The following is a 70,982-nucleotide window of genomic DNA, read 5'->3' on the forward strand; positions in this document are numbered from 1 at the left end:
TGGACTGGATGAAAATACGAGAGTCTGTCCTTGTTGGCGCGAGTCCTCCCCAGACAGAATGTGAATCAAATCAAGACACACAAAAAGCTCACAGAATAATAATAATATTACTCTTACGAGACGTGCAAAAGCACGCAGACGGGTTCGGTCCTGAAAGCATCTTTCACTAGCGGTCCTGGTGGTCCTGGTCTGCTGCCGTCATCGAGCAGCATCAGTGAAAGCTGTGACATTGAGGAGTCTGGAAGGGTCCCATCAAATGAGAAGACAAAACGGTTTAGGGTTTCATGTGGAAGATTAAAAAAAAAAGAAAAGGTAACTTAAGATTCAAATGTGAAGCACATTTGGAAATATTTGGTCATTGAAAGACATCTCAATCGTCCACTTGAAAACGAATAAAATAGATAATTAATATAATTTATTTTGGTTTCTCCTCTTAGTATTTCTTTAGACCTGGTCTCACGTCTGGATCTGGATTTAACCTGAACTTGACTCGAAATGGTCTTGAAAATGACCTGATTTGGATTGGAGTCGTGTGAACGGCAGGCAAGGAGCAATTTATTAGTCAATATTTCAAGGGCCACCGAATCCGGCTCTGCTTTGCCAAACAGGCACGAATGTGATTAAAAAAAATAAGAAAAGCAAGGGGGGTGCTTTCATATGACACAATGAACAATAAGCTGCACAGATTTATAGAGCAATCATCACAGTACGAAACTCTCTACAGAGGGATATTGTGTAACTGTGACCACCAGGAAAGACTGGAAACAAAACATGCACACAAGGAGCAGGGCACATCAAACATCCCGTGATGCGAAAAGCAAAGTGCGTAAGCGGATCGACGCAGCAAAGACACACGGAAATTTTGTGTTTTTTAAAATGCATAATTAATTAAGCATAATTAGCATAATTAAAACATGCATGGATACACAAGCACAATGCAGTGCATGCAACAACAACAAAAATGTTTCACAAAATCTCCAACACTCTGTTCACTTCACTTTGATAATTGTTTTACTATCTGCCTCAAAGGTCGTTAAAGTCCACCCTTAACGGGCATAATTAGAGTCCTCCTCCTCCTCCTCCTCCTCCTCTTCCACAAAACAAAAAGTTCCTCCTCTAACAGTCAGAAGTCCTATTAGCACTCATGTTAATTTTGTAAATATAGCATCCAAACAGTTTCGGTAAAATCGTCCCATGTGTGCGCAATAAAGGTCGCACACAACAAAAGGAGTCAAGCGTGAACAAAGGCGGCCATTGTTGGGGCGAAACTGTGAGACAGGTCGAAGTTAAAGCTCCCACACTGCACCAGAAGGCAGCGGTGATGGCGCTCAGGCCCCCCACATCAACAACGGGGTGTTTCCTTTTGTCTCCTGGACCGCTTTCACTTCCTGTCCTGTACAGGAAATGGACCAGCAGTCTGCGTGCTAGATGTCAGGAGCCTCTCCTCGACGCTTAGAGACTGTTTGCAAGTGTGTGTGTGTGTCTGTGCACTTGTGTGTCTAAATTTAATCTGTCAAAGACCTTGAAGGCATTTCAGGGTTTCTGTGACCTCATACTCACCGTTCTTCTCAATGTCGAAGCCGTTTCCTATAAACGTCCCCTCAGACTACGTCTGGATGTCCGTTCCTTTGCTCTCACGCTCCTCTTCCCCTTCAGCCCCCTCGTAAAAGTTTTGGCAGGTTGTGTGAACTCCCCGCGAAGGTTAAGACGTCTTTGATGCAGGACAGAGTATTGTACAAAAGGTGTCTCGAGACCGCTTTGAGTTCTTATAAGGAAAGTTTGAGAAAAGTTAAAATGCCAATTGGATGATTTCAAGAAGTTCTGGCGCATTTGACCCACTCAGCTTCATTATTTGATCATCAACGAGCCGTTTCGTGCTTCAATGTTTGTCGTGTCACATGTTGGTTTGATTTCAGCAGGATCATGAAAACAAATGCAGGAATGGATTTCCTGATTTTGTTTCTTTACTTTGTGAGAATGTCTTTTTTGAGCATTTTGGCTAAAACTTCTAAGACAATTAGTTCAAAACAAGACGTGTGTGAATGGAAGGGAAAAGATAATTGACGTGCTTTCAGTTTGCCGAGTGATATTTTATATTAGGCTTTCAAATTAAAGAACTGCTTCATCTTCTTCTGTTTGGCGCCAAAAGCAAATAACCTGCAGTAAATTCAATATATGCAAATATATGTAAACTCATCTCAGTATTAAGATAAATGCATTTAATGCACGGCATGTTTGCAGTGGGCCCCTGATTATTAGTCGTGGAACTGAAGCAGAGCAACTTCCTGGTTTGAAGGGACTTGAGCTAAAAAAAATTACCACAATTCAGCCAACGAGTGGATTGCTCTAAAAGATTATCCGGTGATAATGAGTCACTGAAAAAGGAAAGAAAACAAAGAAACTTTATGCAGGACAAGGTCAAATAGAATCTAAGCTGACTGAAAGTCCAGTTCCATCCAAAAGGTGAACAAGTGATCCTTTTAAGACGGCGCTTTTGGATCATGAACCTTGCAGATGCTGCCATCGCCTCTTCCAGCATCCATGTTGGCCTCCAGCCAGTAAACTGAAGGACAGCTTGGAGGTGTCAATACTCGTTGGAGTCATGCATGCGCTGGAGTCAAACTGTCCTCTCTTAGATTGTTAGCTTGCTGGATGCCGCCCCCGCCTGCCTGCAAGGAGATCATTCACAAGTCACTGCTGTAGTTTTGTGAAGCATTTCTTCGTTTCCAGGCTTCACGGACTGAAAACCGTTGTAGGGAATTCCCGTATTAGATGGGATTCCACGACGTGATTCCACGCCGACATCACAACAGTATTATTATCACTGATAACACTTGAACGTCTCATTGGTGACGACACATAATGACGCTGAATAACAGGGGGTAAGATTGGCTGGGGCGGGCCCCGCCCGCTCAGGGGATGGGCCCATGGATATGTACACACGGAAACAGAGGGCGGCCCTTTGTTCGGACTTGAGACGCACACAAGGAACATGATCGAACCTCAGCGCTGATAATCTAAACCAATTTGTACTGATCTGTTTGTTATATAAATATTTTAATCTTTACCCACGTCCTCCTCATTTACTACGCGCCCACGAAGGAGAACAAAGAACCGGAAGAGGGTTTGGTAAAACCCTACACCGTCCTTTGGGATTATGAGAGGCCAGTTGGAGGGAATGCAACACCTGATGAGTCAAACATCAGATGGCGCAGCTCCTGTCCGGCCAGCCATGATCGCTGGGTTAGTGCTGGCGATGCACATGCTTTACATGCAAATGGGGGATTTTATTTTAATTAATGTCTGCGTCGGTGCAACATTTATCAATCTTTTTATTTTTTTTAAAGATGGCGTAGATGCAGCTGCATAGGCGTGGTCCCAATGCGCCCGACCACGTACGGACCGGAACGAACTATCGTCTGTGGCGGGATTCCTCGGGTCGGACGTTTTACTAAAATCACGACATCGGTCCGGAAACCACAACGTCATCCCGCCGGCGCCGCTCAACTCCGAAGAGTTCACGCTGAAAGCGAGGGACGGGCAGGAGCAAGAGCGGCTGTGGAAGACGTCACAACGCAGGCACACGGTGACCACACACCTCAACCATTTACTGATTATTAGCATCTCGTTAAATTATATTGCTTTTTCCACTGGCCGCATTCCTCGCTGCTAGTTAACACGAGCACTAATGAGAGGAGCATGGCCTGCAAAACGAGTCTCTGCGTGTTTGTGCGCAAACAAACGGCAAAGGCGCAGCAGATGTATCATAACGCTGACAAATGTGCACGTGACAAATGTGCACGTGACAAACGTGCATGTGATCGGCTTGTCTTCATCGCGCTTTCCCAAATGGGTGGGCGGGCTTCTACTGAACAGAGCCGAGGTGCAGAAGTCAATCGCCGGTCACTTAAGAGTCCAGGCACATTAGAACGCCCGTTGTCAGTGCTGCCAGAGCCCCCCCCCCCCCTGCTAAATACCGTGAGGGAGCTGGTTTGACTCGGACGAATGTTTCAGCCGCACCGATGCACAGGAGAGAGCTTGAAGAAGTGTTCTCACTCAGCACGTCGGACATTTTATTTGGCGAACCATTGGCCACCGGGATTGGTACCATTAAAACACACTTAAGTGCCGGATGGAAGGTTGTGTTATTGTACTCATCTGTCTTCAGGTGAACTCAGCACTTCCTCGTCGAGCCCCAACGACACCAAAGCAGGCGACTGATCGGTGTTTAAACACCTGAGGAGGCGGAACTGGAGACGGAAGCGGTGTCCAAAGTGTGACCTTTTTGAAAATGCTGCCTATAAACAGGCAAAACACGACTCACTGGAAAATGACGGCAGCACAATCCATTATTTTTCTTTTTATTTCGGCTCGTCCCGTGAGGCGTCGCCTCAGCAAAGCAACCTTCTCCACTTTTCAACAACACCAACACCAGCCGCTCTCGGGTCCTCCCTTCACTACGTCCATGCATCTTCTCCAAGGTCGACCTCTAGCCGTTCAGAATGATGTCAGGAAAAACATTAAACATTAAATCCCCCCCATTTGTGAGGGTTGCTATGGCGACTTTGGTTGCAGGTTGGTTTCTGCCCCTGAACAGCTGCGGAGGCGTCGTTGAGCTGAACGAGACGCACCAGCTACACATCTCACCTGATCAGCTCCTGCCTCTCTGAACCTGAGTTCTCTTCCAGAATATCCTCTCTATATCTGTTCTATGTCTTGTCCCGTATTCCCCGGTTCTATCTTTAATACCTGAAACCGATCCAGTTAAAATCGGGATAAATTTGAACGACAAATCAATTTTGATTTTGGATACTTTCTCTGTTTTTTGCTGGCCTTCACCAAGACACTGTGGAATTAGAAGTGAACAAATGGATTTGTTGTATTTTCAAAAGCTTTGGATCTAAGATCCAGAAGAATCCGGCATTACTGAAAGTTGTGCTTTTGTGAGAATAACCTCTAAACTAATAATGATATTAATGTGAATCCAAATGCTAAAGGTTTGTTTTCATGGTAAATGGATCAAAAAAAATGTAGATAAAATAAATTCAGTGCCATTATTTTTGCTGTAAATCACAATATAGTGATGCACCTTTCCTATTTACAACTATTGTCATGTAAACATTGTCTAAACTTCTGTGTGTCCTCCTTTTAATATCGTACACAAATCACATGTTTTAACTGGAACTGATTTTAAGTAACTTCCCCCCCCCCGAAAAAATGAAAAGAGTATAAACTCTATTTAATAGCCGAACACTGAGGATCAACACTGACATGTCGGCTTCGACAAAATCTCAGGCGTCGGTTCAACCTGTTAAACCGTCCACATGTGCGTATTTGTGTGCGGCGAGTGCTTGCAGGCTGATACTTTGTGTTTCCATGTGCAACTTTGTCGATCTGACTGGTATAAACTTGGCAGTGTGAGGGGCTCGGCTCATTCTACTGTGATTTTACTGCAGGTGTTTGATGTCTTCGGCTCTCTTGCCAACGCTAGTTAACGTATGCTCGAGGTGATAATGAAACAACTACGAGCCTGTCCTCAAGTCATTTTCCATCACATCTGGTGCACTTTGACCCCTTCATCAAAGACCCCCCGCCCCTAAGGAGACACAGTTTGCAGAATGCACATTCGTACACTGGCGGGCGAACATTTTATATTGAGTCTGATTAACATAGCAGAGAGATGAGGCAAGAGGATGAGGAGAGAGATAGTTAGGAGAAGGAGGGATGGGGTGTGGAGAGGTGAGTGAGTTTACAGTACAGATGGATCTGGTGAATGAAGGGAAGGGACAATAAAGTGATGCAATGCTAAATGCTTGCTTGATTCTAATTGGTCTGCAGGCGTGGCAATGACAGCGTGAGCACAATTAATATACAAAAGAAGGGAAAACAGTAAATGCATTAAAACACAAATTAAGACACATTTGATTACATTCTGAATAATAGTTTGCTAATTATGTCTTTAGAATCATAAGTTTGTTTTTTCACTGATCAGACAATGTTTGAAGGAAAAATTCGACCACCCGATTTTTAACTTGTTTATTCCATCACATAAATGAAAAATTCAAGATCCTAAAAATGATCTTTGCGGCACACCGCATCTAATTCTCGTGGTTAGGGAACCTGCAGAGAGGAGCCTTGCTGGAAAAACAGAAGCTGAAATATGAGGTCAAGAAGCAACTTTACTCTTTGAGAATCACACAGACAATATATTTCTATGCATAAGATTGTGCCACTAGAAAATATTGTTTTGCTTTAATGAAGTTTCATTTTGCTAATCTAGCAGCCTATAGCAGATATTCAGATTATAAACCGTCAAGGTCAGAGAGTAAACAGAAAATAGATGTGGGACGCTGTCAGCTGCAGCATGAGAACCGCAAAAGAATCCACAAAATGTGCAGAAGGAATTTCAGGAAGGGGTGTAAATTGTGGAGGAGAGGAAGACAGCGAAGGTCAAAGAAAATGAGAGGGAGTCAGAGGAGCGAGGACAGACCACCGCCACGGCCCACCCACACGCTCACTGTGGTCAGAGGTTCACCCGCAGTTCACGTTGACCATTGCAACGGCAGTCTGAAGGAGAGGTGAAAACACGAGACATGCAAGCGAAGAAAAAATAGAGCCTACAGGATGGGAGGAGCGGAAGGAGGAATAAAGGGAGTCGACAGTGGACTCAGACAAAGTAATCACTTAGAGCTTTAAGATCACAGAGCAGGAATTGCTCAATCTTCTGCAGGAAGCTCAGTGAACTAAGCACACATGCAGTCACTATATCTACACACATAGTCTCTCTCTCAAAGAGGCGGAGTCTGAGCACAGCTGGGGTTAGCATCCATCTGTAGCGATCTGATCACACCTGGCGTTCACTATCGCATCGCCACATTTGTCTCAAAAGTGATCAGATCTTATGTTCGACGCAAAAATTCACTGCATTCTCATGCAGGTGACGAGAATGCCCAAAATTAAGCATTTGTCACAAACAAATTTTTTTTACAAATTTGAAAATGTTGCGAATCTGCAGGCAAGATTAATTATTTAAGCGGTTCCAGGAACAACCCGCCCAATCCATCATGGTGATCCAGATGCTGCCAGCTGAAGGAGCTCATCAGGGAGGCGGTGGGGGGGGGGGGGGGGGGGGGAGGTGCAGCTTAATTAAGTGCTCCTATCAGGGCCCCTGTGGAGCATCATTTATTCAACATAGCCAGCACAATCTCAGCTGTCTGCAAAACAAGACTCAAAAATTCATGTTTGAGAAACGCAAATAGATAATTTGACCCAAAGCCTTCCAAGTTGGAATCAGATGTTTATCCCGAACACACACCTCTACTGTACACTCGTGGACAAATACGCTGACTGAAATGTGCCGTTTCACAGACGGCGTTTAATTGAAGAGAGAAAATGCAAATCAGAAATGCTGTTTTATTGATTATTATACTGGCATTTAATGCAGTGCACAAAGTATTGCTCTCGTGAGGATACATTCAGTCCCGTGCCTCCCGGAAAAAAAATTATTATCACTCATTACGGTCTGTTCATACGGAACACTGTGTTTAAAACCATACGATGGGACAGAACAGCAGGAATACTTTCGTGAAAACCGTATCTATAGCGATGCAGCGCTTGATGAATAGGCAGGCGCGTTAATAAAAGGCACGAATGGAGAAAGCCCTCACACATCTCTGAGGCGTTTGTGGACGTCAAGAAAGTTTGCTCATCACTTTTCTATTTGTACAACAACAAAAAGAAAGTCAACCTCTCTGAACAAACGGAAGTCCATCGGTGCAGCTTTCACTCGGTCACACGAGAATTCAAACGTGAGCTTGGCTCTTTCTTTTTTTTATTTCCCGCATCCCTCCATCACTCTGCTGCCTTGGAAGGTCCAAAAGGTCCCACCATCTTCATGGCAGCGTAGTTCTGTTGGATGAAGAGGAGTTTATTTCTCAATAAAGAGAATCAACTTTGGATTTTTCAACCAACATGCTCTATATTTCTGTGTCGGTTTCCTGTTCTTGAACATTCAGTTTCATTATAGGACACAAACACAATCAAACGTTACCGGAAAGGAGTAGAGGAAGACGCCGAGGAAGAGGATGATGAAGAAGAGGAGGATGAAGATGACGATGACCCACTTGAAGCGCCGCCACAGGATGAACTTCAGCGTCTTGTAGGGGGAGGAGAACCACAGGAAGGAAGTCTCTGGACGCCTTGGGGGGGGGGGGGGCAGAAGAGGTTGATGAACCACGATTGCGTGTTTGAGGGTGTGAAGGTGTGTGTTTGACACTCACTGAGGCTCCTCCAGGTGGGGGTTCATGTTGGGTTCATCTCTGCCGGGGCCAGCCGGTCTCTCGTACTGCTCCTGCTCCGTCACGATCTCCAGAGACATCTCCACCTTCCCCTGACACGGAGACAACTGTCTAATGTCTCTTTTGTTTGGGCTCGTCTCATTTCATTACAACGATGGCAAAAAAAACGTTTTTTTCAATGTGTTCTAACGATCAACTCCGAAAACCCTATGGACGCCTTGATGATGTCATGATGGGCAGCTTAGGGTCATCTTTGTTTTGCTCACAGCGATGATCTTCTCTCCATCCTGGTCGCCGGTGCAGGGCCACCAGCCTCTGACGGTCTTCTGCTCGAACAGAGACACCAGCTTGTCGGACGGCTGGTCCAGAAGCTGCAGGCTGCATTTCTCTGGAGACTTCGCCGGACGCAGCATGCGGTTCAGGTCCATCACAAGGTGACCTAAAGGAAGCATGTAAGGTTGCATTCGTGAGGATAATAAGAGGGGGGGGGAACGCCTGAGTTTATAAAGATGTTCAACCAAATTAATTTCAGGGCCAGTGATTTGTGTTCACGCAAAAGTTTTGTGCAGAAAATGTTACCGATTTATGGCAAAAAAAAATGTAAATCTTTGGACTCAGACTTGAGTTAAAATGTCAAAATATATATGAATTTATTAAAAAAAAAACTAAGTTCTAATAGAATGAAGCTATAAAAAGAGTTGTTATCGCTAAATTGATTGTCTGCTTCTAAGAGTTGCATCCCGTTAGGCTGATTGATACGTTACAGTTCCTATAAGAATTCCATGGCTGGAATGACGGGTCATCGGTGACGTGGAAATTCCTGAAACTGGTGCTGTGCGACCAGAGAAAAATCCCAGAATGCTTTGCATCACACCGGAACAATAACACTCTTTTTTTTTAACCCTTTATGCTCTTTGTGTTGGCCCGAGATGACCAAACGATGCAGTAGTTGAAACAGTCCTGGAGACTAGAAGTGTGATGGAAGTGTTTTTCCAGAGCTTCAGTCTGACAGTGTAATGGGGGGGGGGGGGGGGGGGCTTTACGCTGACCCTCACACCACACCAGAAGATTAACAGTCAGCGGTCCAGACTGACGAGCTGCGGACATGCAGGAATGGAGAAAATGCTTTGAGGTAGCCACACACCCTTTGATTGTATGAGATCCCCCCCCCCCCCAAAAAAAAAAAAAACGGAGGAAGAAAATGCTGCAGCGGAGACAGATGGCGAGGGATGGGAACACGGAGAAATACTTTTTCCTTTCAGACCGTCATCCCTCCTTTCCTTGGTTCACGGGACGGGGCAGCATCAGGGGGTGGAGCAGAGGCCGGGGTTTGACCGACGATAGAAATAAAGCCAGCCGAGCCCCTCCCTCCCTCTGAAACGTGCCAACAGGGTGGAAATGGACGAGCGCTAATTCTAAAGATAAATGTTATCGCAGTAGTTTGTCTGTGCGCACATGCGGCTCCCCGGATGGAATTACCACCCAAATGCTGGAAATAAAAACTGTCTGAATGTCATTCCCAAAATGAATGAACTGAATTTCTACAACCGCAACGCTTTGATAGGTACTAATCTGGGAAATAAGGATCCATTTACAGGAACTATTTAGAGTGGTTTGATACAACTTTTATTTGAAGAAAGTCCCCCCAAAAATGTTGATAGTTTATTAGTTATTAGGGGAAAACAATTTCACGCAGGGTAAAGAAATAGAACCTTCCAGATTAAAAGTCATGTTGTTGTTGTTTTTTTTGTACTTTGGAACAAACTGTAAACATTAAGAGGTAAATTAATGTAAGAAAACAAAAACGCGAGGCGGCCTTGTGTTTTACCAAGGTAGTCGTCAAAGGAGAACTTGTCATTGTCCCAAATCTGGATGGTGAGCCGTGGAGCCAGCTTCGTCTCAGCTTTATCCAAACTCCAGAAATGCTCCTGCAAGCACAAACAAAAAGGTTCCGTCTTTTTCTACAATTGCTGCGCACCTCACGGAAAGCTCTAGAATAGGATACAAGAAAAAAAAAAAAGATGTCTTCCATTTCATTAAGTCTATATGAAAACACAGACTTAAAGACACAGTTTGAGTCTGAAGTCAGAAACGTTGATCAGCGCTTTGCGACTTTCTGGCTCCAGCTCTGTTTTCAGTTCTCCACCCCCCGAAGAGCTTTTATTCCTCCTCAGCCGCGCTCTGATTGAGGATGCTGCTCGGAGGAGGCGAGCGCCGCCGTAAAGCACGTCGGCTGCAGACTGCTAAAGAGGCTCGTTCTCGCCGCCAAGAGAAGCAAATGACAGGCGGGCAGTTACTCACGTTTTCACGCAGATGTTATTTTAGCTCTTCACTAGATGTTCCCGTTGAGCCTGAGATTCGACATCTCATTTCGCTTTTATTCATCGTGTAGGCCGTCGGGACATTTTTCTTTTTTTTTTTTTTGGACACCTTCGGCTAATTTTTAAGCAGCTTCGATATAAGCAAACGATGGCAGAATAAAACGGCAGAAATAAGACGTAATCTCCCGGGAGACTTTATAACTTGTTGTCTAATTTTATAAATCGGTTTTAAAGTTGGAAGTTAGTGCCTAAGGGTCTGAATTCAACTTCCCTTGCATGCAAAAATAAGATCATCCGACTTTAGATTCACATGAAATCAAATAATTTTGGTTTCCAAGCTTAATATTTTCTTCCTCTTGTCGTGTTGCTGCCATTTTTTTTTTTTACCTTTCTGTCGACCACACATTGCTGCTCCGCCGGCAAATAGTGGAAAGGAAACAGGAATCTGTAGTTGAAGTTTCCCTCTCCCCCCAGAGAGCGGTAGTGGACGTCAGTCTTCTGCTTGATGTGTTCATGTCCATCCAGCCAGCTGAGAAACATAAGGATCTATTTTTATTCATTAGTTACTTAGAAGTAACTAATATTTACTTCCCTCTTCTTACCCTTTGACGTAGATGTCGCTCATTTTCTCCCCACTGACGCTGACGTCATCCAGGATGACATCGCTGGTGTTCCAGATGATGCAGCGCAAGAGGAACCTGAATAAATACATAAATAAATAAATGCATGTGATCAACAACGGACTCATTGATAGGTTATCACAGATCTGTTGAGCATTTGGCAAATACGGCGTTATGATTTCTGAAAAGTGTCACCAACATGAAAGCAGCATTTCTTAGGAAGAACGCATTTGACATGATTTAACTCGTATTCAAATTCAATGACCGAGTCATCGATCGATCGATTGATTGATTGCGGGAGGTGATCCCACTTCTTAGCCTTGCGCGGCGTGACATTGAACGGTGGTCCAGGCGGTCCGAGGGACTTGGGGAACAGATCCACCCACATCATCAGACGCCCCTGATGGACAGAACCAACAGCCAATCACAAGAAGGGAAAGGACAGTCAGTCTCTGAGAAACTAAATCACAATCGGAATACTTTATTAATCCCAGAGGGACGTTCCATCAGCAGCATTGATCAGATTAGCGGCGCTCTACCTGCTCTATGTCGGGTTGCAGGGGGCTGTACAGAGGTCTGGTCTCCACGTGTTCCGGTACCAACCCTAATGTCCTCAAGATGTGAAGGGACAGTCGCTCCTTGATTGGACCGAGGTGATGTTTGGACACATTTTTGTCCTCTGACACAGACACAGGAAATATAAAGCAGCAAAGTCTTAGTCTTAGTGCTGTTTGTAAAAACTCAGAGTGGAGAATGGAAACACAGAAGAGTCCTGGTCTTGTTCAGGTTCTGCATCGGGACCCGGCGAGGAAAATACCGGCTGCCTCCAAGCAACATGAAAATGTCAAACCCTTGTCAAACGTGTGTGGCTCGAAACTTTGAGTCACCTTCGTTAGAGGAAAGGAAGGAGGGGAGGAAAGAAAGGAATGAATGTTAAAGGGCAGAGAAGAGGAAAGGAAATGGGATCAGAGGAGAGCGGCTTGGGAGGAGAGAAAAACGCGAGAGAAGAGTGGAGGAGAGACAGAGAGACAGATAGATAGATAGATAGATAGAAGCCTGACTCACGCTAACCGCCGGAACAGTGGAAGGAAACCGTGAGCCGGCTCCTCACTAATCAAGAGACGACCACGATATTGACGTTGGCTTACACACACACACACACACACACACACACGTACACACACGTACAATCACAGAAACAATCAGGTATCTATCAACAAGATGTTCCCCAAACTTCATGTTTTTAACGAAAGTCTGCTGTCCAGCATTTCATACTTAGCTGATAAAAAACGCGAAGACGAACGGGATAGGGAGCAGCTGAAATGTTGAAAGAGAAAAAAGGGGTGTGAGCGGAGTGAAAGAAAACGCGGCAGAAAAAAGGCAGAAAATTGGAAGAGAAATGGAGGAGAATTAAGTCGAGAAAGACAGATATGGCTGGATGGGGAGTTCGGCGCAGAGTGATTTATACGCTGTGAAATTACTTAATGCGTAAGGAGCATACACACACACACACACACACACACTTTATCCCTGTGCAAATCCATTAAAGAAAAGAGTTTACATCTACAGTGAAACAGATGATTAGGATTCTTTTTTACAGTTTTAACCTTCTCGATACACATTAAAAAAATCCCTCTCCTCTCTGCACACTCGCTGTAGTGTCGACTGGCGGCGCCACCGTTTCTGATGATTGGTGCTGGTGCGGCGCTCACCCAGGTCTGCAGCCACGTACTGGACTCCCCTGAAGTGGACGCCGTCGTCCTGGTAGACGGGCTTTGGTAGGTTTCGCCGCTCACACAGTCTGTACAGCAGCTGCCTCGGGGTCAGCTGGTCGCGCCACCGGTTTACCCCTGATCTGACGGGGCGAGAGACATAAGGGGGGGGATAGAGCCGAGAAAGAGAAGGGGACGCCGAGAAGAAGACGAAGACAGGTTGGGTTCGGTGCATCTATTGGTCGAGGCTCATAAAGCTCTCTACTCACAAGCAGTAGGACTGGGGAAGGCCGCACATGGCGCCGTATCTGGACAGGAAGCGGTTCTCCAAGTCGATGGTCGTCTCGCCGATCTTCTCGTCTCTGGTCAGCATGTCGTGGTCGTACAGCATCACCCGGAGGTCCTTCTCCAGGGGGAGGGAGCAGGTGAGCTCGAACAGCCTGGGAGGAAATGGAAGTCGGCGAGTAAATCTCTGATAAAAGGAAAAGACTGAATCATGTTTTCATGCTTGAATCGACAACGACATTTAAATTGTTCATTTTAATGTTCAACATGGAGTAGAGACTATTAAATAGCCCAAAAGCCAAATACTTCAATACTTCAAATAGCTGGAAAATTGCATGAACGAGAACATCAGTTCCAATTATTAGTCGTCAGTCTTGTGGACGGGCTAATAATCTAAATCAGCACCAAAAGAGCAGTCGATCGATTCCTCATAAAGAAGCGCTGACGTCCCAAAAACCTTCCAGTTGCCACGTCTGCGATCTGATTGGTGCATTCCATCACGTGATGTATTCTGTCGCGGCGCAAAGTAAGCGCCCTTGGACAGTCTGCAGCGTGGAATAAAATAACTCACCTTAAAAAACATCACACTACACTTTAAAGGTGACATAAAACAAGTAAAGAGTCACCCTGGAACTGATCAATCACTCTATCTATTAATTTGATCGTATTTTAATAGTGGGTGGAAATGGAAACACGGTTTTAGAGTCCTGGCAGTGAGCAGGCGTTCGCTGGTTTGTCAGAGAACGTTTCACAGGCTTGCAACACTGCGAAGCTGCGATTGGGTGTAAGTATAGCGACCCCTACTGGAGCGGAGAACGTCCCCCAAAAAATGCTCACCGGCGAGGGGAAAAAAAGTGAGGGTGAAAAATGATTAGATATTAGAGGGCTCGAGGTAAATCTGTCAAACCTTCTTTGGATGGAAGCAACAACGCTCTTAGTTCCACTCGACGTTATGCATCCATGGAAAACGTTTCGTTTCAAGCTGGGATAATGTGTTTTGGGCTGGAAGGAGAAAGTTCACCCATCATTTCACATGTTAAATGAGAATGAGAAGAACTTTCTGCAGAGCAGCAGCCCTGCTTTTCAGTTCAGCAAGTGATGCAGTAAAAGTTTCAGCCCTCTGAGAATCGAGAAGCCAAAAAAAAGCTGCCAGGTGACAGGTGGTGGTTCAGAAGTACACTAGGAAAGATTGGAAGGGGGGGGGGGGAGAAACGTAACACCTGGTTTAAGAAGAACGTTCTCCCCACAGGAACAAACTGTGCCGAACGCCAGCTTGGGGGGGGACACACACGAGATTTGATCTCAGAGAGTCCGATACGTACTTTCCAAAGACGGGGTCCAGAGTACAGGGGATGTAGTTTTCATGGTCGTTCAGGCTCTTTTTCCCCAACGTGATCTTCACATAGGGATCACACTGAAACGGGACAAAGGGAACGCAAACTTTCTGTCAAATCATTTCTGGATTTTTTTTTTTTTTTTTTCTCTCGCCCTCTACCTTCCCGTTGGTGTCTTTTGGCTGCAATCCTTGAGCCTGGATGACGTAGACTCGCACCAAACACTCCTGGATGCCGTTGGGAGGAAGCTTCCTGAACTGTCTGGGCGGCGCGGGGTTGGAGGGGTTGTCCGGCAGCGGGTAGATCTTAAACATACCCTGGATAGTCGGGGGGGGGGGGGGGGGGGGGGGGTGAGGGAGGAAGGGGGGTTGGCGGGTTCAACGAAAACACAGATACAGAAGAGAAGGTTGAAATGATGTTAATTCAGTTAAATTAAAACAAAATTATTATAGAGAATGCCGCGCTCATCTCACGTAGATATTTTCTGATTTGACTGGGTGGTGAAATGACCTCTGACCTGAAGGTCAAACACACTTTAGTTTCCAATGGAAATCGAGCCTTTTACCTTGAACTCTCCCACCACTGAAGGATCTTCACCTTCATCCTGAGTCTTTCCTCTGTACAGCTTGAAAGTCTGACAGAAGTCCGAGAGTCCTTCGTAACCGTCGACCTTCTCGAGGTCTCGGTCGTACACCTGAGGAAGAGGAGAGAAGAAGAGGAGTGCATCGTATCTGACAGAATTCACATGTTTTTACCGCCACATCATGGAACTCGTGTCATCCATCCAATTTTCATTTTGGTTTGCAGTTGTCTCATTTCTACAATGAATCGTTATTAATGAGTATTTAGCCACGCGGATAATCAGCAATCGGGTTTATTTACATAATAATGATTTAATGATCATCTGGGGACGAAAGGAACAATGAGGAGGAAAATAGGAAAGAACTGGAAGGAGACTGAAAAAATTCAATTCAATCTTTATTTATTTTTCAATCAGGGTTTTCTGGAAAACATTGTTGGATTTGAACTTGAGCTAAACACTCCACACACACACACCTCGCTTGCACAATTCTGTCGTGCACGTGTCTGTGCATATTCTGTATCTGGGCAGGGGCGCCTATGTGTCAAAAGCACAACAAGACTTCTTCATTTTCATTAGTGATTTTTGTTTGCACCAGGAACAAACAAACACGTGTTCCCCTCATCCTTCTCCAGCCGCTGAAAAGTCGAACTCCCGGGGAGCGAGCTGGAAACAATGGTTCACTTCAGCATTACATTAATACTCGGAGTGCTACCAAAACTGCAGCACAATGAAGTATTCGATGATGCAGTACTGATCCCTCGTTTCTTTTGCAACATATGACTCGTGCAAAGCCATCAAAAGTGTAACTGTGAGATTTGGTGGGAAGAGAGAAATGAAGGGTCTACAGTCTGGGTGGGATGGGAGAAAGAGAGGGGGGGGGGGGTGATGTAAATGAAGGTGAAGCCTGGAAAGAGTAGTTTGCTTCACTGCTCAAACACCAAAGGGGGGGAGCGAGGAGAAGACGGGAGGCGAGGGAGCGCAGAAATGATAAACGCAGGGAGTCAACTTCCTCTTCCGTTAGCAGTTAGATCAGAATGAAGCCACTGGTGTCTGAGCAGTAGCCCAGGGTCAGCAGCGTGTCCACGGGTGGTCCCGTCCCTTAAAACCCGGGTCCCATCGACCCACCATTATAAAAATGTGCATCTGTACAAAACAGGACACTTATATCCGAAGACAAGGTCAATCAGTGGCATGTTTAATCCATGAAGGGTTAATATTTGTAAGAGTGTTTCTGCGAGGCCTGCCTCTCGTGATTTTTAAAAAAATCATATATATGAGGTTGAAACCGATGAAACCAGGAAGTGCTGCTGCTCATGTGCAGCCGGGCCCGTGTCACAGAAACGACGGGACTTTTTTCCATCTTCTATTCAGTGGGTGATTCGAAACTTTCTGTTGTCAGTGCAGGAGTCTCTTTCTTTTTTTCTTTTCCACATACAAAAGAACATGTTTCTGATCTATTTAGGCATTACCACAGCTCAGTTCTTCTAGAAAACCTGCATGGTGGCGCCAGACAAGAGGACTTAAATCGCTGATGCGCCTCTAAAACCTCGGCAGCGGTGGCAGGAGATGGAAACATAGATAAAAAAAGGTGACAGAAAAGGAGGCGACAGCAGAGTCGAGGTTGAGGAGGAAGGTGAGGGTATTAAGAGAGGGTGTTTACGCCGGGTTAGAGCGAGGCTGGAAATTGTGTCTCACCTGACAGTAGCAACTAGAGAACTGTTGAAAGGGCAGAGGGAAGGAGAGACATTGAGGAGTGAAGCGAGAGGAGGTGGCAGAACAGGGTGAGAGGAAGGTAAAGGAGGCTGGAATGGCTGGAAACAGCGGCTCATATTCCCGAGACGGTAGCGGATCTAACCGAGGGAAGAAAAGAACAGGAGATGAAATGATAGAAATGGAGGGAGGGAGGCCCATAAATCAATAGGAGGCGCTGGCAGAGACGAGGTGGAAGGGAGGAGGAGGAGGAGGGAGGTTGGAACCGGAGGCTCATTGGTCATTTCGCAAGTTTCCATCCAACTGTCAAGTGAATTTTGTGCAAAGTTTTGAAATGTCGCAAAACTCAAAGGCAACTTGGATGCGATTCCGTCGGCAGGGGTGAAAGCATTTAATATGCTTCCTGAATGAAAAGGGACACGCCCACTGCGCGGCTTAATGGAAAGAGCCTTTCAAGGGTCAATGGCTATTGGGCGAGCAGTTATTGTTCTCTAATGTGCCGTTTAGCGTTAGTCGTATTTTTATGTTTTCATCTGAAGGAAAGACACAAAATAGTGCACTTTCTTCAATGAAAATATATATATATATTTAAATGGAACATTTAAAATAATTAGAAGTTACTTTAAAAAATACGTCTCCCTGATATAAAAGTACTGTATATGTTGGCTTTTTATTTTACCGATTACAAATTAGAGCCAAATCAAACCTGTACTTATGTAAAATCAAATGGCCTTCAAGGGAGAGCTTAGGGGACCGATTTAAGACGAATAAATAAAGCCCAATATTTTTGAAATGATTAGTCATTTATTTGGTCATCAAACAAGAAGAGTGACGTGTGCTTTGCGTCCCGCTGGAAGAAAAGGTCGACAGTTGGGCCGAGGGAATCGGGATAAGGGTTGAGCAGAGCGTGGGGCGATGCCGGGCAGCCTCTTGGGATGTCGGGGGGGTTACCGTGGTAGCAAGAGCAACTTGTTCCAGAGTCGTCCACAACAACTTGAATGCGTCCCACTGATGCATTCCCCCGAAAAAGATTCAACACGGATTATCGTTCTGAAAACGTCCCAAGTGTCAACGACGTCAAAGGACGGGGGGCATGAGAAGTGAGGAGGAGGAGGAAGAGGGCAAGTATGGAGAGACATGCTGACTGGGGAAAGGGTAAAAAAATGGTGAACCAAAATGTATTTTTAAAACAAATGGAACAAAAGGCTGCCTCCATCCTCACATTACATTTACAGTACAACTGGGCAACGGAAACTAAAATCTTCAAATTCATGAAAAAAAAAGAAAAACCTGTTTTACTAAATGTTAAAAATAATAAAATAAACATCAACTGCACAAATCACTAAAGTAAGCTTAGTGAACTGAGGCTGCACAGTTAGCGGTTAGCATCCACCAATCGTGATTTAATGAAGTGGTCTTGTGCTCTCATCCCTTGATGCCAGATGCATTTGCGAAACAAGAGAGTGGGGTTTCTTTATTTTATTTTTTCGCTCATGCATACTGAAAATGACCGTCTAAATATATTCAATTAGATTTTATTACACTGTGGCTTTATTTTTCATTTTGGGAAGAATAGCATATTTTCTTTATGGGAAGAATCCCATAGAGGAAAGTGGCATTAGTCAAGACCTCCGTGCAGCACCTTCCCTGGACACATTCACACACTCTCCTACCTTCAGTGTATCGAAGCCTCTCTCTAGGTATGTCCCACATTTGCGTTTCTCTCCGGTCGAGGCGTAGAATTTGCTCCACCAGTCCATGAACTCCTCTTCCTGTTGGACAAACATTTGGGGGGTCAAAGGTCAGCTTAATGTCGCTCAGCCAAAGCTATACATTTAAATTGTTAAATATCTAGCTCTGGTGTGTTCAGTTAGCGCTGGCGGAGTGGTTAGCCCTGTCGCCTCAGACGATGTAAGACGATGAATGAACGTGTTCCGTTTTTTAGACAATCAAATTCTTGTCATTTCAAAATATCTGGACATCTCAACAAATGACCTTTGACCTCTAGAATGCATAAAGCCCTACAGGGAGCGCCTTTCCACCAGGCTCAGAAATGATCCTTTGCGTTTCACGTTTTTTCCAGTGATCGCATAGCAACATGCATTCGGCCAAGTCGCGTCAACACAAGCAGAAATTAGCTCGAGTGGCTGTGTGGCATTAAGGTCATGGCGTCTGTGTGTTCTGAGGCAATGGAAACGGGCAACATGAGGATAGAGAACAGCCACAAAGGACACAACCAACACAGGCATAAAAAAAAACCATGTTATAGCACAACATTTATGAATGAAAAAGAATACCTTTGCTGAAACAGTTTTACTAGTATTTCTTAATCTATTGTGTTTTTACTTTTTCTATTTAGCTTGACTTTGAAATCGCATTGTTTGCGAACTCATCCTTCTCTTGTGTGTCGTCAGCATCACGATGAGATAAAAAATACAGACTTGGGGAAACCCTTCCTGAATTGATGGACTCTGAATGACTAACTAGCTCTCAAACTTACCCACTGCAGCATCTAGTGTCAGCGTTAACAGCGAAAAGCAGAAGTTAAGTTTCATCAATCGCCGTTCACTCAATCACTGCAGGCACACAAAACGCCGACAAAATGCGGCCACACTCTAAAACAACAAGATTAAACACATTTTAAGTAGCTTTTCAACACGTTTCAAAACACTTATTCTCATTGCACATTAAGGGTTTCCTTCCAAAATGAAAAATAAACCCCTAAAGAAATCGCTCTGTTACAAATGGCTCCTGGCGTGAAAAGCAAAGGCCATTAAAGTCAAACTATTGCAGCTATGACTCATCCCGAGGCCACCGCTTACAATGTCGTCTTAGTTTTGGAGACCGTCTTTATTTTTGAAATGTTGACAGATGGCATTTTGTGGTTTGGATTACACGGTATTTTGAATTACTGTATATGCAATATTTGGGGTTTAATATATTTCACTTTGGAACCAGACCCTGTTATGTCATTTAAAAAAAATAAAAAAAATGTCATCAAGTCTGTTCACAATGGCAACGTCAAGCGAACATAAATGTTCTGGCTGCTTTTTTGTGTTTTTTTTTGCAGAAATTAAACTCTGTATATGTGTGTTTGTGTCGCAGACGGTGGGGTTGGCCGTGATGCAACAAGGAATCAACGTTGCCAAGCGTGGACTAGTCCGGGGGGGACACATGAAACTACCAGTCTGTCCCTTCACACACGCACACAAAAACACACATTTCAGCTTGATCCGTCCCCGCCCTGCAACCTTCAACCCTCGGAGGAACACTCAAGCCTAAAACACATGACGCACGCACCACTTTTTCCTTTGTGTGTGTTTGTTTTAGTGCGTAGCATTAAATGTAGAACAAAGTGCTCTTATGGCATTAGGTTGGTGTGGAATCCCTTCTCCTACTTCCCACAGACTCACACATATAACTGAATTGGGGGGGGGGGGGGGGGTTGGAATTCCTCATCTTTCCAAAGTGGCAGCATGGCATGGAAAAGGGCAGGACGTGAAGCTTAACTAGGACATGACACACACACACACACACATGCACATGCACATGCACATATGTGTGTGTGTCTGAGGCGTGAGGTGTCTGGTGTGAGTTAATGTGTCCTCTGTGTGCAGCCGGTGCCAAGCATTGATGACAGGGGCGCCAGGACTTGTGTGTGGGTGTGTGTGTGTAGGTGTGTGTGTGTGTGTGTGTGCCCACACGTGGGCGTCAAGGTGTGTTCGGTCAAGTCTCGATTCAGACAGATTAAGGCTGTTCCAGACTGCGGGCGGGTATTTAGTGCGCACTCAAGAGATCGAACACACAAACACGCAGCGGTCTGTTCAGGGTGTCATTGCGGTTCTCAGCCTATCATTACGCCCTGCAGGGAAAGCCAGGCTAACCGAAGCAGGCTGGCACTGCCAAGAACTCGGAGCAGGGAGGCTGGATTTACATAAGAGCTCAGCGCTGCCTCATAAATGCTTCTTTTTGTTTTGTTTTTTGTCTGGGGGGAAACCCCTTCCACAGCGGTGTGTGATGGAGGCCGAGGATAAAGCAGCAAGGATGAAAGCGGATGAAGGTTCAGGCCAGGCTCAAAGTGATGGAGCTTTTCTTTAAGTCAACGTCAAACAGGTGACAGAAGTGTGAAAAACACAGTGAATGTGACTGTTCACGGAGGCCAAAGTCCACAGTACGAGCTTCGGAACTTCCCCCGACCTCACATGATGGACAAGCCCTGAACCGCAGTCTAACATTTAGGCTAATGCAAAGGGGGAGAAAGAAAAGAAGCCTTAAGAACAGCTTCGTTCATCTTTGTCATAGAATCTTAGCGGCAGCATGACCCTCATGACGCGCCTCGTTGACCACGAAAACCTGGCCCGAGATTCTGGAATGGCATTGGTATCATTAGTTTAATAGTTGTTCATGTCACTGATGGTTTTCTTCAGGATCACCAGATCTAGATTATTACTTGGATCCACATCGGAGCCTGATGTGTGCTAGATCTTATGGGGAAGCCACCATGTCATTTGTCCATCAAGTTAGAGAATAACAAGTGCAATTTCCCGACAATTGGAACGATTGTTGAAAACAATCCAGAATCCAGAGGTCAGAATTCCTTCGCTGTCAATAATAACTCTGATTTAAGATTTGAGAATGACTTCAGTTGTGTTATAAAAAAAAAAATCCTTGTTGGAAAAGGTCCATGAAATCCTGCCATGCCTGGGCTGTAACAAGTAGATGAACTTATAAAACACTATAGGTGGACAACTAAAGGCTTTCTGGATGTAATGACAAGCAAGGGTCAAAACCTAGAGAGCTGTCCAACACGAAAACTAATGTGATGGGGTTAGAAAAAAAGAAAATCCAAGTCCAAAACAAGCAGGACGAGGGAAACGAACCAAGAGCCAGAGGGAAGGCTGGAACGCTTGACACAAGGTGTGAAGACAAATTGGCAAAGACTAAGCAGAACACACACAGAGACTAAATACTCAAGAAAGGGAAAGCTAATGAGGCGCACATCAATCAATCGACCTTCTAAAAGCGGAGAAAGTACATGTTGAGTTAAAAACATGGCATGAGCGGAACTGTCTTCCAAAACTACCTCTTATGAGTCACGGTCTAGACGGAGTCTCGTCTAAATCACTGTGTTGTTGAACATCACTAAAAAAAACGCTGCAATACGAGTCCCTTTGAAACTGAGAGAAAATGTTGTCTGATGAAGGTCGAAGGTTGTTAAATTGTTGCAACTATCCAACACGTTTATACTTCACAAGGACTCCCTGGAAACGCCACATTTAAACGAGCGACTGTGCTACAGTGGACTAGAAAGAAAGAAAATGTCCCCTACTGAGCATATCTGCTGGAGTACATTCTGGTAGTCACCTCTAGCTCGACCTCTAGCCCTGTTCCCTGGCAGTTCCATCCTCTACAAACGGCTGGTTTTCCTTCAAAAACAACTGGACGTCCTAGATTTTTCTGCATATATGACTCTTGCTACAAAGACTGCTGTAGGGAATAACAGTCTCGTCCAGGTTGGACAAATTCAGCGTCGGAATTTGGACTGCCTATCAAGCGTCTGAATTGAGACATAACTTTGGAGGCTTTCACCAGCTGGCAAGTTCGGATGCTTGGCAAAATCCTGCCTGAAACCTGCTGCGATTTCCCCTCGACAGTCGTCGGCATCTCCAAAGCAAACCGGCCAACACAAAGAATGTGGAAAGACTTGGACTAGACGTTTCAGCAGAGCTGTTTGTGTGTCTCTGTCATTCTGTCCGCTGTGGTTTCAAGGTAAGAGCGCCAAACCTCAAGTAAAAAAAAAAGAAATCTGTGGCATTTTCACATAAATAAATGTCTTCTTTGCTATCACTGATTGACGTTGCACAGCGGCGACTCAATCTAGATCGTGTTCCAGAAGGGTTTTCCAGTCACCGTTTCTTCACCCCCCCGCCGGCAGCTTGCCTCTTTGAAATGCCGTGTGATGTGAGGGAAATGATGCACACCGCCACAGCAAATCATCATTCTCCACTTCACCCTGTCCTTTGCTTCGTCCTCCCCAACACCAGCCACTCTCATGTCCTCCCTCACTACGTCCATGTATCTTCTCCTGGGTCGACCTCTAGCCCTGTTCCCTGGCAGTTCCACCCTCAGCATCCTTCTACCAATATAGTCCCTGTCTCTCCTCTGGACATGTCCAAACCATCAAAGTCTGGTCTCTCTGTCCTTGTCTCCAAAACGTCTAACCTTCACTGTCCCTTTTATTGTCCCATTTCTAATCCTATCCAACCTGGTCGCTCCCAAGGAGAACCTCAGCATCTTCAATACATACTGACCACACAAATAGCAAACAAGACACACTGAGAAACTGTCATTTCTGAAGTATTCTATAAGCAAAGATCTGCCGACACATTTCAGTGTAGATCTGGCCTGTAAATATGTACAAAAACATAAAACTCAATCTAGTGGGACTTGACCGATTTTTCAAATGCAATACCTCAGGCAATATTAGCTCTAAAATATCTTGAAGGGGGGTGGATATTTGAGGAGCCATGATGCTATACTGACAGGTGATCTTAAAGCTTTCCAACTCTGAAAATAAATCTGAGTGATCCGTCCTTGCGAGCCGTTCTGCTGCGGTAATCTGGCAATCATCAGACATACGCCCACGACCTGTTTTTTTTTAGTGGTAACAGAGATTCAGAAGTCAGGATTTTACAGCACATGAGAGTGTAAGCTTTATTTGTCTGGTGCCATGATATATCAGTCCTCTCTCTTTCCCCTCATTTCAGTCAAACGCTTTCTGATTCCTTCCCTCTGCTTCTCTTTACCTGGCCGTCTCCCTCCCTCTCTCGTTTATCCCTCCCTCCCTTGGCCTTTGGTAACTATCTGCTTAGAGAGAGTTTGCGGTATAGAGGATCTATAGCAGCTCTATTGACTTTGGCTCCGGACAGACAGAAAGCAGAGCCTTTAATTTAACTGGTTTCAATATCTGACCTTTAATAAAACAAATATCTTTGTTTGGAGAGAAAGAAATTGCCCCAATTACAATTGCTCGCAGGGCGAGCAAGGACTACTGGATGTGTGTATTTGCGTGAGCAGTCTGGTCCAGGTCAAGCAAAGACTTTAAATTGACCTGGCTTAGATAAATAAAATGGAAGAATGTAACAAGGAGCATGGTCTCCTGCTCAGATCTGGGATCAGATTTCTCCTGTAACCACACAGCTTGGTATGTGAAGCTCTGTTAAAAACAAAAACAATTCATTTTCCTGAGTCCGAACCAAAAGAGCAAAATGTAAAAAGTTTCTTGTTTCAACCCAGAGTAAAAGAAAGAAGAAAGAAAGTCATCCATCAGTGTCTTACTTAAGATAAACTTCATCAATAACAGCCCGGCTGAAATGAGATCTCTGCTACCGTTTCACAAGTAAAGCGCAGTCCTTCAACAACACAACATCAAAATATACAAAGAGCAGTAGCATGTATGGAAAATGTAAATATTTAGTAGAATATTTGGATTAATTGACCAAAAAGAAAGAAGAAGAAGCCTTAATAAAATGATGCTTTGAAGATTTTGAAGGTGTATCAGATTATGTTCAGATTACACGTCTAAAAATAAATTTCCTTTTCAGGGGGAGTAATGAGTAGAAACTTGCAATTCAATAATTTATTCTGATGACTGAATGCAAGTTTACCTGTAGAGTGGGCGGGTTCTTATCTTGTTACTCTCACACCTGTTTTATATTTTTGCTTGAGGAGCTGCTGCTGCTGCAGCTCGCGGATTGGCTGTGGCCACCCCCAGAACGCACCTGAGGCTCATCAGCATCAATCCTTTTAGTGTCTGCTTCCCTCACATTCATTGTCACGCTTTTTCCCTCATGTCGAAGTTCCTCAAGTTGAACTGCAGTTAGCTCATCTAACTTGAATTAATGTATTATTTGAGGGTGTATCGATGGTTCTAAAAACCGCTTGTTGCCATTGTGAAGAGAGCTGTTAAGGAGCATCAACTTTATTCAGCCAGGAGGTTGCCGTGAAGGACAAATGACTGTTATAGATCATGTGAATATGATGGATCGATGAAGAAATGGAGGTTAATTTGTTTCACATTAACATTGGTTTGAAATGAATGGATTGAGTTGAAAGATGTTACCCACGTGAAGACTGGAACTAGAGGTGGAAAGGTTAATTATGGCTGAGCCGGTTCCATCTGCAAACTACAAGTCACATTCACACAAAGACACATCAAAAAACACACACACAGGTTAGAGTCAGCCTGGAATATTAGCATCACAAAAACAAAACAATTCAATCATCTTGTAAAGATCTGCATACGTCGTTAGAAATAAGCGCAAAACACACCGTGTACTTCACAATAATATCATTGGACATTGCATGCTGACGTTACCAAACACATTAATGGCTCAAACACTAAAGATACCAAAGGATGAAAGGGAAAAACATGGGGAAGGAGGTGAAGAAGGGGTGAGAACGAGGGATCCAGCGGTCATTTGGGGACAATGAGACAGGAAAACTATCAAGGAATAGACTTCTAACACTGCAGGAAAAAGATTTGAAGAGAAGAGAGGAGGAATGGACGGATCAGGAGGTCTTGAGAAGGAAAAGGAAAGGAAGAAAGGAAGAAAAATAGAGGAAAACAAGTATGAATGACAGGAGGACCGCAATGAGTGTGAAAAGTACAGAAGGAAAAGGCGTAGGAAAGGAAAAGGGAGATGAGATGGATTGAAACGAGGAGAGGTGCGAGTGGAAAAGAGGGAGGGGAAGAAGGCCGGAAGTATTGAATAATGGGAAACAATAAGGAAATAAAGAATCCCAAGAGGAGGAGAGGACAAGCAGGGAGGAGAAAAAGATAAGAGGTGATAAAAGTAACAAAGAATAAGAGAGATGGGTGAGGAGGAGGAGGAGACTTTGAGAGGAGAGGAGACAAGCAGGTGAAGGTAATACCACAGAAGAAGAAAAGCAACAAAGTGAAGAATGAGAATGATAGCAAAACATAAAAGAGGATAAAAGAGTGACATTTAGAAAGGGCAAGGAAAGTGACCGGGGAGAGGAGGAGGAGGAAGAAGAAGAAAGGGGGGGAAAAAAGGAATGACAAGTGATGATAGGAGAGAGGAAAAAGTGAAGAGAAGGATGTGAAAGAGACTCCAGAACAGAAGTCTTGATTCATTGGTCCTCAGAGACGAAGGCGACGCGAATCACGAGCTTCAAATTCTTTCCCCAAAAAATCACAACTTCTCCACGAATCCAGTCTGAATATTACTTCAGTTCTCTTTAAAGGGCCGATCCAGTGGTTTTCCATGTTGTAGCCCATTAACTTCAAATCCAGTCGACTCCAAAACCCCTACGGCAGAACATTTTCCAGCATCCACCATACAGCCTTTACTGGCAGCCATGTTGGTTTTACACCATTCTATCTAAAAGCAGAAGAAGGCAGCTAGCCTGCTTTTATCTAGGTGATTCCTAAAGATGATTAAAAGCTCATCAGATTTTAATTCCCCTGAATTGTAATGAAATTAGGTGAGCACATTTCCAAGTCAGGCTATCTCTCTGGACACCAAAGCTAATGACTGGCTTAAAACAAAAACAAAACAATTATGTCAACCTTTTCTTTAACAAAGTTGACGTTGGGCCGAAGAGGTCGGAGCAGAGCCCGTTTCGTGAAAGTAAGAAAATAAGAGAAAACCCAAAGCCTTAAATGTGGAGAGGGAACGTTAATGATTGGTAACGAGCACGGGTCTCGTGGCCGCCGCTTTAACCACCGACCCACAGAAACGGTTGCCATGTCATCATGTCAGATCATGTTTATTTATGCTGCTGGTACAACCCAACACACACACACACACACACACATGCACACGCAAACACACTCAAATGAAATTTACAGACACACACACACAGTTTTAATCTCCCCTTTAAATCAGCGCTCGCCACCGTACAGATGCCGTAATACGCATTCCTGCATGCATTTGGAAAGAAATCACTGGATCATTGGGTATTAAACCCACTTACAGAAGGTTCGGCCGTAACGAAGAGCAACCGGGGAAACATGAGTTCAGCTGCAGTTTCTCTTTCACCAAAGTAAAGCGTCTTGTTTGCGTCGTTTCACGCAAAAAAAAAATTCGATGGAGACAAAATCCAAGAAGCACAACTGCATGTTTTCAGTATTTCGAAGGAGGAATATTTCTAATTTGCTGAATGGAGGTTTGTACCTGTTCAGGGACCAGCGGCTCTTGATCATCGACGTCGATGAAAGCATCCCCGCTGATTAGTTGCGGCGTCTGACCTGCAACACATACAAACATTTTTATTTAGCACGCCTTTTCAGTCTGGTTTGCATTGCCAGACACATTTATCATCCTTACGCCTCCATTCCTCCCTTTCCTCCTCTGCCACTCGTTCCTCCTCCGGGACGCAGCGGTACTCCTCCAGAGACCGGATGGCGCACTGACCCACCACCGGCTTCCGCCCGAACTGACGGTTGTCAATGACCTTGATGACGATCGGTGGCATGTAGAGCTCCTCGCGGGGAAGATGCTGCGGAGAGAAGCGCATGGGAATATAATAGAATTAAGGATTAGGACTGGGATTAGGCGAAAGTACTGAGGGAGAAATGAATGAGGGAAAACAATACTGTGGAGAAAGTGAAAAAGATGAGTAAAACAACGGTTTACTCTTTGTCTCACTGAAGCCCGACTAATTTGTTATGCCACTTTCCTGTCTGATGCTGATTGGCTATGGCCACTGACTGTCTGATGTAGATTGGTCACGCCTTGGTGGCAGTCCAATCAGGACATCGTTACACCTTCGCTGAACCCTTCCCACGTAAAAAGGAAGAAATGACTGAATCCAGGGAGGAACCGTTTTGATCTTCGTGACAGGAATCAGGACACAAAACACTGTTTTCAATCAAGATCGTGGTTTAAGTGTTTACACGTTAAACCACGTTAGATTTCATGTGAATGGCAACGTGGTTCACGGTGCTTGTTTTCACCGTTCTGCCATCATTTTGGCTCTTTTATATTATGAAATCAATTTGAGTAATTTGTTTATATATGTTAACATAACAATTTAGCTGAATTGCGTGTTACTTTGGCTAAAATAAGATTTTTTTTTTTTTTAATTCCAGACATATTCTTATTATTTTGTAAATAGTAGTAAATGTAAAAAAAAAATCTGCTAAAAAAATATCATGATTGAACAAAAACAGAAAATACATCAGAACAAAAAAAAGATACAAATATTTCACAATGTAGTTTGGAGACTAAAGGCGAATATTTAGCATTTAAAGGCTTTAGCTAAGCTAAATATCCCATAATATTCTAATTTAGCTCCCAAAAACACGGAAACTGTAATCCAGCTGACCTCTCTGGCATTAAACATTGCTCAAGTGGGCCTCTTGATGCTAAACTCACACAATAAACTGAGAGCGCTAACCTTTGGTGGTTAAGCTCTTCAAAGAGTTGCATTAAAGGAAACTATGCACATGACATTTTCTTTTGCCCCCGTGCCATACGAAAAACACTTACGCAGTCAACTTAAGACCTTAATATTGTTAACATTAAATGCTTGGACTCGGTTCAGGGACCGGAATTTAAGGGGGAAAAAATAAGCGCATATTTCCACAGTCAGGTTAAGACTGCGACACTCCGGCGGTGGTCAACACAGGACCTTAATCTTGTTAATGTTAAACTGCCAGAGCCAAAGCAAAGGAGATGCGTGTGTGTGTGTGTGTGTGTGTGTGTGTGTGGGTGGTGGGGGGGGGGACATTAGAATATTTCCATACTCCAGTTAAAGCTGTCATAATAAAGCAGTGAGGTGATCAACTTCAGGCCTTAATATTGTTAACATTAAAACTCTGTGAGCCTATTCTGGGGCCACTGTGAGGGGAAAAAAAAGGTGCGTAATATTTCCATTTTTCAGTTTTCATAAAAAAACACAATGTAATGGCGCAGACGCAAACTCGCAGGTTTATTATAGCCACTGACAGTGTGATGGAGTCAAGGTGTAGAATGTAACTACATTTACTCAAGTACTGTGATTATATGTGTCAATTTTCAATTCCATCTGATGCTGTGACTGTTTCGTATAAAAAACATAAGTGGCAGAACAAGACAACAAGTACAGTTTGTCCATTCTGGGCTACTGTAGAAACACATGAAACAAAGCTGCAGTGCAGACTGCATGAAAAAGACCTCCTGCTGTAGATATGTAGGATCCTCTGAAGAAAACAAAAAAGATGGTCCTCCTGCTCCGCTTTAATACCTAAAGAGGTATAAAACTCGGAGAGGAAAAGTAATAAAATATTTTCACAACAGAGAGGGCTCCGAAAAATGTGGCAAATGCCCAATTTGGCTTAACATGATCCATTTTTAATCTCAATGATTGATTACATTTTATTTTATGTACCATTTGCTGTGCAGTCGTGCAATATTATACTAACCGCACCACGTTAATCAATGAAAATAACAAGTTGGTGTTCAAAAATGTGACTTTTACAACGGAGTGTTTCTCTCTGACTGGTTGTTTAAAAAAAAAAAATCCTGGCGACTTGTTTTACTGTAACTTTTTTCTATCCCAAAAATGAAACCGTAAACAAGTTTGAGTCGGCGTGTGAAGATGAAGCGTAAAATTCTGACCTCATTCTGGAGTCGCATTTAACCCGTCTCGGTGATGCATCATGGGTAAAACCCCTCGGCTCCGCGTTTGCAGCTCTGCACTACTTTAAATGGGGGGGGGGGGGGGGGGGGGAGGAAACGACCGTAACCGAGCTGGAAGCAACTAAAATGACTTCTGCAATGACAGCAATTCTGTGGTCGTCGTTCAGAATGACGTCTTTGGAGATGGCGGATGATTCGTGCTCTCGTTGGAAGGAGGAACCGTAAGAGTCCGTTATTGCGGCTTCTCTGATTAAGATAAACGACTGGTTGAAAAGCCGCATCAGGACTCTCATTATCCCTGAAAGCAGCGGCGTTCGCGCCGATGACATCGAGTGTAACGAGAGTACAAAGTGCAAGCACAGTTTGCTCTCGGTGGCCCTCACCACATCAAGGATGAGCTTATTGACGTCAAAGTTGGGTTTCTTCTTCGTGCTGCGGATCACGCAGCTCTGGATGGCGGCGCCGCCGCACTCCACCTGCAGGCTCGGACAGTTGACGGTGGCCATCTGGAAACTTTTCAGGTTTCGGACTCCCCACGCTAAAACCTGACACAGGACAGGAAAGCGTATCTACTTTCAATCAATGAATCCACGCAGGGGAAAAAAATCTAATCGAAATGTCACATTTTTGGACGCATCATTTTGCAAAACAGGAAGTGAATCTGTTGATAAAATCTAATGGAAAAACACACATTTGCCACCATTTTCTCCAGAGTTACTGACAAATCCTGTCTATTGTTTTACTGTATTTTACACAATAGCAGCACAAAGAGTGAATTGAGTCTATCCAAAATGTGAAATTACTCAAAGTACATTTTTATGGTCTTTGTGAAACAATCTAGTATGTCACAGTAAATCTTACTGATACCTCAATGGCTGTTCTCTGCAGAAGAGGTTTGACTCCCTGAGGGACCACAAAGACATTGGGCTCCCTTTGAGGAGGAAGGTGAGGAAGGTCCGACTCCTCCGGCTTCCAATGAGAATACAGGACAGTGTCGAGTTGGTGATAAATGATCAAACAAAAAAAAAATGAGGCATGCTGTCAACATAACAACATAAACAACTGGTATGCAACTTGGTGTCTGGCATTGCCATATCAGGTGATGGAATAAAAATAAAAGTAAAGGCAAGTCAAGTAAATAAAAAAAACTGCATGCATGCATATTATTATTATTATTATTATTATTATCATTATTTCCTGTTGTGTTTCTGCCTTGGTGCACAGCATACCCATTGCTGCAGGTTTTCAGAGAGGAATCCGGGAAACATCAACTGGAGGCGCCATAATGAAGACAAAAGAGACAGCGTGAGATAAAGAGCTGCTTCACAAGGTTCGGTTAACAGACGTTTATTTGCCGCGTTTCCTTCTGGGAAGCGTTTATATTCCTCTTTGTTCTGATTATAGGCTGCATGTTTGTGCAGATGCAACATTTTCAGCTGATTTACCTCGTCCAGAACGTGGGTGGAGGTCATTACATCTCCCTGTTGGAGAAAAAGAGGAACAGAACGTTTGGTAGAACATAGAAATAGAGAGATGCGAGAGAGAGTGAAAGTCTGAGAAGGGAAAAAAAAATCAACCAACCTCTTGACCTGGGATATGGTGAACTGTGGGCTGCACAAACCAAAGGAAATCATTGTTCAAGATGAATTATGTTATAAATAAGGAAACAATTTGCTGGATTACAGTCGTGTTTAACACGTTCACACACACACAAACTAGTGGGTGAAGATTCACTCTTTATGTTCCTAAAATCCTTAAAGGTCAACGTTTCGATAGTTGAGTAAAACCAAACATCGCATAAACAGAGCAGTGGCAGTTGAACCGTTTGACCTCTGACCTTTTCTCGATGCGTGAGCTCAAAAGCAGCCAGCAGCTCGCCGGCGTTCCTGTCTCCCCGACGAATCGGGAACCAGGCCAGACGCGGAGAGCCGTTCACGCAGGGGAGACACACACAGCGACCCATGAATTCATCAGCGCCCTGAACATGTCAAACACACGCAGGTTCTACACGGGTTCCGCTTCTCATGTGGAAATGTACTCCCCCCCCCCCCCCCCCCCACACACACTCACGTATGTATCTGAGTCGTAAAGCTCCACCACAACATTGGGCGGAGCAGCCGTCGTGACCTCGGGGTCACCGAAGATCTCCACCTCATAGAAGATGAGCGTCTGGTCCCAGGTGGGATTGAGAGAGTTTCGCACAGTCACCGTTTTCTGGGATTGATGGAGGAACGATACAACGGCGTAGGAGTCTGGAGGGTGAGGACCAAAAGAAATGTAGTAAGAATAAAAATAAGAATAATTAGAATAAAAACTCAGAGAGCACAAATGGTTTTACCCCAGACATTTTGCATGATAGTGACATATGATAGATCAGACCCCTTTATGGCTGTGACTATTGGTGAGTGAATTTAATACATATTTTAAAATATATAAAAAAAATTATAAAGCCACCATTATAAGTAAATGGTCAAATCCAGATTTATTTTTTGTATCCAGATGGGTATTAATGTAATGGTATCTAAATTAGACCAAGACCCATCTTCAGATTTCTTTTTTCAAGATCAATCCAGTAGTTTTTCCTGCTAACAAACAGAGAAACAGGCATGCAAACAGAGAAACAGGCGTGCAAACAGAGAAACAGGCAGACAAACAGAGAAACAGGCAAAGGTAACAATGTGTGGGTCTCCAGCATCCCACGCAGTGACATCATCAACTAGGGAATGCCGAGCTTGAGACAGACGAGTGGGAACACCGCCAAGCAGAGTTTGTTATTCCAGGTCACATCCACTCTCTTTCATGTTAGCACACATGCACGCTCTCTCACACACACACACACACAACACAAATATATTACAGTACAGTTACGGACGCGGGGTAGTTTATTATTTCAGTCCAAGTAAAGAGTCTCTATGGACCCATTAGCATCAGAGTAAACAGAAGCTACATTGCATTTTCCCACCAGCCCTCAATTAATCTTGGAAAACACACACACAAACACACACACACACACACACACAGTTAAGCCACACCACCCACAGTGACCCATTCAATTAGGGTCCAACATCCCATTAGCTCATATAAACAGCAATACAAACAGCCGAGGGGGGGGGTTATGTAAGTTTATGTGTGAGAAGGAAGGAAGGAAAGAAATAAAGACTTTAACATTATGCCATTTAACAACAGATTAACACAACTAGCGACCATCCATCAACTCAACTCATCCATTACACAAAGTGTGTGTCTGCTGCTAAGCACCCTCCCTTCATCATCTATCGTTTCTATCTTCCTCTGTCTATTCATCCCTCTGTTTTTACATCCGAGTCTGAGGCAGGTCTGAGGCAAGCCACAGCTTCCATTACACCTCCTTCAAATAAGAGAAATATTTTCCCCTCTCTCTCTCTCTCTCTCTCACACACACTTTATTACAACCTCCCTCCATCTTCCGGTGCAACGACATTAGATTAAGTAGGAAAACATGTTTATCATCAAGAAATATCCCAGTGCTAGCTAGTTGCTAAGTTGTTTCGAGTGTTTATTAGACTTTTATTTGTTGGAAACTGCTGCCCCCTGTGGTGAATTTTGAAACGGCAAGACGAAACAAAAAAAAAAGTAAAAGCATTTATCTGGAGTAAAGCTGCTGGGGGTGTTAGGGTCAACAGTTCAAAGGTCACCTGAGAAGCCATCTTTGTCCATGGCCAGCAGGTCTCTGGCTTGGTACAAGTAGCAGCGCAGGTGATAGCGGGCGCCGCCTACACAAAAAAGACACAAGATCACGAGACTGATCCGAGGAAGCGGGGAGAAACACAAAGGCCTTGCGTTGTTGGCGTCTTACGGTCAAAGAAACAGGAAATGGTCGGCCTGTTCACGCCGAACGTGGTAGTGACCGCCTTGTCGTCGCTCTTGTCCTCTATGGCGCTCTGTGGGAGGAGGAAGAAAATTATTATGTATTTTGTAATTTTATTTTAAACGTTTATTGCTCTTTTGTTTTTAATAAAAAAAAAAAAAGGGGGGGAGGGCGATGCAAAGGACAGGGTGAAGTGGAGAACGTTGGTTTGCTGTGGCGACCCGTGACGGGACAAGCCGAAAGTCCAGTAGTTTGTAGTTCATCAGTCATTTGGGTGAACTGTTAAACTGGCCACAAACTTTTGAAGTCGTGAATCTAAAAGTTGACAGATCCTCCTTCTGGAACTGTTTCTCTCACCAGAGTGCACTCCAGAGCAAAGATGGCCGCCGGCCCCGTCTTCTCCAGCGGCTCCATGCGGTACCGCCACCTTCGCCTCCTGAAGGTGTCCGTCTTCTTCTGCTTCAGGCGGAACCTGGAGCCAAACAGCGAGGTGTACTCCCAGCCCTCCCGCTCGGCCTCATCCGGACGCTGCTGCAGACAGACAGACGCGCCAAAAACCTCTGAACCTCTGGAGCTGCCTTCTGGAACCCTTTCCTAAAACTACACTGACATCTAGTGGCTGAATGAGAAAAAAAAACTTTACCTCCTCAAGAGGGCAGGATGAGGAAGACAGACAATATTGGCAGGTTCAGGTTATTGATTATTGATTCACATTAACATATTTACGTTATGGGGCGGGGGGTTGACTCTTTGTACCTTTCTGAGCGCGTCCATCCTCTGCTGGTCTCGCCGCCGCATCCGTATCCATCGTCTCCTTCGGTTGGTGTGGTACATCTTCTCCGCCGGCACCCACGACTTGGGCCGTCGATCTGGAGGGATGGTGATGCCGTACTCCCAGCCTGGACATGAACACGGGTAACTCTTATTAGTGTTTATTTTACTGCTGATGTTGTTGCTGTGCTTGGTGTGTGTGTGTTTGCGTGTCTGTGTGTGTGTGTGCACCTTGATCGTCCACAGCCCTGTTGAGATCTTCACTCCACTCCAGCTCCTCCCACACCCAACCCGGAGGACACTCCACCTCGTCCTTCGGCACCGCCTTCTCCCCATTCTGACACGCATCACATTTGTGCAGGGATGAAATGAAGCCATAAAATGTACACACATGATTTAAGAGTGTACACACACACACACACACACACACACATACCACATCAGTGTATCCCTCCGGCATGCCGATCCACTGCCCACCTGGTAGCCTCATCTGGTTTTCAAACACTTCCTCACTGAAGGTCATGTGACCTGCGTCCACGTCAAACAGTAGTCTGAGGGTTTATCAACACACACACACAAAATGGCCCATATTGAAAAGGCTGTTGCATTAGACATTGATTGTCCCCTGCGGGCTTCTGTAGTTTCCTTCTGACTTCTAACGGGTTTTTTGAGCACCTTTTCAGACAATTAAAAATTGCATTAAAAATGCAAAAGAAAACAGCGGCGGAATTATTTCACTTCATTTCTATCCCATTCTTATGCCCCCTCCCCCTTTTTTCTCACTTTGTCTGTGGCTCCTTCTACTGTAAAATCTCAAACAACATTTGTCAAATTAAAGTTATTTAAAAGCGTTTAATTGGGTTTTGCCAGAATGTATTGCAAATATAAATATCAGTCTGGATTCTGGATGAGAGAAACACACACACACACACACATACGTCTTCTCCGGGCTGATGAACCAGTCTCCGGCCCAGGTCCAGCCAGGCGACGGTTTGAAGCTCTCCTTGGGCAGTTTAAACCTTCCAGTGACGTCACTGAACTTTGGGTAGGTTAAAGCTGCGGTGCCCCAGTTACCCACCAGGGCGAGACGGTTCTGGTTCTCATACTGCACAGATCAAAAAGGTTGGATCAAGGGAAAGAATTCCTTCAGTAGCGACTGTCTTGGTCCACACTGCATTTGTGGAGCTCGGCAGTAAACAGTGTTTTTAGCCTCCTCCGAAACTGCCGAAGAAGATGAGGACGAGTTCAAAAATCCCTTCGGCTTCGAGTCTAAAGAGTTAAAGTACAAAATATTTCTTGTTCAGCTGATTAGGAAAATTAACCTGCATTTCCATCAGCATGCTGGTAAGTAGGAAATGAGCGCATTTTCATTTGAGTGAACTAGTCCTTTAAAATCCCTTCATCAAAATGAATGCTCGCTGGTTACTTTAGTCCAAAATCGGGAGAATCGTTAGGATGAATCTGAGATCTGAGCGGCGTGTGGATGAAAAGGTTCGCATCTCACCGTCTCGGCGAAGACTGACAGTTTTCCTTCTGCGTATTGGTTGAAGTTCTTGACGTCAGCAGCCAATCCAAACCAGACTTTGACTCTCAGCTGCCCAGGAAGTTTGGCTTCTCCGCCGCTGCCCTGTGGATGCTGCGCAACGCATGACCAGTTAGTGTCTGTGTGTGTGCGTGTTTGCTTATGTGTGTGTGTACCTTTAGGAAAACAGTCTGCAGCTGTCCGCAGTGTTTCCCACAGTGCTGCTGGGAGAAAATCACAGTGTGGGCCGGGATGCGGTGGAACGCCACCCGGCGGTCACCCTGCAGCATCCAGATCACAATATCTGGAAGACTGTTCTGAGGCTGGGTGAGAGACATTGAGTGCCAACAGAGAAAAGAGAGAGAGAGTAAAATCTTTATATTAGTAACAGCTGCAGTAACTTAACTATGAATTATATTTGTTCATTAACGCCCAGATATTGTGAAAAATGCACTTTTCTAATAAAAAGAAATAGCCTACAGATGCCCCCCACCCCCCCCCCCCCCCCACACACACACACACACACACACACACACTCACTAATATTCCAGGCTGGCTATGACATCATAATCATGTTCCTGATAAACTACGCTCACTTCTTCGGACATCGTCCTCAGCCTGCCGGCCCAGTCCTCGGCCTGGTCCAGCACCGTGGACAGCTCCGTCGCAGGTCCGTGCTTGAGAGCCAGCGCCGCCGCAACGATCTGCTGCAGGTTGAGAACTCGCGCGTGCCTCAGTGAGTGGTCCAGAGGCGTCACACACTGCCACTGGTCGAGAGAGGGCAGCTCGTCACTGGAGTGGAGAGAGAGAGAGAGTTAAGAACAAAAAAATAAATAAAGTTTCATGGAACTAAGCCGAAGAGCTGAACTTAATGAGGATAATAAGTGTGTATTAAAAAATCCAGGTTTCAACATGAAGTTATTATTATGCAATCGCCAGCGTCTGTCTGTCTGTCTGTCTGTCAGTCCGTCTGTCCTTTAGCAAGATAACTCAAAACGTTCTGGGCGGATCTGAATGAAATTTTCACAAAATGTCGGGAATGTTACCAGGAACAGATTATTCAAGTTCGGTGATGATCCAGAAGAGTTTTTTGCCTTTAAATTCAAGGCGGTAAAAGTGTGTCGATGTTGTAGCTCATCGAACAGGAGTTGATTTTAACCCCATTATTTCATCTTTAACAATGTAACATGCTTATTATCTGATTCTGTATGTTTTCCAAAAAAAAATAAAAATACGTAATCTGCAGAGCAGCTTGTAAACCTAATGTAAAAAAGTAAGATGTTGTTTTAATACCTCTTACGTTCTGTCGAGTAACAGGCGTTTTACCTGCAGTCTGCGATGACCTGATCCAGCAGCGCCACCACTCGTAGCTCCACCTCCTCCAGATCACTGCCTGCCTTCACCTCCAGCCGCACCCGCTGCAGGTGCTCCTCCTGAACACACACACACACACACACACATAGGTGCAGAGCAGTGCACACACATTGTATGTGTATTCAGCCAAAAGAGAACGCACCAGTCGCTCGATCACAGCCAGAAGCATGTTGAGAGCCTCGATCCTCGGTTTGACGTCTTCCCACTCGGACGACACGACCACCACGGGCTTTACGTTGCCCCACGGGAGGTAATAATAGTGGCAGCCTGGAACGCACAGACGGAAATCCATCACTTCATAGATACTGATCAACACAAGCAAAGCGCTTTGCGGCTGGACAGCTGGCTTTGGTTGAATAAAGATCACAACTTGAACATACAGAATTATTTTTTTACTGAAAGTTAAAATACATTTTTTCCCAGGTTTAACTTTGTACTTACCGTCAAAAACAGCCCTGCTGAACTGGGTGGTGGAGGCCAGAGGAAGGCAGGTGTAGTCAAACTTGTTGCCGTAGTTACCGATGCTGACTTCAAACTGGATGGCGTCATCCACGTCTTGGAGAAGAGTGGCTGAGTAAAACGCCACGAAGAGGGAGAACTTCCTCTTCCGAAGAAATTTCTGTAAGATGCAGGGAATTATTAAGGAAGGTGCTTTTAGAAAAATGTTTTTTGTAGTTTGTTTTTTGTTGTCATTTTGTTTCACCTCCACCACCAGGAGTTCGTCTGATGATATGTCTTCAGTTTTCTGTTCATGCTTGTCCTCAAGTTTTGTCGTCAGCTCCAACAGAACTCGACCTCTGTACGCCACGCCTTCTCCCTGATGGACAGGAAACAATCTTTAACCCAATTTGGAAAGGTGCATCAGTGAAAGATTTTCACCTTCCTGTACAAGCTCGAGATGCATAATGATGCCAAAAATAAAACTCTGTGCTGTAGATTTACACCATCTGTTCTTACAATAAGTATAACAAAGGAATGCTGTTATTGTAATAGTCCTTACTTTATTATATTATTCTAATTATTGAAATATATTGTATATAAAATATTGCTTATTAATTATTTTGTAATGTCTGCTAAATATAAATGTTCCTACTCTGTTTCATTTTTGTTAGAAGTCCAATATTATTTTCTTTTGCACATATTTATTATTGCTTTTATGGTTTCTTGTACATGAAAAGGTATTTATTTTATTTTTATTCTGCTTGAAACAAACAATAAACTAACTAACTAATTATAGAACACCAACCAAATTACAATGCGATAAAAGACAATATTAGACAATTAGACAATAGCCAGAAATGGGAGGGGGGGTTGCAAGCTATGCACCTATGCAAGCTATTAATTTATTTAAAAAAATTCTTCATGTCTTTTGTCTGGTTCCACTTAAAACTTCCATTCGAACATACTTTTCCGAGGTTCAACGCCTCGTGCGGATCGTTGAAGGCGGTGAATTCTCTGGGGCTGCCGTACAGGTTCACGAAACACGGCCCAAAGGTTGGCAGGAAACCAAGACTGTCGTCAACTGCAATGAGACCGAGTCACACTTGTCATTCCAAACGTGTCAGAATGTGCGAAGAAAGACACGAGGAAAAATAATAATAATCTGTGTATTGATAAAATTTTGAATATGTGCACTTCTTCCGCAAACAGCTAAGGAGATGAAAGCTGAACCGTTTCACACAAAATAAAAAGGGTTTGGTGGACGTACTGCCAGAATGGACGCTCCTCGGAGTCATGTCATCTGAATGCGCAGAGAGGAAGGATGTTTAAGAATCACAAGCAGAAAGGGGAGAAACAGACGTCCTTGAACGCCACTCCAAACCCAAAACAGATGCACTGGACTTTAAACACACCACGAGACCCTGAACGCACCATCCTGTGGCTTGCTCAAATTCATCCAATTTGCACAAAATAGGGAAACTATTACATATGAGGACAAAAGGTGGAACATTTCTGACAGGATTTGTTTTATACCATGCTAAAAAAATAAAATTATGTTTAAATAATGATGCTATCCCAGGAAAAGTAAGTCCTGGTACTGATTCTGTAAGGAAATTAAGAATTGCTTCCCCATCAATAAAAAAATTGTAATAAAAAAAAAAGTATTGCAGTGTAAATAACTGTCTGTGGTGTTATATCTAGAGGTGAAGCACAGAAAGGAGTCATAGATGCATGCTCAGATTTTAAGATTGTGTGATCGGCGTACAGCATTTCGGGAAAGTCATGCACGTTGACTTCATCCATAGCAAAGGTCAAACCTCAACACACTCACAAGGGCAGAAGACTCAGGCAATGTCAATGTTCAACCTACAAAAGTTAGTCTTCATGTCACAGACCATAGGCAGAGCCACGTGAAACCAAAGACCCAGTTCATGTCTCATGTTTGTCATGGTTTCACCCAGACGAGCTTTAATATGTTACTCACCATCTATCTGTCCACCAGGGGCGGAGATCTTAGACATACAGAGGTGGGTGGTGCCAATGACGTCGTTGTGACTGGCTCTGTCCCTGGAACGAGAAGGAGGAGAAAAAACCCAAAGCTCTGAAATGGTCTTTGAAAGTCAAAAGGCGACACAAATTATTTATTTAAAACCTGAACTCCAAAGCTTGTAATGTGCTCCACTTCTCCGATTCAGACCTCAGTCACATCTGAGCCTGAATTTGTTATCTATTTTTGTATTAACATGTTTTAACTTGATCAATCAAAAGCATGCCTTCATGTCTTCAGAATTTTTTTTTTAATATTAAAAACACCCCAGCAATAGTTCTATATCTAAGAATTAAAAATGTGAACCGTTCAGTCGTGCATTCTTTCATTGGAACGATGTCAACAAGCACACCCCCGAGACGCAGATTACAGGTGACAAAGCGTGACTCCCAGGCTGCAAAGACCTACAACCGATCGCATCCTTTCCACAAAAAACATCTGGCAAAGATTTACCAATCCAGAATTCGGACTCTCATCTTCTCGCACATGGAAGGAAACTGTGAGGGAAAGACAAAGCATGAGCTGCAGAAGTATTACGAGATGATGCGCGTGTTTGATTCGTCTGTTTGCGCGTCCCACCCGGATCGGCATGCTGAGGCTCTGGTTCCACTGTGGATTGGCATTCTTCTCCAGGATCCTAGTGCTAACCTGAAAAGGGAATAAAAGCAGTGCACCTCACATGCTTTAGGAATCCGTGTTTATTATTGGCTGGTGGGTCATATAATGCCACTCTGGTTCGAGGGTTAGAGGACGCACGGTTTTGCCAGCAAAGTGGATCTCCACCATGGGATCTACCAGGTTCTTCCTGTTGCTGTCAAACCCAAGGATCTGCTTCATCCCATCCATGAAGGCATCATCCACTGCAGACAAACAAAAAAACAAAAAAACAGAAGGATATTAGGAATATTTGTCTTCAAAGCAGATGAAAAGCAGTAAACACCTACTTTGAGGCAGGTCTTCAGCTCTAAAGATCCTCAGTGTGAAAGTGGCTCCTCTCAGAGACAGACCGGCCGGTCTCAGCAGATTTCTCTCTATATCTTCTTTGTCTTCCACACACTCGCGTCGGTCGGCCTGAAGACACACGAACAATGATGCACAAGTCACACAAAATACCAGGAACTGAAGTAAAAATGAATTGAATCATAATTTCATACAAAAGAAATTTAACATTTTTTTTTCCAAATCTAAAATGAAATAAAATCCATTATTCTTATCCCCCCCCCCCCCCTTCTGCATTTCAAATCCGACTCACCGGTGGCTCGTCTCCAGCTGTAAGCACCAACAAGCTGACCTTCAGGTAACCTCTGACCCCGACAGAGAGGTCATCTGGGTCACACAGCAGCAGCCACTTCCTCAAGAAGCAGTGTCCTAAAGAGAACGGGTGGGGATTTAAAAAAAAAGGGAGATTTAACCTACGACATACTGCAAACGCAAATTTAGAGGCATCAGTTCAACTCCTTCAGGAGATTTAAAAGGAGCTACTAGATTTAAACAGTGAAATACTCACTGTGCTCATTGTAGACAGTGCCCACATCCAACTGAAAAAAATATATACACAATATTTTAAGTGAATTGAATTTTAAATGTCTGGCTTGTCACTTTTTATTTTATCATAATAGCAAATTTATTTTTTATAATCAAAAATGAGCGCACAGATGGATTTTCACCTTGAATTCACCAATCACAGCGTCGGTTCTGAGCGAGCGAGAGTCACATACCTGAGGGGGGCGGGCAAACGTGATTTTTTATTTGTAGTTATTTTTTATTAATATCAATATTCACCTAAGAATAGAAAAAAATACATTTCGTGGTTTGAAGGAAATACAAAATGGCAGAGGTGGACTGTGGAATTTTCCAAACACCAACAGTGTTAGGAACTCACGGTTATGAAGACGGGTTCGTCAAACAAGTCCGCCGGCGTCTCGAAGAAGTTCAAGAAGAACGTCTGGTGAGAGGAAAACGCTCGCGTTGCACTTCGGCGAGGAAAGATGGTCATTCATGAAACATTTTAGCTTCAAGCTTATTTACCTCTTCGAACACCGGGTTGTTGCCTTTCCTGATGCGAGTCCTCTTGGTCTGCCCGGCAACCGTTACCTTGACAACCGGCTTGATGTTGACTCCCGGCAACTGTCTGCCCTCGATGACTCGCACGCGCACCTAAACAGGAAGGGTCAGTCTTTTAAATGTGTTCATGTTAAATTGTAAACTACATATCACAACTAGTAAAACACCACATTATCAACAACAACATATTTGCATCCTGACTTTTTTACGTTTTGTTTTTCAGCCGTGCAGACGCCATTCCCACCCGTGGTCCCTCGCTACATGTCAAACCCCCCCGATCGCTTCGTTTCCCTATATCCGGTCGCAATCTCTTGGCTGTCCTTTCTGATAAATGAGAAATTGCTGACATTTAAAAAAAAAATCGTTTTTTTACAAGAACACAAATTTGGCAACACAATCCTAGATAAATCCCAAATGAAGGGTTAGATTGGCTCCAATCAAACATGCCTGCATAAAATACAGATGTATAATATCAACATAACCATTGATGATTATGTCATAAATAAATAAACAGAAGCTTGGATGATATTTCTAAATATTATTTGGGTTCTGGTTGCAGCAGAGAATGTACCTGTATGTCCTGCGGTTTGTTGGGCAGCGGTTTGGATTGATTGCTGGCTCCCCTCCTCCTCTTCCTCAGCCCCCCATGGGCGTTGTACGAGGGTGGTGAGCGTTTCGGTGCCTGGGCGGCGGGAGACTCCTGACCCGAGGGCACCTGAGGCCCAACGATGACCATGGATCGTCCGTCATCTGGACCCTGGTCCTCTGCTGGTTCCAGCATTATCATGCTCTCTGTGTCCTCCTCGCCCAGAGTGTCTAGAGAAATCACTGCATATACAGGCAGACACGTTGGACCAGAGCAGTACCAAGAGGTATAAGATATAAAACACACCAACAGACACATGTAAAGAAGTCAGAAAATGGCTAACTTGTGATTGTGTCCAGCTCCACACTGGGGCTGATATGGGACACTGCCTCAGGTTGGTGAGGAGGCAGGAACACTGGAGCTGAGCCTGGCGGAGGGATGTAGGAAACCTGCAGGGTCAGTGTGGCCTGTAGCGGAGATGGAAAGTGCAATTGTGTGATTTAAACACATGCTGGTGACGAATCACGGGGAGGAATAATAAGGGATTGATTGTGCTTTGGAGATATATTTCCTGAAATGTACTATGTTGAAGTTAAAACATACTTCCACTTTGATAATGGCTTCCCTGCCTTTCAAAAAAAAAATCATGAAATTCACTGAATTGAGTGAATTTTGTTTGTCAAAAAGAAAAAGACAGTTTGAGTCTAAACATTTATTATGGCCTTTTTCACCTTTTTCAACAAATATGATCCCATTCTAATTCTAAGGCAAACAAATTACAAAGTTTTGGCATGCCCCTGATCTCCATATAGGGATCAGAGCAACAAGACTTGCTTTTCATGCTCACCCCTGTGTTGTTTCTCTTGTTGTCCAGCAGGGAGACGGTGAAGGTGGCAGCCAGGTTCGGAGAGCACAGCACGTCTCTCAGGGCGAGCCGGCTTTCCCCCAAAAATCTAGCCAAAATGCACGAACAAACACGGTCAGCATCGTGGGCCGCCCTCTGATACATAAGGAAACTCTAGCCGGCAGGCGGCCATATATACCGGTTCCTTCCCATCTTCTCATGGTCTTTGACGACACAGTGCAGCTCTGCCCCAGAGTCCAGAGGAACCCCCTTCAGGTCCCATTCAAACCCCTGACAGAACCCGGACGGGCAAACATCAAGGAAAAATCAAAAGCAATGTCACAGTTCAGCTTTCTACAAAGGAAAAATAATGAATGTGAGATGTTGAACAGGCCTAACCTCATTCCAGACAGGGTTAGGGTTGTTCTTGATGACCTTTGTCTTCTTCTTAGACCCTAAAGGAAAAAAACGAGAAACAGGACAGATCTGTGAAGCTCAACCTTTCATACGCTTTATCTTTCTGCGGCTTCCTGCAACGCGGAGTTCTGAGCTCTGATTTCCTGTCTGCTGGGCACTGTGGCAGGACGTGGGGACACGGGACGGATAAATTCATCAGTAACTACGTTACGCCCCTAAATCACATTCATAGAGCACGTCATTTCCAGTTGGTTTTAGAGAAACCGAGACAATGACTGTTGTTTTTTTTTTTTAATTGTTCATTTAATTTCCAGGGAATAACTCCAAGATCAGAAAAGTGATGCTTTGACCTCACAAAGTAAAAACAGGCATATTAATGTTTGGTAAGTATAAAGTTGTCTTGCTTGCCTTCCTGTTATTCCCACAGTCATCGTGTGAGAATCACAACTTACCTTTGGCACACACACACACAAACACAAACACACAAGTATCTGCACAAGTACCTCCGTAGGTGTGCATCCACTCTGGGAACATATCTTAAAAATCCCACCACCCTTAAACAAAGGTCTGAAAGGGTCAATTATAGGTGCGTGTGTGTGTGTCGGTGTCGGTGTCGGTGTGTCCCAAGAGATGGATCAGAAACAGGAAGTGGCACAGTGTTCACTTCCTGGTTGGTAAGCTTGGCACAGTTTCTGTCATGAGCCAGGAATAGAACCAACAGTGCTGTGAAATACGCACGGGAAGGCCAAGTTTAGATATCAGCAGTGTGTGTGTGTGTGCGGTGGAGGGGGGGAGAGATTTGCAATTATGTGTTGATTAATTTGTGTAGAATTACCAGGTGAGACCTTTCGGGAAATTGCAACAATTGCCTTTCAATATTGATATAGAATCAGATTTGTAGAACCACAGCACAAAGCTCCTTTTCTAGATCCTCTTGAGACCGTTGTGGGTTTTATCATGAGTTGGATCAAATGTCCTGAGAAGCTAAGTTAAGAGTGCTGTGTATGTGTATGTGTATGTGTGTGTATGTGTGTGTGTGGGGGGGGGTGGGTGTGTGTGTATGGGGGGTCCAGGCTGTAGTTAGGACTGGCATGCAGTAGCAGGGTCTTTATACTTTACCTCGTGGTTCTGACAACATTAATTGTTCCAATACCGTCACTTTTCCCGGAACATTTCTTGTCCTCGGCACACAAACGTGGCCTATGTTGCCCTCATTTAATCACACACCCATGTTTCATTGTTTGCACCTGGAAAAAAATGGCTGCTAACAAGATTCTCGTGTTGCTCGGAGAGGTTTCTCTGTCTGTTCTGTCTCTTTGCAAAACATCCCTGATGGCATGCGGTAGCGCGTACGAAGTGTAAAGAGTGTAAATGTTTTTGAAATCACACTTTATGAATTACTTCCTGACAAATCATGGAAAATTAAGAAACGGAACCCTTTTCTTATCCGGGTTTCGCCCTTTTATCTGCAGCAAAACTGTTTTTTTTTTTTCTCTGAGCAGTATTTCACACCTCTGCAAAGTTTGTTGGAAATTAGGCTGACTTTTAAAAAAAACAGAGAAAATCCGTAAATAGAAGCCAGTCCAGTAGTTTCAGCGTAACCTGAAAATTGCTTGAATATGCATGCACATGGTGTTTAGTTTCAAATGTATAATACAAAGATCCTCCTGTACCTAAAGAACAGGGACCACGAATGAAGGAATCAGGAAACACATTTCAAGACAAAGGCAGGAAGTTAACAGCAGACACTCGCTCGTGGAAAGTACAACAACAGACCTGGTGGAAAACAGACCTGGTGGCCAGGTCACCGTTACTGTGTGCCAACTGGAGATACACCAGACACACAGTCAACTTTAACATGCTCCAATGTTGGTGTCCACTTAAGATACACGTCCTGGATTTGACTGCTGTAAACATACAACAATGTGTTTCCATCCACTTTACATATATATACCATATATATATATATATATAAGAGCCATCATATTCCTTTTAAGATGGGTGGATTCATCCCAAACCCGCATTCTCCTGTTCCCATTCCTGATGATTATAGCTCTAAACGTTTAATGGAATTCTGATCTAACTTTTGAGTTCACCATCCTCATCCTCATCCTCATCCTCTGGATTCTTGCAATGATTCCATTCAGATCTGGATTCTTGCAATGATTCCATTCAGATCTACCCCAAAACTCAAAGGTTGCTTCTTTTAGGGGAAAATAGCCATATTCCATCTGGACTCACGGTTTACGTGTTAAAACAGTTTCATCATAGCAGGAAAGAAAACAGGAGTAAAAAAAACAAAAGTCATATTGAAATGTTCTGAAATGCAAAAATGACACCAAAAACTTTATGGTGACTCTCCCTCAGTGAATATCACCCTCAAGCCGATTGCTAACTCTCATGCATTCTATCATCATGGTGGGGGGGGGGAAACCGTTCAGCTACATTTAGGTATTCCTTTTCAAATGTGCTGCTCAAGGAGGTCCTGTGATCTCTACACCGATGCCTGTTTCACATTGTAAGCTGAGTCTCCTCTTACCTCTGAAGGTGACACTAGCCAGAGGGTGAGAGTGTCTCAGATTGTTCGCTCGCTGAAGGACGCAGCGCAACATGGCTGAAGCCTCACCCAAAATCCTGAAATCTGTGATGCTTGAGGAACTTGCTCGCAGAAAGAGGACGCAGGTGTTCAGTTCAGGTGTGAGAGAGAGAGAGATCCAGTGATGGGTATAAAAAAATAAAAAATGAAAAATGCATCCAAAACTTCAACTCCCTCTTAGATGATTTGGTCCTCGTTTAGTAAAAGTCCCAGCATCGCAAAAGCAAGATGTGAGAATATTTACTTTTCTCTTACAGTATCTGTATGTCTGATACTACTAAATAAAAGCTGTTTCTTTCTCTTTCTGAGTCTCTGCAAAGCACTTGAAGCGAAAGAGGATAACGAGTGAGCATGTCGGGGGGGGGGGAAAGACACGCACCTCACACCCAGAGGAAATCTCAACATTTCCTGTTCTCCTTTCCTCTCCTGTCTCCTGGCTGTTTTCCTATCTTGCCCAAATTGTTTGCCTGAGCCTGGGAGCACACGTCTCCTTAGACCTCTACCTTATTTGGTCAATCTTGCTTTTACAGTCATTACCTCCTTTCAATGCCATAATCACATTCTAAAGGGAAATAAAAAATGAATACCTCTACAAAAATGTGCATCCTCATCCTTATGAATTATTCTGTCTGTCTCCGAGTCAAGAAGGAATCTGTAGTTCCAGGATGTAGGAACCCATTCCCAGGAAAAATTCCTGACGTTTCACGGGTCTTTTGGTGAAACTTTTGGTCTGTTGGGGTGAAATGGGACGCTCAAGTTACACAGTGTGCCTTGATGCATGAACGTGTGAACAGGGAGAGAGCGCCACCTGCAGACATTAATCCATTTCAAGCTGTTGAAATGTAAATAAAGCCTCCAATACAAAGAGTAAATCTGCATGCTTTTACTGGAAAGTGAGAGTTTGTTTCAGTTGTTTTCTCTAAACTACATTACCCACAATTCCTGTCGGTAAAACGGAAATAGCATGTTTGCATTTACCAAAATGTCCAAGGAAAACAGAAGACATAATCTGATCTATGACCTACTTTTGGCATTTTGATCCTTTTTTTAAATGATAAGCCTAACGTTTTAGTAATATGTAGTCACATTTTCCTGTCCAATCAAATCAAAGATGCGAGAGAGAGAGAGATTGTGTGTGAGAGAGAGATCAGAATTGGATAGCTAATAGTGTGAGGGTCATGTGGCTGCACTGGCTGATTGGCCTACAACTCACACCTGTTTTCTGCCTCTCATCCCAGACACACCTGAGGCTGATTACGACCGGCCTTCATAAGCCCTGCTCCGCCCGCTGTTCCCAGTCGGACTATTTTTCATGGATCGCGTCCCTGTGTACAGAACGTCTTTCTGCCGCTCCTCATCCCTGGGATCTGCCTTTGTTAGAGTTTTGTATTTTGAGCTTGCTTATCTGGTTTGTTCTTTTGGCTGTGTCTTTTTGTTTAAACAAGATATTTTCGTTGGGCTCCAGCCACCCCGTAACCCGTGCGCAGCTCCGGGATAGTGACTCGGCTGATGAACATTCCAGTAAAGCTTATAGTCCCGTTTGTACTGTCTCCGTCCTCTGTTTCTTGGGGTCCTCTCGCACCAGTCCGTAACAAATAGATTGATATAAAAATCAATATAGCTCAAACTGAAACAGTTTTAAGTCCATGAATATACAGAGTTAAATTATCTCATATTTTCAGCATTTCTCTCATTGTGAGATTTCCAAACCCAGCAAACATAACATGTTCTCTGCAGAACGATGTTTAAGACCTATGAAGTTTTGTTTGTTTTTTTAATGCCGATGGAACCCTAATGGCAAAATCTGTTCATATTTTAGAGTTCTTGAGGCCTGAGTTTGGCTTTGAAGTTTTTGGGATGATCCAGGCTGCACCACATTGGAGAACATAAACCCAGGCTGGTGGGGCGACGACTAGTCTGACAAACCCAGAGTGTGTGTGAGAGAGAGAGAGAGACTAACATCCCAGCTCTGCTTCGACTCCTGGTTCCTCCATCATCTCTGCCTCTCTCTCTCTCTCTCTCTGCGGCCCACCGTGGACAGCCCGGCCAAGTCTTTCCAATAATAACCTCAGCTGTTACAGGGAGAAGGAGGGGTTCAGTGTTTCATTCGTCATCACTCTCAACTTGTCTCTTTATGGCTTCGCTTTACTCATATACTTTCTTTCCTTTCTCCCGGGGTGTCTTAAACGCAGAGCCACACCAGCCCTACCTTCAAAGGTGACGGCGCAGTAGGCATCGCTGACGTCATCGTCTGGCGTGTGAAGACGCTCTGCACACAGAATGAACACACGCAGCATGGCTCACACTCACGCACACACACACACACACACTCGAGGACGTCTGTCAAATCCTCCTGACGGACGGCGTAGGGTCCATGTGTGAGAGTCAGTTCATCCAAGGAATGGTGAGGATGAATAAGGACTGAGGGAGGAACTGATAGAGCCGCAGGTCTCAGCTGTCTCGCTCGCTCTCTCTCTCTCTCACACACACACACACACACATTCAGACCAATCATAGTGTTCTGGCTGACTCATGCACACACACACACACACACACACATACACGGTGTCTCTTCAATCACAACAGGCTTAAAGGACCAGCAACATACACACCCACGCACACACACATACATTGTAGCCTTTATTTTCAGATCAGTTTGTCTGAACAAAGCCAAACTGTCATCTTAAACCAACACATGATGGGCTCTCTCTCTCTCTCACACTCACTTCCACACACACACACACTTACACACACACACACACACAAAGGGTTGTAGTGTCTGAGGGAAAATGTGCTTGTTGATGCAGATTGAGAGGACATGAGGGTACAGTTTAGTTTTGAAGCTTTACATTTAAAGTATGCATTTATTACATCTGCAATGTGCTATTATAATCCAGACTCTAGACCAGACCTGGGCATTGTACGGCCCTAGGGCCGCATACGGCCCTTTGGTTGACTCTGACCGGCCCGTGTAAGGTTAATTGGAAATTACAAAATAAATGCATTTTCTCATTTTAACTCGTGCATGGACTAAAACTGCATTCAGTGACAGTTCAATATGATGTGGCTTTCTTAATGAGCACAAAGACAATATTGTGATGTCTTTAGGATGCTAAGAACCTTCACACAACTTTCCAACAGTAGATTAAACTCAATGTGTTTTAGAGTGAATGTGACTGAAAATGTTCACTAATATGAGTCACAAATAGTAAAACGTTCATATACTCTTACAAGCTTGTCAAAACAATGCTATTTACTGCTTTTTATTTTATATATAAAGAAATACAATTCATATTTATTTGCCCACCCCTGCTCTAGTCCTTTCTGGTCAGTGGTCACTCCTCGCGGAAACCTCCACGGAGGATGGCAGTAATCTGATTTTAAACCCTGCGGGCCCCCCCTTTAATTAACACCGAAGAAGAAAGTTGACCCGGAAGAAGAAGAAGTGGCTAACCAAGATGCGTTTGACCACGTAAAAGATATAAGACACACAAAAAACGGTATGTATTGTGCTAAGCGACACTATAAACAATAATAAGTAGTTTCCCGTCATGTTTTTTTTTTTTTTTAACCGGGTAAAACATTCAGTTTTTGTTTATAACCAGACATTCCTTATGACGCGGTTACGGCTAGCGCCTGCTAGCCGCGAATCACGTTTGGCCGTCTCGACTACGAACTCGGATTTAGTGTTTATGAACTGAATGCTGACTTCGTTCTCGAGGTATCGAGTCCGTGTTATTTAGCCAAACGGCATGTGAGCTGGATTTAGCATGAGTGGCGGTTGTGCTCGGGCCTGTGGCTCGCACTGAACGGCTACTCCGCCATTCTGTGCTAATGGCGGAGTAGCCGTAATGTTAACGCGATTTCATGTTCTATCTGACCGGTTTCCTGCAGTAAAAAAAAGTTATTTTCCGCTAATTTGACATTGTGCATGAGAAGTTGTCGCTCAAATCTTTGCAAAGTTTGGAGGTCTAATCTTGTGTTCAATATCACACATCATATAACGTGCTGTTTCTGATTTCATTATGTAATAACCAGAGATATTGACCCATTATAACATTGTGATCGTCCATCCGAGTAACCTTTTCCTCCACGGACGAAATAGTGGACAATCTTCACCCACTGCTGTCCTCAAGAGTTGCGCCTGCCTGCCATGCTTTCAGGATGGTGCCTTGCTCGCTGTGGTGAAAAGTCCCAACTTGTCAGAGGCGCAACATCGTTTTTTACCGGAAATGGAGACGTTTTCTACATTGTGTTTCGCATTTACACATAATTATTTTTTTAATCCCCGCACACACACACACACACACACACACACACCTACAAAAATGTTTGAAAATGCAGTAGTAAGAATTCCACGGCCATAGTTTGTGACGTAGCGTTTTGAATTCCGTATCGGGTGACCATCGGATGCTGTCTTCGCCCGCAGTTGAGGCTTGCACGAAGAAAAGCTTTGATCGTGTTTTCTGCTCCACTCTGGGACCCACGTTTCCGATTTTGATCCTAGAAAACACCATTCTCATGTAATCAGATGGACAAAATACAACATAGGGCTTTTGTTTTTGGGTGAGATGGCTGTCGTATTACCGTCCCTATTTTTGACTACTTTCACATTGGTAGTAGATTTCTTCTGTTAGGGGCCGAATGGATTTGTAGATTTTTACTTAACTGTTTGTTGTTCCAAATGACAAAGTAAAATTCACTTATTTCAAAAGAGGTTAAGTTTTCTTTACATTGTTAATAGTAATAGTATTACTTGGTAAAATATACTGTGCTGTTGTATGTGGTGATTTTTAAGGCATACCATGAAAATCTCATGTTATTGCAGCTGCTGCCCAAATCAATAAACAATGAGAGCTGCTTGTCACTTTGTTTGAACTGTTAGTTTCAAACGGCTTTCACCAAAAATGAATATGCTTTTTTTTTTTTTTGTTCACCTATGCTTCATTGTTTTGCTCCCTCTGTCTTTTAATAGTGAAGACCTGGAAATGAAATAGTGGATGGTGTGGACCATTCAAGACAGCCCTCCAGATGATGGGTGGTACCCATCCCAGAAGCTGACTTCCATTCCTGTTAAATGAGCCCTTTTTTTTTTTTTTTGTTCTAATTTTTTTTTAAATTCTCAGCTTTTCATATTCGTTAGAACATTGTCCCTCTTCTATTAATCAAGTGAACCCTCTATTTTGAGGGCCGTCAACGAACTTGTTCCCGATTGGCCTGCGAGCTGCATCATTGCAGGTGGTTTTCTTCAGACGCCATGTCCCGTCCTCTGTATAATCCCTGGGACTCTGGGAATCAAAATTCAAACCAGGGGCAGTATGGACTCTCCGGTATACAGACTGAGACCAACCCAAACCGGGCGGCTTCTCATCCGGGACCAGGGTCAAGCTTTGGTTCTCCTGGTGTTTTCCCTGTCAGTCAAGACAACTCTGGAGCGAGGATCCCATCGGTGATGTCTCGGTCCGCGAACTACAGGCCTGAGCAGAGTCGGGCGAACATGGATGCGGAGATAGAAAGAGCTGTCGATAGGCATATCAGCAGAGCCAGAGAGGAGGAGAGTGGCCATGCCAAACAAATGCACCAAGATAGAGGCCAAGGCGGTCACTTTACCAGCTCGCAAATGAATGACTTTCGCTCCTCGCACACTGGAATGGTTTCGTACCCAGTGGCGTCAAACTCTGTCTCTCGAGGACAGAGACAGCCGGACGTGGATAATAGCAGTGGCTCTATGGACTGGCTGTTGCCGTACAGAAGGACCGCCGCTGCTGCTGACTCCAAATGTTATTCATCTCCTGCTTTTTCTGGTTATGCACCTGGTGTTGAAAGTAGACCAAATGCTCCCAGCGAAAGACGACATGATGAGCAGTACATTCCAGGGTTGGGTGATTACGATTTTACGCCTTCAGACAAGCCCGCCGCCTCTACGGAGTCCAGTCGACCCAAGTACACCTCTGAATCAGCTGCCGGCATCCTCCTGCGCTTTGGGCTTGAAAAAGACGACTTGGAGTATCTCATCTCCTACCCTGAAGACCAGATTACTCCTGCAAACCTGCCGTTCATTTTACGCCAAATTCGCATTCAGAAGAGCAAAAGAATTACACCAACAGTTCCGCCAATACCCGCCCCCGAGCCCAAATCCACCGGAACCGTGGTCGGAGTGGAGAGACACAGCTTGGGTTCTTCTGGATTGGCAGGGAAGCCTGTTCAACAGAGTAAAGTGATTGATTATGGACACACTGGCAAGTATACTGGAGTGGTTGGGGAGGAAAGTGGAAAGACCGTTGACAGAGGAACCAGTAGCAGTGAGAGTGGAAGCGTGTCGTTGGGCACTTGTGACAGTAGCAGCAGACCCCTCCAAAAAACAGCGACGGAGGTGAAAAGCACTGGTTTGGGTTCTTCGTCTGATCAGGGGAGTTCCGTTTCCAGTCTCGGCTTTTCATACACTTCGGGGCCGAGCTCTGGGACTCCCCCGAGCCATGATAAGCCCAAACGTTTGCTGGCCCAGTCAAGCCAGACCTCCCAAACGGCCACGCCTTTCCCCCTGCCGGAGAAAGACACAGACATCAGAGTTCACAAGCCTGCGACCTCCAAACCCGCTCCTCCAAAGGAACCAGAGAAGAATCGCAAATCGGCGTCAAAAGCTCAGTCCCAGTCCAGTCAGTCGCGTGATGTGCGTTCCAAGGGACGTGGCGTCGTGGTGCTTGACAGTAAAGACAACACCAAGAAAAAGACTGTAACTCCGGGTCAGGGGTCAAAAACTGCCAAGCCGGTTAAAGAGCAACAGACCAAGAAGCAAAAGCAGAAGCAGCTGCCAGTGGAAAAATCCAAACCAAACAAGCAGAAGACACAGAAACGGCCGCCAGCGCCACCGGTGGGGCAAGTGGCTTGGCCTCCATTTCTTTCCCCTCCACCGCCAATACCCCCTGGCCCTTTTACCCCCAGCGTCATCAATGCCCCACAGCCCGTCAAACCATCGATATTTAACCCTTCTGGTCCTCGTCCCATGAGTTTTCCCCCACCTGTCCCTCCGATGGCCCCAACTCTGATGAACTTCAATCAACTACTGCAGGCGACTTTCAGCAAACCGCCTCCGGAGCCTATGCCGCCTCCGGAGCCCATGCCGCCCACCAAGAGTCTGCCAACACTGGCCATGATGCAAGACTATGTGGCTTCCTCTCCCAGAATCCTTCCACATACCTGTTGTCTCTGTAACAAAGAATGTACTCAGATGAAGGTGAGTGGAAGTCTCCAGTCTGTTTTGTCTCCCTTCGCAATGTTTTTTTTTCATTTTGTTTCATTGAGCTGCACTGAAATACCCCCCCCCCCCCCCCCCCAATATTGTACGCTCATGTTTGTAGTCCTCTTGGAAGGGAAAATAATTGTTCTTCTGAAATCCAATTTTGAACAATAAAAACCTTTCTGTAATGGGGAAAGTCGGTCGTGTGTTCGGTAGCCAGCATGATTGTTAGGCTTTGCGGTGATGTCCAGTCCAGAGCTTTAGACCGGAGGCCAGGTCCTCACAGAGGGACTCTTTTTCAAGCCTGTTTAGATGAAATATTTATTGACATTTTAATGCATCCATTTTTTTTTATTCAAAGGAATAAGTCATTTGTGTCCCCACGTAAAAGCTGCATGTCATTTTGTGAGATGTCTTTGATGCAAAACTTTGGGAGGGATTCCAACCTTTGTTTTTATTTTTTATTTAACCAAACTAAATTGAAGGTTACTTGTTTTAGTTAACTAGTATCTGTAATTTGATCCCAGTATTAAATCTACATTTACATTGTTGTAAAAAAAAAAGATGACATCATTAGCGTGTAACAGCGTTTTGTCAGATTTGTTGTGACTGTCCCATAGACAGATATAAAACGAAGAGCAGCTGCGACTACTCTGACAGAACCAGGGCCGTTGATGACACGATGACGAAGACTGCGAAGAAGATGATGGACGATGTCTCCCTTCTGTTGCCGTTGGTTTTTGACTCGGTGTCCATCTATTTTTGAAGTGTTTGCACCCTTTTTTCACTTTTCGAGTTGTCGCTTGTACATTTTGAGACCATGGCTGACTGGAGAATCAGACATCACTCAAGAACTCTTTTTTTTATTTTTTTTTACTGGGTACTCTATTATATTTTGATAAAGAGTTGTTTATTGTAAACTCAATTTTAATCATAAAGGCGTGCAAACAAAGTTACAATCTGTTCATGTGAAGAAATCTATGCTTGTAAAACAACTTTCTGTTCACTATGATAAAGTTTGTTCTCTTTTTTTTTTTGGATGACAGGCTTTTATGTAAAACATAAAAGGTTTTGCTGTTGGTAAAATAAATTGCAATGTCGAATGAAATCAGTTTTTTCAGAAGTCAAAAAAAAAAGACAAATGGAGCCATTGAAGGGGAAAACAAACATTGGTGATGTGGTGGTTGTTAATGCTCTGTGTTCTCACCGCTAGGACTGGCTAGCTCACCAGAACAGCAGCCTTCACCTTCAAAGCTGCAAATCCCTGCGAGCACGGTTGGTCCTTTCTCTCCATTATCGTTCCCTGTAAATGTGTTTTTCATTGGCTTTTTCTAGAGACTGTTCCAACTGGTTGTGATTTATAGGAAACACTGAACAGATCATTAGAGGTTGTAATGCCAACACGGCCTGCGTGGGGTTTTATAGTTGTGTTCTACCTTTTTAGAAGCATAGATTAGATACAACCAGATAATAATGTAATAATTTTTCTCTCCTGGATTTGGTGTTGAAGTCAATTTTTTTAAGGTGCTCACAAAATGAATTCTTTTTCCTCAGATACCCAGATTGGGATGGTGAGATAGCGCTCGTCCCCAGGTACTTTTTTTAATTTATTAGTAGACATTGGATTTTCCATTAATCTAATTTATCTCACACCAATTTTGTTATTGTTATTTACAGTTGATGGAATTTTGACATTCAATCCTTATGTATTATTGCAAAAGTAATTTCCTTTGCGTTTTCTTCAGGTCTCCAGCTCGTACTTGGTATGAACGTTCCCCCTCGCGCTGTCGGTCGCATTCAAGGAGCCCCGACAGGCTCGTTTCAGGCAGGGATGATAGACGACACTCACCAAGTAGTTGTGATGATGAGAGACGATCAAAGTCAAGGCGGAGCCAAGACCGACGATCGCCCAGTAGGAGGAGCCGAGAGAGACGGTCGCCCAGCAGGAGGAGCCGAGAGAGACGGTCGCCCAGCAGGAGGAGCCGAGAGAGACGGTCGCCCAGCAGGAGGAGCCGAGAGAGACGGTCGCCCAGCGGGAGGAGCCGAGAGAGACGGTCGCCCAGCGGGAGGAGCCGAGAGAGACGATCGCCCCCACGGAGAAGCCGAGAGAGTCGATTGTCTCCATGGCGACACCGTGAGAGACTATTGCCGCACAAAATTGACAGGAGGCGATCACAGACAAGTAGTGACGAGAGTCTGTTTTCTGCAGAGCACTCCGCTCCTCAGAGAAAGATGTCAAGCACCGCAGAGACACTGGCTAAGACATTGCTGGAGACGTCGGGTAATATAATCACGTGATCCAGACCAGCCAAATATTTTAATCTGGGAGTTTGCAACCATAATTTATCTTGAATTCTCGTAAATTGATACTTTGCAACCACGATGTCACCATTTCGTTAAAACAACATTTTCATCTTCGTCCCTGTAGCAGTCCAGTCTTTGTCTCAAAAGACGAACCTGCAAGCCGTGGTCAAAAGTCTGGCTCCTGCCTTACTGGCTGAACTAGAAAAGATGAAGTCCCAATCGGCCTCTTCCTCCTCTTCCTCCGCCGCAAAGAAGGAGTTGGCTTCGAAACCCATGAAAGTAAAGCCTAGCCTCCATACAGAGGCAAGTGTGTGTGTGTGTGTGTGTGTGTGTGTGTGTGTGTGTGCGTGTGTGTGTCTGCAACGCAATCCAAGACAATGAAAATGATACATATTGTTATGAAACGACACTCGGCGCTGTATTTGAATGACGTTTGTGTCTTTCTCGCTACCTTTGTTCAGGCTGCTGCTCCACTTTTAGCCGCGGTTACACTTGGAGGGGTCGATCACTGGATCTCGCATGGTGATATGCTTAAGACCCTGGAGACGTACGCCAAGCCCAAGTCCTTGGTTATGTTTCGTTTCAAACGGCAGGTATGAGTCGAGCGCAGCATGAGAGTTTCTTGTGTGGGTTAAACAGGCCAGGCCTGTAATTTGATCGTGCTTTTTCCAATAAATTTGTAATGCATCGCTTCTAACCAAATGCTGAAATAATGGTGTAACATTGAGATTCCTCTGGAAGAATTCATCTCGTGTTCGAATTGTTTCCGGTTAATGAATAGATGGATGATTTACATGTTGGGTTCAGGAAAAAAGACGCTTTGCTTGGACATTTCTTGAAATCATATATAAAATGAAATGGCTGGACGGTAGTCTAGATTTTCAAATGTTATATTTGATCTTAGTTCAATGTTGATAAATAATAAATATGCGTTTGTTTTGATCCACTCTGTATGTTTGTACACATGTAGGCAGTTGTCCACTTTCAGACGGTGGAAGATGCAAATAAACTGTGGCGTGTCAAGAGCTTTGAGGTGAAGGGAATGCCCGTCGCCGTTATTGCAAGAACGGTGTTACCGGTACGCCTTACTCCATATGTGTTCCCTCCCAGTAAAATATACACATTTTTCTGATGTAACTTAATTAATCTAAAAGAAAAAAAATAACTGTTTACAGGAGAATGTTTCTATGGAGAAAAGGGAACCGCCTCACAAGTAAGACATGTTTTATATGTTTTAACTATTGGGATTTGTGTTTTCGGTCGAGGGGTGAAATGTTTGGAATCGTTTAGACGGACAAGAAACATTTGCTGGAAGATGTAGGAAGGTCTACCCAGGACAGTATCACGTAAAATATCACAACTGTAATAACTTTGTATTTCTCCATTTTCTCATTATTTAATTTTTTATAGGAAACCTTCCACATCCAGTGTCTCCAAACCCGCTGCCTTGCCTAGAAAGGTTCTTCGCCCTACACATAAACGCCCTGTAAACACTGGCAAAATGATCACTAACAAATCAAAGAGCATCCCAACCAAGCAGGTGCTTAAAACTGTTCCAGCAGAGAAGTGGTCCGTTAGAAAAGCCGTAACGACACAGAGAACATCCTCTAGATCCAGGTCAGAGAGACCGCCTGGTGCTGGTCAGTCAAAGCAAAAGCCGACACCTGAGAATTCAGAAACCAGAGTTACAGAATCTGTGGTGAGCAAAAAGGAAACCGAAACCACCTCAGCTACACGGAAACCCAAACCCACAGAAGACAAGCTGGCAGCAGCGGGAGCAGCGAAAAAAGAAAAGGCTGACGTAAAAACTAAGAAGGTCCCGAGAGTGGCCTCCAAAATCACAGCTATACAAAACCTCCTTGTTAGAGATTCCAAATCTAAAGGAGCTGAAACAAAGATTGAAGAGGCAGCCGTGACTCAGGAAGACAAAGCAGAGATTGAAATTGTAAATGTGACAAGTTTTCAACCTCAGGGTCAGTCGGAACCGGACAGACCCGCAGTGGAAGATGCAAATAAACTGAGTGTCGAGAGCTTTGAGGTGAAGGGAATGTCCGGCACCGTTATTGCAGAAAAGGTATTACACCTTATTCCATATGTGTTCTCTCCCAGTAAAGTATATGCTTTTTTCTGATGTAACTTAATTAATCTAAAAGAAAAATACAACTTTGTGTTTACAGGAGGATGTTTCTAAGGAGAAAAAGGAACCGCCTCAGAAGTAAGACGTGTTTTATATGTTTTTAACTATTTCTTCTGAAATTTGTGTGTTCAGTCGAGGGGTGAAACGTTTTGAGCTTGGAATCATTTAGACAGACAAGAAACATTTGCTGGAAGATGTAGAAAGGTCTACCCAGCACAGTATCATGTAGAATCACGTAAAATATCACAACTGTAATAACTTTGCATTTCTCCATTTTCTCATTATTTACTCTTTATTTTTATAGGAAACCTTCCACATCCAGTGTCTCCAAACCTGAAACGACTAAATCCAAACCCGCTCCCTTGCCTAGAAAGGTTCTTTTGCCTACACCTATATGTCCTATAAACACTGGCAAAATAAATATCACTATAAAATCAAATAACGTCCCAACCAAGCAGGTGGTTAAAACTGTCCCAGCATGGAAGTTGCCCGTTAGAAAAGCCGTAACGCCACAGAGAACGCCCTCTAGATCCAAGTCAGGGAGATCGCCTGCTGCTGGTCATTCCAAGCAAAAGCTGACACCTGAGAATTCAGAAACCAGAGTTACAGAATCTGTGGTGAGCAAAAAGGAAACCGAAACCACCTCAGCGAAAAAAGAGAAGTCCGACGTGAAAACTGAGAAGGTCCCGAGCGTGGCCTCCAAAGCCACAGCTTCGCAAAACCTCCCTGTTGTTAAAGATTTGAAATCTAAAGGAGCTGAAACAAAGATTGAAGAGGCAACCGTGGCGCAGGAAGACAAAGCAGAGATCGAAATTGCAAATGCGACAAGTTTTAAACCTCAGGATCAGTCGGAACCGGACGGAACCGATGGCACTGAAGAACTTAAGCCAATGCAGCTCGAGGAACCCGGATCTGGAGCCACGGAGCCCATGGAAGTCGACATTTGCGCTGGTGGCAAAGGGCAGGAACTGAAAACTGCGGAGGCTTTACCAGAAGACTCGACCCACACCTCCACTGAGAGTCGGCCACCAACCAGCCCAGTTGAAGCCCGTCCAACAGAAAACACGAAAACAACAAATCGAGGTATGAGAGGAAGACATGAACGAGGACATCCGTACGAATATGACATTTAAAACTTCAATGTTCTGTTTCACATAAACGGCAGCCTGTATTCACCTTTTAGATCGAAGTAAAACGTCGTAGTAGAAATGAAAATGTGAAATAATTAAATTTCCTGGTTTTGAAGATTGTGCGACGGCAGCGAAGACGCAAAGTGATGAGTCGGCCACGGATTCGTCCGATAGCGCTGTGAGCCAGCAGCCGGCCGCCGCCTCCACGTCGCCTGAACCCGGAACTGAAGACTTCCATTTGACCATCGGCGAGATGTTGGAGCAACGCATGAATGTCAAGAAAATCCGTAAGAAATCTTTGAAAGGCGACAGGGAATGTTTGCATGGGTCTTATTCACGTTTCCTTTTCCCACTTTCAGGGCGCCTCAAGTTCAAAAACTATTACTCGTATAAAGTAAGTTTCTTCAAATCACTTGTATAAATAAATGCGGCGTCGACAAACACACGTTCAGAGGAGGAAGTCCACGCCTCTTCCTCTGCTACGACAGGCTAGCCTAAAGCCGACTTTATTTCGCTCCTTCCCCTTCGAATCGCTTTCAGTTTTATGAACTTTCTCGTCAGGCGTGTAAGGTTCTGTTGACCGGTTTGCCGCCGTATTCCGACGGCTGCTACACGGAGGAGGACGTCGCCAAACTCCTCGTGCCGTTTGGGTTTGAACATCACGATGAAGCTATTTATGGGGTTCCTCAAAAGTGCATGGTAAGCCTCAACGTTTGTCCCTTTGGTTTACTAATGAACGATTCTGTTCCTGCTCCTCGTCTTTTAAGTTGTTAAATGTTCTGAAAAAAGTTTCTTGGAAGCAGGAACTTAAACCAGGAACACGTTTGCGTGCGATTCCTCAGGCTTTTGTCCGGATGCCGTCGGCGGAGCACGTGCGGAACCTCATACAGAACACAAAACAGAACGCCTTGACATTGAACGGAAGTATGATCTTTTTCCGTGTACTCACGGATGACTTAGAGATGTACCCGGTAAGCGCAACGGTGCTGTTTTTATTGATGGATATATTTATTATCTATTTAGTGTGTTGATGGAGGGATTTTAACAATGTCTTCTGTGATGTTTTAATTCCAGGAAGGGTTTTATCGCTTTCTGATGAAGACAATGGTGTGGGTGAGTAATTCACGTAATCCCCTCTTTGCCAATCCGGATCGTTCCTTGTGACTTTTGAGAATGTGAACTTTTGTTTCTCAACGCTGTCTTTTTGCGCAGGATGTGACGGACGCTGGCTCGAAACTTGTCTTCATCAAGGGCATTTCGCCAAGCGAGATAAAGAGCCTGAGGGAATTTTTGAGGAAAAACTGTCCGGTCACGAACTTCCTGCCTCTCCTCAACAAGGTACAAACGAGCATGAGAAGAACAGTAAAAGCACGTTTTTTTAAAAAAAACGCTCTTTCTTTTAGCCTCGCTCGTGCAACATGTGCTTCCGTGTCCCAGGTATACATCGAATTCAAGACCACTTGGGATTGTGATCAACTCGGCGTTTGTTACAGCCTCCTGGCCCAGACCCCGAGTCACGCGGTCCACAGGCTGAACAGTAGAACACGCCCGGGGTTCCTCTGTAAGTAGTCGTGGTCGATAGTTCCGTGCGTACGGGGAGTTCGGTTAGAGGTGATTCAACAACAACAACGGCAAATGGTTCCGTCCCAAATGTGACCGATGTCTGTTTCGTCCCGGAAAAGCCGCAGACTGGGAAGACGCCAAAGCGAGTAACCCGTCGACAAACGCCGTCCCCCCAGGAAGCAGGCCGCCGTTTTGGATTTCAATGAGAACGTGTCCTTATTTGTTCCCGACCTCGTCTCCGTGTTTCATCACCCCCGGTAGGAAGTCTCGTCGTCGCCATGAGAGAATTCATGCTGCCGGATTATTCACCAAATGTTTGCTTCTGTTCACTCTTTTAACTCAAAGCCTTCCTGACGCTCGTCAGAGAGAGCGACATCGAGGTGGGTCCATTTCTCTCTGTGTCCGCAGTCTGTCCTTATTAACATGTTATTGAACACGAAACAGGACGTTATTGGTCGACGTTGGCGTCTGTGTGTCTGCTAATCCTTCCAATCCACTCTTGACAGAACAATCGACCGTTGACTTGAACCGGCTTTGCCGCATTAATGAACTCTTTGCCTCCTTGAATGTTTTACAGGAGGCCGGCCGTCTCGGCCAGAAGGTCCCCACGATCCTGTTGACCGGTTTGCCCAAAGAAAAGTACAAGCACGAAGACGTGGTCGAGCTCGTGAGGCAATATTCCCCCGGACGCAGCCTTCGCTCCCTGTACTACAGCGTGTTGCCGTTTGTGCTGCAGCGACGGGTGAGGAGCAGAACCTGATGACGAATGAGACGAGATTAAATTAGAAGGTTCTATTGTTTGAGTTCAGATGTCACACCGATCCTTTCCCTGCTTCACCCACAGGCATTCTTGTTTTTCACCGACTGGACTTCGTGCTGCGATTTCGCCAGAGATCACATCTCAAAGCGGGTTTTCTTCAGAAAGTGCGCTCTCACAATCCACTTTGTCCTGGAAGACGTGGGTCCTGCATCCACTGAGGTACGGCTGCCGGGATGAGGATGGGCTGAGGAAGCTGATGGGGGGGGGGGGGGGGATCGGCAGCTTCTTTTTCTATAAGAATAACTGTTTGGAGCGTTTGAGTAAAATCTGGTGTGAAATAATCTCAAAAAGGGAACTGGAATTTGCGGCTAAGTATTTTGCTAAAAAGACTGCGGGGGCATGCGCATGGTGAGATGCTGCAGAACTAATCGTACCGTCTGTCAAATAAATAATCATTTGCAGGAAATGGTGTACAGAACCGGGATGAAGTGGACCACCCCCGTATGTCATTTCTCTTCTATGTAAATCCTTGCCCAAGAGAAATATCCTTCGGTTCCTGTAAAAGCCGTTTGTCTCCCTTCAGGAACTTCCCGTGTGTCCAGTCGAGTCTCTGGAGGAGCGGCTGCTCTATATAGAGTTTTCTGAGGCTTCTGTGAGCCTCAACTTGGCGGCTATGAAACTGATCGCGTCCTTGGTGCCATTCATCAACTTCCTGCCGCTGTCTAATTGGGTACAATATCACAATACGAACTTTAACTAAGACTTTATATATAGTTTCGTCTTTGTTTCCTGTCTAAACGAGATGTCAGATTGTTCATGCCGGAGCTTTGGAACACGGTCGATCAGCTCGAGACTTGGAGGCAGCTTAGATTAACCTAAACGCATTTATTCCACCCGTCCGTCCTCTGCTGCTTCTCGTGGTCATGGAAATGTCTTCCTCTCCCCTCTCTGCCGTCTCTCCCTCAGACGTGCGTGGAGATGTGCGACTCCGGCGGTGTGGCGCAGGTGTTGGAGAAATGGGAAAGTTCCTCACTGGATTCGAGCATGATGAAAACACTCGAGTACGTCCGTGAAACCGTTCGGAGTCAAATTAGATTCATGACAGTCGTAGAAGTCTGTGTGTTTTCATTATACATAAACAAACTCCTTCTTTTCTGTCCCCAGGAATAAAATTGTTCGCATTGAGACGTGAGTATATTGTTTGCAATTTTTCAAACTTAAAATGAAACTGATCCAACATCTTGGCATGAAAGTATAAAAAAAAATGCACCATAATATAATTTTGATGAGAAACCAAATCACTTTTAAATTGTATGTTATTTAAGAACAACTCGGCTTCAATTTGTAAATGATGATTATTTTTGTTTTTTTAATTTCAGTCTGAAGAGTCGAGAAGAGAGACTAAGACATGAAATGGAGCCGGGAACCCAGTCGACACCCGATTTGAAAATCAGTGGCTCTGACGGGACCGAGGTCGCCACAGCGGAACCGGGAGCGACCGGGAGCGATGTAGCCGGGGAGGAGGGTGGTGAGAAACCAGGGGCAGAGATCTCCAAGGCAACCACGGCGGATCCTGAGGCAAAAGAGGATGAAGGGAAACGCAAGTCTCAAGAGGTCGGCGGTGAAAACGCCGACCCCTCTGCTTCCGGCGTCGCCCCCTCGGCCACGGCGAGCACGTCTGGAGAGAACCCGCCGGGGCTTCCTCCCATTAATGAGAACGTTTTTCAAGCGATCTCTGCAGCGGTTCATCAGCACAGACTCGCCCAAACGAGCGCTCGGCGAGAGATGGCGGTGAGGACGGCACCCAGCAAAAGCAAGCGACGCTCTGCAGCTCGAAGGTTCAAAGTCCGACCGAGAGCAAAGGTAAGGCCCTTCGTTTATTCATCGATGTCTCGCTGCCCGTTCCATCCCGATTGATGAGGTTCCTTTGATGTCCTTCATTCTCCTCTCGACCAGGAGCAGGATTTCACAGACGACTCGATCCCATCGCGAGCGGCCATCTTTTTCGACGAGGACAGATTCAACATGGACGACTTTGTCACCGTCGACGAAGTCGTCGAAGAAGAGACGGGTTCCTCCTCCTCGGCCAAAGTGTGCCGGAAGATAAAAAGTTCTTGTGTGTCTCAGCCCAACAAATCTGTTCCTGGACCCTCGTCCGCTCCTCCCCAAAAGGAAGCCTCAAATGTCGCGCCATCCGGTCCTGATGCCTCCTCGTCTTCTGCCGTAGGCAAAATGGCCGCAGCAACTACCAGCCCGCCATTAGACACACAAGCAGAGCCCGTTGGGGAAGCCGCAAAAGGCACGGAGAGCTCAGTGACAGCATCCGACCACAAGGTGTCAGCAGAGGACCGTATTGAGCAAACTGCGTCAGAAACGCCCTCAGAGATGCAGCAGCCTCCTCAAGGCCTCGATGCACGGCCGGGCCGAGCCCAAACGCTGGGCGTTGACCCGAAGAGCACCAACGAGGAAGGGCGAGAAGACGCCGGCGACAGGCAGACGCAGGAGGAAGACGACGACGAAGAAAACTACGAAATCCTCGACTCAATCGGCGACCAGACGGATGAACAGATGGATGAACACGGCCGCTCTGAAATCCAACAAACTGGATCGGAGGAAGACGAGGCTTTAGATGCAGGCCGGAAACCAGGCGGGAAGAAAGAACCACCAAAGAAAAAGGCCAAGGGGAAAGCTGTGAAACGTCCTGGGGGACAAATCTCAAATGAAGACCCGCCCCCCGAAGACACAAAAGTGAAGGGTCTCACCGGTGTTTTCACTGAACAAGGAAACTTTGAGACGCCGGATTCAGTTGATGAAACGGCAAAACACGAGAGCCGAAGACCTGAAACTCCGAGCAGCCAGACGTCAGAAGAAAACGTTACGTCCACAGACAAAGATGCCGGACAGGAGACGGACCCTCTGGAAGATCATCCAACTGCTAGTCAGGGGTCAGGGGTCGATGGCAAGGGGGCAAAGGCCAAGACAGGGGAGGCGAGTGCTAGAGATGACGGACCTGCCAAGAGGAGCACGGCGTCCAAAAACCAAGCGAATGATTCTCCCAAGACGGAGATGAAAATGGAGCCGGCGCCAGACGACGACGACGAAGCCAAGGAGACGGAGGCTATGGACGAGATGGTTTTTGAAATAGTCGACTCGGTTGAAGATGAATCGGTACCGGATACCGCCCCCGCAGGGAGGTGGAGCAGGAGGAGGAGCGCGCGGGGCAAGAAGGACGAGAAAACGGCGCCGAAACGCCCAAACGCGTCCGGCAAGCCCGCCGAGGATGAGGAGGCTGTGTACGAGGTTTTAGACTCCGTTGAGAACGAGCCGACGGTCACGACGCGGTCCGCCAGAGGCAGAAGAGCGGTGAAGGGCGCTCCGAAAAAAGGCACGCCGGCGAGGAGGTCCGCTTCGGCCAGGATACAGGAGCGAAAGAGGGAAGAGGAGGCCGCCTTGAAGGACGAGAGCGCAGGCAGGGGCGGCGCTGCTGGTGAGGAAGACGCTGCCTATGAAATACTGGACTCCGTAGAAGAAGAAGGCCCGAAGAAGAACCGGCCAGCCGCCGGCCGAAAGAGAAAAAGAGGGAGGCCGAAGAAGCAGGTTAAGAAATGCAAACGAGAGAACGCGGCGGCGAATCAAGTCGACGGAAAAGCGGCTGACGAAGAAGAGGCGACTTATCACATCCTTGATTCTGTGGGGGACGAGGCCGCGGACCGGCAGCCTCCCCCCGAGGGACGGCCGGAGAACTTAAAAGAAGAGGACGTCTCCAAAAACGATGACGGGACAACCGTGCTCGGCTCTTCTGTTGCGTGCTCAACCAAGAAAGAAGAGGAGGAGGAAGAGGAAGAGCCCATGTATCAGATCGTAGATTCTCTGGAAGACGACGAAGAGCTGAGGAAGTTGGAGGCTTCCAGCGAGACACTTCCGACAGCAGAAGAGACGGCGAGCGGAACGTTGGACGCGCCGACATGCGACGCCGCGGCTGAAAAGGTGATTTTCACGGGCGACTACGAGATACTTGACGATTTAGAACCCGAAGAAGAAGCGACAGGAAGTGAGACGAGGACGTCCGAAGAACACTTTGAGGACGACGGCAAATCAAACGTTTCCCCGGAGGAGGAGCCAAAACCGGCGTTACCGGAGAGAAGCGCCAAAACGAGCGTCCTGATCAGCCTGGACGAAGTCAGCGACGAGGAGGAGAACTACCCCGACGACACGGCCGAGGAGGAAGAGCTGAGGAAGAGGAAAGCCAAGGCCAACGAGAAGCTGCTCGCCAAGGCGCAGAAAGCGAGGAGAGCCGGCGGGCAGGAGGACGGGAAGACGGGACGGCGGACCCAGAGCAGCGGGGGAGGAGGAGGAGGAGGAGGAGGAGGAGGAGGAGGAGGAGGGAGGAGGTTGTCCAAGGAGCTGGTGACTCTGGACGAGGTGGGGGCGGACGAGCCGAGCCCAGAGGGGGAGGGGGAGGGGGAGCTGGTCACTCTGGACGAGTTCGTGGAAGGCGAGGAGGAGGAAGAGTCGAAGCAAAGCGGGCTCGAGCCCGTCAGCCAGGGGGAGGAGTCTGCGGATTCCTTTAACCCAGAGGTAAGCGGCGACGGAGCAGCCGGAGTAGTTTTATTTTGAAAAATCTGAGCGTGCAAAAGTTGTTCCATTTTGAAATTAAGGTGAAGTACTATAAATAAATAAAAAAAAGTATTGATCACAAATGGTGAAACTCTGGATATCGGTTTGGCTTTCAGACTTTGGTGACTTTAGATGAAGCGAGTCTCGACGAGGAAGAGAAGCAGGACGACGAAGCAGGTGTGTAATACAACGGGTCAAAGGTTAAGTATTTGTCCTCCAGTGAGATTCACGCCCTGCAGGATAAGAGCCTCTTCCTGGAACAGGGTTAAACCTGCTGCGTGTTTTTACGCCGCCTCAAAACCATTTCTACGAGATCTACCCGACAAACTTCCCTTGTCGATGTTTGAAGCTTTCGTTGACGCGCGTCTGTCCTGCTCTAGGGGAAAGCATGAACTTTGTGACTCTAGACGAATTGAAAGAAGAGGAAGAGGAGGAGCCGGAGGTGAAGCCAGCTCTAAAACCCAGAGGAAGAGGGCGACCCAAGAGGAGGAGGAGACAGACCCCTGGTAACACAGAACCACGTCTTCACGCCGTGTCATTATTACCGTCATCTTATTTCCACATGAAGAAATGTTCTATTAATACTTGGCTGCGCTGTTTTCAACGACTGAGCTCTAAAATTCCAACTTTAAGAGCATTCATGGTCAGTTTGTCTCATTTTTTTTGCTCAAATAAGCCAATTGTTTGTTTGTTTGTTTTATTCCAGTGAGGAAATCTACCAGCAGGAAAGTTACCGCTAAACAGGAGAGAGAAGAAGAAAAGGAACCAGCCGATGTCCCGCCTCCAACTTCACCCGATGCTTCGATGCCATTGGACAAAGGTCCGTCTTCAGGTGACGACGAGAAAGAGGTGGAAGCAGCGGCGGAAGCCTCTGCCCGCTGGGACCTGCAGGCGGAGCTGGCGACGCTGACGGGGTGTAGCGAGGACGGAGAGAAGGGAGGATGGAGCAGGGGACACGGTGAAGGTGCAGAGAGGAGGACAGACAGAGACCGTCTTTACAGAAATGGATGTTTTATTGTTTCTCTTCCTGCGTTGCGGCTCGGAGCTCATCAATAGTCGTTTGTCGGGATCTAACCGGTTCCCTGATCGTTTCCTTCTTCTTCTGCAGTTTGCAGTAAATGGAGGCGGGACCTCGTCGGACCCGAGGCCAAGCGGTCCCGCTCCGAGTCTCCTTCTGTCGCCGGCGACTTCAGATTGCCGCCATTCAAACCCAACAGCGCCCCCCTCGGTGAAGCACGACGACGGAACGCACGAACAGACGACGGGAGAAATGTTCTCTCACCTTTGACCTCCTTCATTTCCTCTCTCTCTCGCCATCTTCAGGTCAGGAGTTCGTGGTGCCCAAATCGGGATATTTCTGCAACCTCTGCTCCGTTTTCTACCTGATGGAGAACACCGCCAAGAACTTCCACTGCAGCAGCCGGAAACACTACGACAACCTGCAGGTGCACACACACACACACACACACACGCACACACACGCACACACACACACAAACGTCTCCCTTCATGCTCTGCCGCTCGTTTCGTTTCAGAAACACCATCAGAGGCTGAAACAGAAACTTCCCGCTTCTCAAGGCTCCACGTCCGATTGATCCCGACTTCTTCTGGTTTTGTTCGGCCGTCGTGTAAATGATGTTTAAATAAATGTGCTTCTCTAATTTCCCCGGCTACAGTGTTACAGTAAACTTCATTGCTCCATGTCATAATGTGGATACAGATTAAATTATGTGCGTTCATTATAAATGAGCAACGATGACTTTCATCTCGTCCTCTAACGAATGTCCAATGAGCCTAATTCCACAACGACCGGTAATGTTTTGTTTTTCTGCTACAAATTCCTTTTGGTAAACTTTATTTACATTTCCACGATCTCGGCCACAGATGTGACGAGCGGAACGTTTCCGATCTGGGATGCGAATGAATTATTCAAGCAGGAATAGTGGCGTTTAATTTTCCAGGTGTTGCGATGCCGTTTCTTTCTTTTGTTGTCCAAAGTTCAATAAAGCATCACCTTTTATGTCGAGCGTCATCCTTGTCGAAAGCAGCTCCTGATTGGACAGTCGGCTGATCAGGTGCTGAAGGCCAAGCCAGCAAGCAAAATGGCTGGTCGCGGTCCTTTGACAGTTCGACGACGGCAGCAGAAGCGTCTGAGCTGGATTAGATCCTCAGATTAGATCCTCAGATTAGAGCAGCATATTTAATCAAAACGCACTGGATTGTTTTTATGTACTGGTAATAAAATAAAATAAAAACAGCCAATAAAGAATAAAAATAACTTCATTTATTCAAACAGTGTCCATAAATGTCATTAATACATTTGAATTTTAATTCTGATCCACACTAAAGGATAAATTCACTCAAGTCTCGTCTTCAACCGGATTGGACTTGAATCCATTCAGACGCAACATTTCATCAAAATCTGCCAAATCTTTAAGAATAATACTCAAGTATTTGAAAATATATTAAATAAAACAAAGTAGAAACCTAAACTTTCAGATATGAATTTATTTCAGAGCGCTGTGGATTAAACTGTTTAATTCTTCTGATCTGGATGGATTTAATACAACAGTACCCCCGAGGGGGGAGGCGGGGACACGTGTCCTGCTGGCGCCGCCAGAAAGGTCAGGAACTGACCCCTTTCTTTCTCCATCGTCTCGACCTCGGCCCAAGGGCCCCCCCTGTGGCCGTAGACGGTCAGTCTCACGTCGCGCCGGTCGCTCGGCTTGCCGAGGCTCACAACGGCGAAGCAGCTCAGCAGGCTGGACTGAGACTTGACGACTGTCCACTGCCACGTGTCCATGTGGCTGAAAGGACGGCGGTGCGGAATCCTTCCTGGTCTCACCGAGGCGATTCTGCCCCAGCTGTTGGGGTTGTTCAGATCCAGATGTTGGAATCTCCTCCCGAACTTATCGAAGAATTCAATCTCTTGCTCCCGCGAAGAGGAGTCCCCGTTTCCTGCCTGAGCTTCGGAGGCAGGTTTCACATCCGGTGTCGGTTCAGGAGCGACTCCCGTTTCTCCCGGCTGGCCGATCCGTCCTGCCGGAGGGAGCTCTCTTTCGTTCTCGCCTTCGTTTGAGGCAGGGAGCTGCAGAAGTCACATCGTCATTGTCCCGTTTAAAAATATGAGAGTACGCCTTCAACTCCACCCGGGTAGATAATCTGGGTTCGACAAGGGAAGGAAGGGGCGGGCCTTAAACTGGACAAGGGCGGAAGGTTCAATACAGCTTTGGGTTTCGCTTTGTGACAGGAAATCAAACGTACCTTCAGCGGTGGCAGTTCGAAGTCGGCGGGGACACGAGGAGACCGAGAACGACGCCGCTTTGCTTCAGGTCCGGCGAGATCCTCCCTCGGTTTCCTCACATCTACAGAGAAACAAGAACCGGGTTTACAATGAAAGTCTCTGAAACTGAAACAATAAAACATCCATTTCTGTGAAGACGGTCTCTGTCTGTCCTCCTCTCTGCACCTTCACCGTCTCCCCTGCTCCATCCTCCCTTCTCTCCGTCCTCGGTACACCCCGTCAGCGTCGCCAGATCTTTGTCCAATGACATTGAAGTTGGAGGCGGGACGTCGGTTGGTTCCTTTTCTTTTTCTCTCTCCCGTTTCGTGGCAACTTTCCTCACTGGAATAAAAGACAATTTTACTTGTTTGGAAAAAACACCGGGAAACATGAAAACAAGACGTCTGCACCGGGTCCAAAATAAAATTGGATGGACCATTCCATTCAGGGAGCTTATTCTGTTCCGGTTAGAACGCGTCGTGGACTAGCAACGCACCCGAGTCGTCGCCTTCACACTTAGCAGGTCGGGATCTCGTCTCGGTTTGCTCTTCCTCCTGGTTCTCTTCCTCTTTGCCGCCTGCTTCGTTCAGAGTCTGAAAGCAGGCAAAGGATTTTGCTCACCAAAGGGCCAAAGATTCTAAAAGTATTCCGGCATCTTGGGGATAAATGATCCTGCCAAGTAGTTCAAAGGGGAACATCCAGCCGATATTTACCTCCGAGTCCACCGACTCCTCTTCCTGGCCGAGTCGCTTCGTCTCCCGTGTGGTTTCCTTGAACTTTTCCTCCTCTTCTACAAACTCCTTCGGCGTCTTTGGCTTCCCTCTTTTTCTGTTTTGCCCCGTTGCTGCCTGGTCATCCCTAAAACCCCGCCGTTCAACAGACTCCAGGGAGGTCGGCTTTGATCGGGTCTGGATTCGTTTGCTCCGTTCCTGGCTCGGTACTGAGGAAACAGAACTCCCCTGGTCGGGCGGAGGACATTGACTTTTTCGTGGTGGTGGTTCTCCACTCTGTCTTCTACCGTCCCAAGTGCCCAACAACACGCTTCCACTCTCACTGCTCCTGGTTCCTCTGTCAACGGTCTTTCCACATTCCTCCCCAACCACCCCAGGTGAAGAACTCGAGCTGTGTCTCTCCACTCCGATCACGGTTCCGGTGGATTTGGGCTCGGGGGCGGGTATCGGCGGAACTGTTGGGGCAATTCTCTTGGTCTTCTGAATGCGAATTTGGCGTAAAATGAACGGCAGGTTTGCAGGAGTAATCTGGTCTTCAGGGTAGGAGATGAGATACTCCAAGTCGTCTTTTTCAAGCCCGAGGGACGAGAGGAGTTCATTAGCCGATTCAGGGATGTACCGGTACTTTACAGAGTCGTCAGGGTTCTCTAAAACTCCATAATCATATTCACCAAACTGCCAATCGTATCGTCTGCCACTGGGGGCATCACGTCTACTTTCACCCGGGCTCGCCTTGTTAGATAAAGCAGGCGACGAAGACAATCCGCCGACGTCAGCGCTGGAGCCGCTGGATTTAACGTTTGAGTGCTTTTCACCTCGGGAAGCAGCGGTCGAGGGCATTGGGTCATGAGAGTTACTAAAGCAATGAGACATGGCGTCTGTTGGCTTCAGAAGGTTAAGGACGTCGATACGGCGAAGGTGTCTTCTAGTGGCTTTTCAGGTTGTGGAATCATTTATCTGCGTCAACGGCAGCTGGATTTTCAGTTGAACCACGTGGAAGCAGGCAGCTTGCAGGGCAAACCCGGAGAAATCTCCTCCTGGGAGAATCGAGGAGGGGAAGGAAAGGGAAATAATGGGAAACAATCATACTGAATTAAGCAAAACAAAAAACAGGGAAAAAAATGTTAGGGCTTAAAAAGAAAATAAGTATTGCCTGATATTATGTCATTAAAATATCCAACAGAAGCAACCTCAAGTTCATT

The 70,982-nt window shown here is 45.4% G+C and overlaps 2 protein-coding genes across 2 annotated transcripts; both read right to left on the reverse strand.

Annotated features, from left to right (window-relative positions):
* Positions 1-7,393: 7,393 nt before the first annotated feature.
* dysf (dysferlin, limb girdle muscular dystrophy 2B (autosomal recessive)) lies at positions 7,394-48,383 on the reverse strand. The gene is made up of 58 exons (XM_068755715.1): positions 48,228-48,383; positions 43,405-43,460; positions 43,205-43,296; positions 43,009-43,114; positions 42,505-42,628; positions 42,147-42,403; positions 41,540-41,668; positions 41,394-41,456; positions 41,179-41,229; positions 41,019-41,049; positions 40,764-40,879; positions 40,456-40,582; positions 40,268-40,371; positions 40,091-40,159; positions 39,965-40,008; positions 39,449-39,531; positions 38,732-38,764; positions 38,430-38,545; positions 37,727-37,840; positions 37,465-37,642; positions 37,166-37,290; positions 36,976-37,082; positions 36,246-36,441; positions 35,826-35,972; positions 35,632-35,763; positions 35,066-35,232; positions 34,564-34,678; positions 34,359-34,464; positions 34,113-34,255; positions 33,714-33,887; positions 33,345-33,429; positions 33,184-33,261; positions 31,580-31,761; positions 31,347-31,487; positions 31,091-31,120; positions 30,955-30,990; positions 30,739-30,780; positions 30,377-30,478; positions 29,893-30,054; positions 27,200-27,386; positions 27,062-27,135; positions 24,989-25,048; positions 19,363-19,374; positions 18,536-18,634; positions 15,135-15,263; positions 14,731-14,886; positions 14,558-14,649; positions 13,220-13,390; positions 12,951-13,093; positions 11,778-11,917; positions 11,550-11,638; positions 11,221-11,316; positions 11,006-11,147; positions 10,126-10,225; positions 8,564-8,736; positions 8,280-8,389; positions 8,051-8,198; positions 7,394-7,908 (listed from the first exon to the last, which is right to left on the reverse strand). Exons 1-58 carry the CDS (start codon positions 48,313-48,315, stop codon positions 7,852-7,854), a joined length of 6,429 nt encoding a protein of 2,142 aa, XP_068611816.1. The 5' UTR covers positions 48,316-48,383; the 3' UTR covers positions 7,394-7,851.
* Positions 48,384-68,069: 19,686 nt separating this feature from the next.
* LOC137911736 (neurofilament medium polypeptide-like) lies at positions 68,070-70,620 on the reverse strand. Its single transcript, XM_068756117.1, has 5 exons — positions 69,763-70,620; positions 69,546-69,642; positions 69,236-69,391; positions 69,031-69,131; positions 68,070-68,854 (listed from the first exon to the last, which is right to left on the reverse strand). The coding sequence occupies exons 1-5, from the start codon at positions 70,618-70,620 to the stop codon at positions 68,327-68,329; spliced, it is 1,740 nt and encodes a 579-aa protein (XP_068612218.1). The 3' UTR covers positions 68,070-68,326.
* Positions 70,621-70,982: the final 362 nt, after the last annotated feature.

Source organism: Brachionichthys hirsutus, chromosome 23 (genome assembly GCF_040956055.1).
Source record: "Brachionichthys hirsutus isolate HB-005 chromosome 23, CSIRO-AGI_Bhir_v1, whole genome shotgun sequence".
NCBI classification, from domain to species: domain Eukaryota; kingdom Metazoa; phylum Chordata; class Actinopteri; order Lophiiformes; family Brachionichthyidae; genus Brachionichthys; species Brachionichthys hirsutus.

Bases quoted from the DNA above. Each gene is read 5' to 3' on its own strand.
- dysf (XM_068755715.1), bottom strand. From the start codon at position 48,315: ATGCTGCGTGTGTTCATTCTGTGTGCAGAGCGTCTTCACACGCCAGAC. The intron at 33,262-33,344 runs GTAAGACGCCAA...TTTTTTGTGTAG, and splicing joins CATTTCCTGTTTCTTTGACC to GCGGCGCCCGCTATCACCTG. The intron at 30,991-31,090 runs GTTGGTTGATTT...TTTCTCCAACAG, and splicing joins ACCATATCCCAGGTCAAGAG to GGAGATGTAATGACCTCCAC.
- LOC137911736 (XM_068756117.1), bottom strand. From the start codon at position 70,620: ATGCCCTCGACCGCTGCTTCCCGAGGTGAAAAGCACTCAAACGTTAAA. The intron at 69,643-69,762 runs GTAAATATCGGC...GCCTGCTTTCAG, and splicing joins AGGAGTCGGTGGACTCGGAG to ACTCTGAACGAAGCAGGCGG. The intron at 68,855-69,030 runs GTACGTTTGATT...TGACTTCTGCAG, and splicing joins TCGAACTGCCACCGCTGAAG to CTCCCTGCCTCAAACGAAGG.